This window comes from Acomys minous (assembly GCF_964271855.1).
Source record: "Acomys minous genome assembly, chromosome: 2".
Lineage (NCBI taxonomy): Eukaryota > Metazoa > Chordata > Mammalia > Rodentia > Muridae > Acomys > Acomys minous.
The window spans coordinates 69181168-69253256 of NC_140484.1; the positions used below are offsets into that span (position 1 = coordinate 69181168).

At 46.0% G+C, this 72089-nt stretch overlaps 3 long non-coding RNA genes across 4 annotated transcripts in view; 2 read left to right on the forward strand and 1 right to left on the reverse strand.

Annotated features, from left to right (window-relative positions):
- The first annotated feature begins 28130 nt into the window (after window positions 1-28130).
- Window positions 28131-43593, forward strand: LOC311590141. The gene is made up of 5 exons (XR_014776783.1): window positions 28131-28315; window positions 28906-29020; window positions 37050-37190; window positions 39733-41959; window positions 42046-43593. It is a non-coding gene; the product is annotated as an uncharacterized lncRNA (long non-coding RNA).
- A 2379-nt stretch (window positions 43594-45972) lies between these two features.
- LOC311590145 lies at window positions 45973-58887 on the forward strand. Of its 2 annotated transcripts, none has more exons than XR_014776784.1 (4): window positions 45973-46107; window positions 54764-55102; window positions 56316-56521; window positions 58592-58887. It is a non-coding gene; the product is annotated as an uncharacterized lncRNA (long non-coding RNA). The 2 variants fall into 2 exon arrangements; XR_014776785.1 differs by lacking the exon at window positions 45973-46107 and adding an exon at window positions 48840-49094.
- Window positions 58888-70355: 11468 nt separating this feature from the next.
- LOC311592392 overlaps window positions 70356-72089 on the reverse strand; it is a 3950-nt gene continuing 2216 nt past the window's right edge. The window contains exon 3 of the long non-coding RNA XR_014777401.1: window positions 70356-72056. This is a non-coding gene — a long non-coding RNA (uncharacterized lncRNA). The remainder of the gene's footprint in view (window positions 72057-72089) is intronic.

The window sequence follows — 72089 nt, forward strand, 5'->3', positions numbered from 1 at the left end:
TTTACATCATTTATTTTTATTGTATATGCATGTGTGTTTTGCTTTCACGTATGTATTTGCACCGTGTGTGTGTCATGGAGGCCAGGAAACGGTGTCAGACCCCTTGGAACTAGTGTTATGAATGCTCCTTAGGCACCATGTGGCTCCTCTGAAAGTGCAGTGGGCGCTCTTAACAGTAGAGCCATCTCTCAAAGCTCTCCTTTATCTCCCCTCAAAGACAGTGAGGGCACCCTCCCCTAAAAAAATAAAGGCAGAAAGGTGCAACTAAAGTGTCATGATCTTTCCCCTCATCCTAACTGAGGCCTTGTCCACAGCATTCCTCCTCCGGTGCCTTCCTTCACTTCCCACTGAGGCAGGGGGCTGCAGGCACAACAGGACAAGCCACTCAGTTATTATTAGTTGGGAAAGAATGCCTGGAACATGACGGGGGATGTTGAAAAGTTGGGAGTTTCAGGATTGGTTTGGAGTGTTCCACTGAGGTCCCAAGACATCACTCGTACTTACACTTCATGAGGGTGTAAATAAGGAGTCAGGGTCCTTCCTGGGTCTTCTGGGGGAACAAAGAGGTATGAAAATGTTCCCAACATTCAATGGCCAGACAGGGCCCAAGAGTCTCCTCGGGGCGGCTGTGTGAGTATTTGGATACTGGATGCAGTTTTTTCAGACTATTATCCCAAAGCCTGAACAGCCTCTCTGGCATGTTCTTAAAAACCATTTGTTCAACACACACACACACACACACACACACACACACACACACGCTGCCACAGCTGGCGCCATGGGACTCCACTGACAGGAAGTGATTTGTTCTTTTCCTTTCTTCTCCAAATTTGAAGAATGGAAAAACCCAGCCCCCTTCCTCTTGAAGATTTACAAACAGATGTGGCTCTCACGGTGCCTCTACAGCTGCTGACCGAGAGCCAGGCTCTGGGTGGCTCACTGGGAGCAGATTGTCTGATGGAACCCACCCCATCTCCTCCCAGGCAGAAACCCACCCAGCGTCCTGCCTAAGGCCACCACTTCACAATGGGGTTTAGCACTATTTACTGTTGAGCAGCTACTTCTGAGCACTTTGCCTTGGATCAATTTGCACTTCTCCATGGGGTGAGGCCACAGAAGCAGGCCCAACTCTGACTGCCCCTGGTCTTCAGGCCAGCTGAGTCAAAAGTGAGGCCACTTAAAAGGTGCTTTGAGTTGGGCACAGTGGTGCATGCTTACAGGTAGAGGCAGGTGCTTGGTGTGAGTTTGAGGCTAGCCTGGTTTACAAAACAAGTCCAGAACAGCCAAGGTTACACAGAGAAACCCTGTATTGAAAAACAAACAACAACAACAACAACAAAAAGATGCTTTGATGGGAGGGACTAGGGGCTTGGACTTTTCTCTCTCTTAATGGTTTTGCCAAAAAAATCTAACGGAGAATTCACTGGAAAGATCTAGAAGGCTTCTGTGGGCTAGTTATGTTTAATGTCATAGTGTTGCTGAGATTGCTTAATAAATCAAAGACGAAAATGGAATCAGGATAAATGTTGGCAAGATCAACTTGACAGCTACCAATAATGGTAGGAGGAAAACACAGTAGGTAGCACTGGCAATTTTAGATTCAAATTTCTATTTTTATTACATAGAACTGCATGGATCTGGACAAATTACCTAACAAGGCAGAGAGCCTCCACTTTCATGGTGACGATAGTAATGATACACAACTTCGAGTTGATAGCTTCCTTGGAACTCTGAGGTGCTGAGGAAATGACAGCGGGGCCTCCTGCTGGGGTCGTACACTTTCTTCTTGTATTAACTAAAAAAGGGGTTAGAACTCCCTCTGCAGTCACAGTCCAGAGTAACTGGAATATTTCACTGTCTGATGGAAGCTGTTGGATCAACGCTCCCCGAGGCTCCACCTCCCACGGAAACCCTTTCTCATTCTTCTCTTCTTCGTGCACAGAGCCGGATGCACAGCAACAGTCTTATCTCTCGGCACCTGAGCGATGCCTGGGAGGCAGGTGAATCTGTTTAATATCCAACCTTTTTTATTGCCAGTCTCAGGGACACGGTGGGTTCAGTTGGCCATGATTTTAGAGGAGTCAGAGGTTGTCCCTGTTCCAAGACTCCAGTTTCACAACAGCTATAAAACGAGGACTCTGTTTAGCTCAGAGATGTTGAGTCGGGGTGAAGATATCCAGCTGTGAAACAGGACATTAAACTTTTCATCAAGTTGTCAAGCAGACTGTCATGCCAGTCTTCGGTCCTCATGGGGAGGTCATAAATGACATCGCAGAGCTGCACGTGAGTTACACAGCAATGACACCCCATCTCCTGATACCTGCTTTGGGCTCACCTTCCTGATATGCCCCCACAACAGAGACTCTGATGATTCGCAGTCTTAGAATGCTTAGAAAGGGCTTTTAATGAAATTCTTCCTTCTGTAACATGCTGCAAGTGCAAACTGAAGGGTATTAACAGAAACCTGCCGTCCACACATCCTGCCTGGCTGCATCTGTGCTCAACACATGGATACAATCCTCTTGGCTGTCCTGGTTCCTTTTGAATCCCAGTGATAGCGCCCTGGCAGCACAACTTACAGAAGGAAAGATTTATTTAGGCACCTGGTTTCAGAGACTTCCATCCGTCACAGCGGAGGAAGAAGCACATGGCAGAAACCATCATATGTGACCCATCGAAAGTAGAGAAACAAAAGCCAGAGCCAAGCTATGGCCTTCAGAAGCCCACAACTAGTGACCCCTAACCACTGCCAGCAGGCTCCATTTTCTAAAGGCTCCGAATATTCAACACATGGCCTGTGGAGACACTTCAGTTTTGAGTCATGGCAGAATAAGTGAAAAGACACTCCCACCTCAACAGGAGGATTAGGGATGCAAAGGGAGTGTGACTGAAACACCTTAAAGGATGGACTAGCCACCTCACTTTAGAGACAACAGGAACTTTTTCTTGACTGTCACTCAATATTTCCCATCAGAGAAGTACGTCTTTGCTTGGTGTTATTCTATAGGGTTGGAAAACTGACTCTAAAAATTGAGTGGTTAAGACTGGTCAGTATGTTGTGTTTTCCCTGACCATTCTAACTGGCTAATAAAAGGCCACATGGTTCAAACAAGCCATAAGATTGCCTTTGAATATTCTAGGAAACTCCTCTTGCCCTCAAAATATGAAAAGTGTGTGTGTGTGTGTGTGTGTGTGGTGTGTGTGTGTGTGTGTGTGTGTGAGAGAGAGAGAGAGAGAGAGAGAGAGAGAGAGAGAGAGAGAGAGAGAGAGACAGACAGACAGACAGACAGACAGACAGACAGACAGACAGACACAGAGACAGACAGAGAGACAGACAGAGAGACAGACAGAGAGAGAGATAACATGAGGGGAGAGAGAGTGTGTGTGTCAGTGTGTTGTTGTAGGTAAATTTCAGTTGCTATGTAAAAAGACATTTGGGGAGAAAAGGGTTTATTACACCTTTCGACTCCCAGGTCACACCACCTAGGGAAGTCAAGGCAGAAATTCAAGCAGAAGCAGGAACCACAGAGGAGAGCTGCATACCGGATTTTTCCTCTGTGGCAGTGGTTCTCAGCCCTCCTAGTCCTGTGACCCTTTAACACACTTCTTCACTTCGGAGGCCGGGTGACCCTCGACCATAAAATTATTTTCCTTGACACTTCACAACTGTAATTTTGCTACTGTTAGGAATCATAATTAAATATCTATGTTTTCTGATGGTCTTAGGGTTGTTCGACACAGCCCCCAAAGGGGTCGCAACCCATAGGCTGAGAGCCACTGCTCCATGCTTTGATCAGGTTGTTTTCTTTCACAGCCCAGGGCCACCTATCCAGGGATGGCACCACACGCAGTGGCCTGGGTTCTCCCACATCAATCATTATTTTAAGAAAATGAACCCACAGATATATTCCCAGGCCAAGCTGCTGGAGACAGGTTGTCAATTGAGGTTCCTTCTTCGCAGGTAACTAGTCTGAGTCAAGCTGACAAAGGCTAGCCAGCACACACACCCTCTCCCATGACCTCAGAGGGAAAGGTACATCCAAATCCACCCCGATCATCTGGAGGTCCTCTTGAAGTGCATATCCCTAGCACAAACAATGGATTCTGACCTACAGCTGGGGGAGGGCCCAACATTGTATATTTTAGTGAGGTCTCAGGAGCTGGTCACCCTAACTGGTACAGAGACGACACCGGAAGAACCACTCCCTTGCAGGATGAACTTGAGATCAATGAATGGGACAACTGGAAGAAATAATATACATCCTTTTCAGTCCTTCAAGATGGACTATACATATACCATGCACCTGTTGTCTTATTGTAGTACAGAATGTATGCTATTTTCAAGTGCTTATGAAACTACTACAGATTTGATCTGCATGTGAGGCAGAGGGACATCATGCCACAGAAATGACCTCAGTATATCTGAAGATGTCAGAGGAGATAGGCACTTGCTGAAGACCCAATAAAACTAAAAATGAATCCATGGAAGCGAGCAGAGAGCAGCCTCCCAACTACTTGAGAAATACACATTCCTTTTCAAAATGCCTGTTTCATTAAAACACCAACAATGAGATGATTGCACACTAAAGTGTCTGTTGTCAAACTAAAGTCTTCCTTTACATAAAGTTCATAGCTTCACAGTCTTTGGTTACTCAACAAAACCTGCGAGATTACAGACACTAATCACAAGACTCAAGAATTAGGGAAAGGGGGAGCGAGTCTCAAACCTAAGCCAGGAAGAAAGAAGAGACAAAGTGTGAGGCTGGATTTAAACTCAGAAGCTGAAAATCAGTGGAAGCAGTCAGTCCACAAGCTGTGAAAACGTGAAGGAAACGCTGTTACTAACCTTAATCAAAGACGGGAATGGAATGGGAAAATGTAAATGCCAAGAATTGGTAATAAATAAATTGGTAGTAATAAAATAACATAATCCCAGATGCTTAGTGATGTCTTCAAACTATGAAAGAAAAACTTTATAAAATGTGGTTATGCGTTTTAGATTTTGGGTGATAAAGATGATTATTCTAGAAAAAGGTAATTTCTTATATGGAGAAAAGAAAGGAAAATGAAGTGACAAAAAATGCAGTCACTCCTGGAAGGGGGCGGGTCCAAGTCTCACAAAAGTCAAATCCTTGAGCATCAGGCGACACTCGAGGTACTGCGGCTGTTCCCAGTTCAGCACGGAACGGAGGCTGTTACTGATTTTTATAAAGCCAGAAAATCATGACTATGAGGCCAGTTAGAATTACACAAAAACAAAACTAGAAACTGAAAACCTACAGAGATCGTCTCATTTTCAGGTCCTAATCAAAATATTAATAAACAGAGCCCTCCAATACTAGTGGGCTATTACTGTCACCACCGCATCACAGCCATCCAGAAGCCAAAGCAAGAGGTGCACAGGCTGGAAAGCAGCAAGCAAAATCGCCATTATTTGCAGATAAAATGATTATATAGCAGAAAAAACCCAAGACAATAAATTGAGAAAACTGTAGGAAAAAAAAAATCCCTGAGGCACAGATAATGGGATCTCAGTGTTAAAACAAATACAGAAAGAAGCAATAATGCTTTTCATGCTAATTATAATAAGTTAGAAATATAACAAATAAAATTCCACAAATGATAGTACTTTACACCTAATAATGTATAAGATATACAGTATATAAAGAAACTCACAGGCTTTTGCTGATAGATAATGAAAGAGGTTTGAGAACATTTGATGGCATTGCCTTTTTATATACTGCCTTTTTTCCCTCTTCTATTGAAAATAATTTTTTTTTCTGACAGAATATATGCTGGTTACAGTTTTCCTCTGTCTGCCCCTCCCAGTTCCTTCCCACTTCCCCTCCCATCCCCACCCAGCTCCACCCCTTTCTGTATCTTATGCTTCTAATGGAACACAATACAATATAATCTGATATGATAAAATAAAAATTGACACGTCAGAATCAGACACAAACAGAAGGAGAAGAGTCCAAGAAAAGCCACAAGGAACAGACAGTCGCAGAGACCCATACATTCACACACTTGGGAATCCCATAAAAACACTAGCCTGGAAGCCGTAATAAGGACCTATAGGGTAAAAAGAGAGAAGAAAAAATAAATATAAATAAAATAAAAAGAAAGATAAAATAATAAGATAAATTTTAAAAAAGAAAGTAAAAACTTGACATGCATTATGAGACAAAACCTCTGAAAATACGGCTGAGTTCATTTTCTGTTGGCATCCACTGCTTGGCATGCGGCCTGCACTTAAGGATAGTTTGTTTCTCTATTGAAACTCCCTTGGAGGGAAGTAAATTTTCATTTGCACATGGTTATCAATTGGTGATAGTTTCTGGATTAGGGACGGGGCTTGTGCCCACTTCTCCTTTCAGCTTTAGGACATCATCTGGCTCTGTGCATGCTGCCTCAGTTTCTGTAGACACTGTCTCTTAAGTCTCTGAAGTATGGAAAATATGAGTTTTGAGCTACATGACTTGTCTACATTTTTTTTTCTACAGAGCAAACAGAAACTAAATTTTGCTCTTCTTGTCACCAAAGGCTGGTTTGGGTTAGCAAGATAATTTGATGAGCTGGATGGATTTGGAAAGACGTAGCCCCCGTGCTTTGTTGTATTAGTTTCTAGTTAAAATACTGATACTAGGCTAGAGTCGATAAAGCAGGGAGAAAAAGGAAAGAGATCAAAGTTGCATGAAAGAGAGAAAGAGATTGTCCTGTGAATGAACAAGTAGGGTGATTTTAAGAGTGAGCACAGGGCCATCAAGATGGCTCAGTGGGTAGAGACGCACGCTTACTATCAAAACCAATAATCTGAGTTCTATCCTTGGATCCATATGGTAGAATAAAAGAATTAAGTCGCACCAGCTGTCCTCTGACTTCTACCCTCCAACACACACATATGTACAAATAAATGAATATGCAAAAAAATTAAGCACATCCAATATTAGTCTAAAGTCTTTCGTTATGTTGTGTCATTGCATAACCCATTGTTGTAAGCCTTCAAGGCTTTGGTGGTAGTGGTGGTGGTGGTGGTGGTGGTGATGGTGGTGGTGGTGGTGGTGGTGGTGGTGGTGGTGGTGATGTGCAGATAGTAGCCATGGCAATGGTGATGATGGTAGTGGTGGTCATAACAGCACTGACTTCCCAAACAATGCACTAAGCACTTCACAATTAGAAATCAAATTAGTTCCATTCTCCTCTCTCTGCTTCCTGCAAATGAGGCATGAAGGTAGGGATTAGTAACTTCCCCATGTGAACAATTCCAGAGAGTAGAATCTGGCCACTGACCCAGATGTTCTGACTCCCAGGGTGAGTCATAACTGGACTGAATGCTGTCCATCTACTGAACTCATGCCCTTCAGCTGGTGCCAGTGAAAAGGCCTGATGACTTCCAGTGGGATTTTGTAGGTAGATGTGCAGAGGTCAGGGCCAAACAGCAATCCCAGGGAAGTAGAGCGTGGACGTGACTAAGGGAGAAAGAACCACTCAATCTCCCCACTGCTGTGAAAGCTGGCAATGCCCAGTAAGCATGATGGGACTTCTATCAGGTGCGACTAGGGCAGAGACAATTTTATTGTGCTCTAAAATAAACAAATCCTTCTGGAGGTTGGATAGCTTAGGTTCACCCCAGAAGTTGAAATAGGACTTGTCCTTGTTAAAATGTCAAAATGCATCAGAGACAGTGCAAGTACATTTGTATTCTAATGCGGTATTTCTTCAGCTTGCCCAATTTATTTTAAAACACATTTTGTGGAATTAAAATGTACACAAATTTCCAGGAAAGAATAAAAATAGATATCAAAAACAACTCAGCCCAGAAGACACATGGAGTGAATTGACTTAAAGCAGTGTGTCTGGGTGTTTTCTTTTAAATAAACAGCCAAACGTTTTAGGGAAATTACCTAGATATCTGTACCACCAAAAAAAAAAATTCACATGAAACAAAGAGATTTGTGTGTGGAAAAAATAACCCAACATACAAGAAGATAATATAAGTAAATAATCTGGGTGGCAAAGGCCTTTAGAAGTGTGACATAGCCTCCACCTTACCCTTTTCAAACAAAATGGCAGAAAGGATAAATCAGATATTCTAAATTCAGGGTGGGGTAAGACGGCTAGGTGGTCACTTGCAGCTCCCCCACCCCCAGCTCACCCTCAAGTCTCATGACACATGTACTATGGAAACATAATGAACTGTAACTGCTTGAACAATAGCTATAAAGAATGACACCACTGGGTTCTTAAAATAACCCAAATGGATTAGCATGGTGTAGGGCAGGGGGGTGGGTGCTCACAGAGAACCTAGGGTTGGCTACCTGCTGTAGAGTCAGAGTAGGAGGATGGGAGGAACCCAGAAGCCAAGAAGCTACAGAAGCGAATTGGGTTCTGGGACTAGGAGATGTGCACATCTCACTGAGGGTCTGCTCTCATACATTTACCTTCAGTCGAACGGGAAAAGTGAACATGGATCCAAACACACAAAACACTAGATGGCCATTGTGCTCAGACAAAGGGGGAGTAAAGATGGGGTGTTAAATACCAATAGTTTCTTGCTCTTCTTTCCAAGAGCTCACTAAAATGGTTGTGATGATTGCTTTTTTCCCCTAGCCATCAGTTATCAAGTTCAAACATGAGGAGCAAGGAGAGACCATAGAACAGACTGGATGCCAGGGAGAACTGTGACTGATTTCACAAAGCCAACTCCCAAGGGTGCAGCTTTGTTTACATGAAATGAGAATGGGAGTTGTACAAAATGGTAGTTGTTTAGGAGACAGGCTGTCTCCTAACTCCATCGCTGCCATGGTTATTATACAGGCAAAATAAAATCTCACTCTTGGAGCCCCAGGCCAGAAGGGTGGAACAAAGACCAGGCTGTTGTGTAAGAGTTGCTTAGGAGATGAAACATTCCATCTTTAAGGGAAACTCTTTAAACAGGAAGGTAAACAACTGAAACAGCTTCAGGAAGTACCTGAAGCTGACCAGATTCATTCGGCCCCCTTCCTGCCAGAATAAACCATAAAAGCTGCAAAGAAGACTTTGAGGCCTGACCAGCTGTCTGGGAGAAGAAGAAACCAGCAGAGCTGCCAGGAAGAGGTTTAGCCCAGAGTCTCCTGGGAAGGACACTCTGACCTGTTGAGCTGTCTGCAGGCTGTGCAGTACGCTCCATTTTCTCAAGCCTTTATGAGCTGTCACCCATGATGGGGTAGGCTCTGGTGATGCATCTGTCTTTGAGTCTGTTCCTGTAAGTAACCCTTCACCTAGATTCCCATAATTAACCCTAATAAAACTCATGGTTCATCAAGTTGGACATCGGGGGGACCTTGGTTACTCATGGGATGCACATCTGGGTTGAGTAGATGTGTGTATAGTGTCTCCCCAGGTAAAGTTTTGTCTCATAAATACATACTTAGTCAGAGAGATTTACATTTACCTAGCTCAATGTCAAAGGATGCTTGATTGATTGATCACTCCCAGGACTATGGAACAAAGAACTATATTACAGCTCTGGGGAAAGTTTCCCCAATGGAAGTGTCGCAGCTCTGAAGGGAAAGGTTTCCCGGCAGTTGGGGGTCAACAGATACCACAAAGTCACACCACACAGCAAACCTCACACAGGGGATTTATTGGGAAAGACACAACATGGTGGCTGCCTCTGCTTGGTAGAGCTTCCCAGGGCAGAGACTTCCAGTGTGGGGATTGGTGGATTTCAAGTCCTGAGGCTTGGGGTGAGCTCAGGGATTAGGGGGGGTTTTGAGATCAGGGGTTGGTAGGGTTTTTTAAACTAAATTATTTATTTATTCTTCTTTCATATATTACATCTTGACCACAGTTTTCCCTTCCTCCTCTCCTCCCATTTCCTCCTGCCGCCACTGCCCCTCTTCCTCAGATGCGTTACTCTATTTCCCTTCAGAAAAAGAAGAGGCCTCCCAGGGATATTAACCAAAAACGGCATAACAAGTTACATACAATAAGACTTAGGCACAAACTCTTATATCAAGGCTGGATGAGGCAGCCCAGTAGGAGGAAAAGGGTCCCCAAAGCAGACAAAAGAGTCAGAGACAGCCCCCACGCCCACTGTGAGGAGCCCCATAGGAACACAGGCATATCTGGGAACTTATCTTCTAGGGGACTCTAGATTTTCAGATTTACAGAGTTAATCATCCCCATGTATATATAATGAGTTCCGGGCATGTTCCTGTCCTCAGACCACTGATCCAGCCGCTGAGTGCAAAGCACAGCTCTCATGCCCCCATACACTCCTGATTTGGAGACCTGGCCCTGGAGCTGAAGAGTGCCAGCCTGTTGGCATGGGCAGGCACCTTCCTATCTTTCCCTTCACAGAGTTCCATCTTGGCAGTGGCCGCAGCTGCAGAATTCACATGCTGAGCTTCTCGCTTGGCCTCTGCCCTAGAAACAAGGGGGAACTTGGCCATGCTTTTGGCCAGTGCTGTCCTGTGGGGATTCTTCAGCCCCTTCCCACACTCCTGCTGGGCACCTTACTGGACCCACACAGGTTAGGGAACCAGCCCCTGACAACAGGTGCAGCAGGAAGCACCCGGACTAACAACACAGTCACTAACAATGGTGACTGCCATGGACACCTTGGACCCAGGCCACCCCATCCCAAATCCCAGTATTGCCCTTCTGAAGTCACTAATCCTTAAGCAAGTTGCCTAAAGTCTTAGAAGCTCTGTGAAGTTTAGGAAAAAAATAAAGCTTGTTGCACAGAAGAATAAGTGTGACATTTTCATAATATTGACCCTAAGATATGCCAGTGTCAAGGCACAGTGAACGCTTTCTTAACATGATCAAAATAAAAGTCTTAAGGCATGGAAATAAACCAAAACCATCATTTGGGTGGTGGTGGTGGTAGTGGTGATTGTGTGTGTGTGAGTGTGTGTGTGTGTGTGTGTGTGTGTGTGTGTGTGTGTGTGTGTGTGTGTGTAGAGTCAGAAGGGTACTTGCATGAACACACAATCTCTTTTCGGGCAGGTGCAATTTCTGCTGCTGTTATTCATGAGCATCAGGACCTTCACCCTTTGAATACATATGTGCACGTGTGTGTGTTACAGAGAGAGAGAGACAGACAGACAGAGACAGAGACTGAAAGACAGACAAACACTCAGATAAAGATACAGAGAGGGAGAAATTTTTCAAATGGCCTTCTCTGACAACTAATGATTTTGAGAAAAGTCTACATTTATTAGTTATTTGTGTATCTTCTGTAAACTTTCTGTTTCAGCATCAAATTATTTGTCTTTTAATTTCTGAAGTGTATTAGTGTTTTTATATTTGGACTCAAGCTCTTTATCAGAGATTTATAGTATATTTATATTCTTTTAAGGTGACCTTGCGTTTTCATATTAACTGAAATTTTTTGAGGAGGAGTTTTTGATTTTGTTGGTCTGTTCACTATTACAATTTTAAAAGCACTTGAGACTGGCAGTTTTTTACAGGATAGAGGTTCATTCAGCTCTTGATTTGGGAGGCTGGGAAGTCTGAACATGGTGCTGGACTAAGCTCGGTCCCTGGGAGGCCTCCTTACAGCAGGACACCAAGGAGGCCCTTGCAGGGCCACCCAGAGCCAGCATAACAGCTCAGCTCTCCCTTCCTCTTGTTACAAAGCCACCAGTTCCACCATGGAAGCCCTGTCCTCACAATCTCATCTAAACCAAATTATCTCCCCCAGGACCCACCTCAGAACGCTAGCAACAAATTAAGCTGATGACTAAACCCCCAACACGCAAAGTCTTAGGAGATAATCTGGCTGCACTGGGTAATCTTTTTCTTTCTTTTTTTTTTTTTAAATAATTGCTTTCTGTGTATCAACTCATCCAATTCTCATGCGTCCTTTAGATAAATAAATTAATATCCTAGCATTTAAAGAAACCCAGCTTCTTGGAGATTAAAACACTTTTAAAATCTTTTAACTAAGAAGCAAGGAACCTAGGATTCCAGCCGTTGCATCCCGAGTTGAAATCTTCATCCACCCCGCAGACCCTCTCAGGACAGTGAAGACTTCTTTTAAATTCCAAAACCACGGGAAGCCTGCCCACCTCCTACAAACTTTGATTTTTGTTTTTGTTTGTTTGAGTTGTTTTGCTTTCCAGACAGGGTTTCTCTGTGTAGCCTTGGCTGTCCTGGACTCGAGCTGTAGACCAGGCTGGCCGTGAACTCACAGAGCTCCACCTGCTTCTGCCTCCCCGAGTGCGGGGACCATAGGCCCCTGAGCTATGTGACGTCACTGATGCGCACACTGAAAGCAGAGGAAGTAAAAACCACACCACTAAGAATGCCTCCCACTTCTTCCTTTTCCGCCAACTCCCCTTGTGCTTTCTTTGTTGTGGACTCGGGCACTGATTTGTTTTAATTAGCATACAAGGTGTTGGATTTTCTGGCGTTTTCCAATAAGTTTTGCTTTAGCTGGCTCTCCTCGCCCATTCCTCCCCTACAGCCGACACCCTGGCATCCTTCCACCCCCAGTCGCCTCCTTCCCACAGGCATGTCACCTGTGTTCTATTTCTCCTGTGCCCCTTCTTCAAAACCCATTTCCCAACTCATTGTCCCCTTTCTGGTTTCCTCCCCATCTGTCTGTCTGTCTATCATCTGCCTATATTGATATGGATATATAAACTAGGACGCAGACATGAGGGGGGAACACACAATATTTGTCTTTCAGAGTCTGCATCACCTCGCCAGTATCTCTTTTGCCTTTTTATGTTTTAGGCTTTTGCTGTCCTGTTTAAAAAGTCGTCGCTTCCCCTGGGGCTGATCTTCTTTGATTCTGAGACTTATATCACCTTGCTTTTGCATTTATACCTACTCTGCAACACTGCAGTTTTTGCACTATACTCATTTGATGATTGAGCCTTGTAAGTTTTACTGTTGTTGTTTTTTTTTTGTGGGTGTCGTTTTAGTTATCCCACAGCCATTTGTTAAGTAAAGTGTGCCTTAAGCTTTTGAAGTGCTCAAAGAAACAAGGAGGTATCAAGTCCATGGATGAAAAAAATAAAGAAACTAAAAAGGAACAGTTAGAGAATAGAAATAACTCTCATTAGTCACAGACATGCATGCACATGCAGACAGGTACTCACATACACACATGCATGCACATGCAGACAGGTACTCACATACACACATGCATGCACATGCAGACAGGTACTCACATACACACATGCATGCACATGCAGATACGCATACACATACATGCATATATGCACATGCAGATATGCACACACATGCACACACATGCAGATATATACACATGCACACTCATGCAGATATGCACACATATACACATGCATGCACATGCAGACATGCACACACATACACATATGTATGCACACACATACAGACATGTACACACATACAAACCACACGTAACTGGGGTTGGGGCTACTTGAGTAGTATAAAAGCTGGAATTCTTGCTTAAGCAAATATCTCAGAACACAAAGCAACTAGGCCAGAAGATAGAAAAGAGGAGAGAAGAGGTCAGAAGACCAGAGCCCGAAACATACAAAGCTCATCTTTGAACCCAAAAAAGAAAACAGGAGCAGAGTGATCACTGACAAAGCAATTTAAGAACATGTCTGGTTGGATGTTTCAAATGATGAATTCAGGTTTCTACACCTCCATGCCCTAGCGAGTACCCAAGCACAGAGGGTTAAAACAGACGCAGGCAGATTCCTTGTGAATCAGAACGGCCTCCGTGTCCCTCGGAGCAACAAAAGGGCAGCACAGAAGCATCTTCAAAATGCTGAAAAAAAGTTATGTCTGTTCTAAACTTTGCTATGCAGCCGAGATGTCAAGTGCTTCTGAGCATAGGAGACCCCAGGGGAGATGTCCTGGCAGCAAAGGCCGCGCTGCACCGGCACAAGGCCCCAGGTAAAGCTGGCCATGGTAGCACGTGTCTGCTGTGATGCCTGCACTCCATGGCAAGACAGGCGAGTCCTGGAAGCTCCCAGCTCACCGGGCCTGGCGTGTGCCATAGCAAACAAGGGACCCTGTTCCAAAGTGGAATGAGAAGGCCAATATGTGGTGTTGTCCTTTGACCTCCACAAGCAAAGAGCGCTCACAGACACACGTGTGCACACAGAAATATCAAAAAACAAAACAAAACAGACTTTGAAGATCTGTGATATCCTCAAATACTAGCCTACCCTGCGTACGTCCTCTGGTGGATAAAGAAAACACACATCACAAGAATGAGACTGGCAACCAAAACTTAGGAAGGCACAGCATATGAAGAGCAGTGTCACTGTAAGAAAGAGACAAAGCATCCTTCCTTCAGGTAGTTTGGAAGGAGGCCTCAAGATGGCCCCTGTGCTACAGGAGTAGAGGGTAGGCGGTCCTGGGGTGTGTCAGAAACTCCAGGAAAAAGGTATGCAAGGGGGAGTTGACAAAAACAGTCAATGGATCCATACACAGGAGAAGATCTTAATCTGTAGGAAGTTTAACTAGCACTGACTCCTGAGAAGGGGGAGGGAGGGAAAAGTTAGAGAAAAAATAGTGTAAAAAGTCCCTCAAAATGATAGTATTTGTAGGACATTATGTGGCTCAGTTGAGAATGACAACAACACTATGTATCTAGCTAACTAAATTTAATAATAATAATAATAATAATAATAATAATAATAATAATAATAATAATAATAAATAATTTTTCCAAGAAAGAGTAGTAGGCAGGTTGTAAGCATGCTTGTGTGTGCATTGTGTGATGGATTTGCAGGTAAGGTAGAACGAAAGATTAAGCCCTCATATTTTATAATGTAAATTCTTTTTTATCTGAAATTTTAATTTGTTCACTTTACATCTTGAATATAGGCTCCTTCACTCGTCACCTCCCAGCCCCACCCTCTCTCCTTCACACCCTCTCCTTCCCTTTCCTAGTCCTCAGAAGGGGGAGCCCTCCTCCCCTAACATCTGACTTCAGCCTATCAAGTCTCATTTGCACTGCCTGTATCCTCTTCCTCTGTGGCCTGGCAAAGCCAGGGGGAAGTGATGACCATGTGAGGGCCACAGGCTATGTCAGAAGTAGCCTCTACTCCCATATTATGGGACCCACATGGAGACTGTGCTGCCTATCTACTACATCTGAGCAAAGGGTCTAGGTCCTCACCACACACGGTCCTTGGTTGGTGCATTAGTCTCTGCAGCACCCCCCACTCCTCTGCCCAGATTTGTTGGCTCCATTGGTCCCTTGTGGAGATCCTGATCCCTCCAGGTCCTTGTATTCCCCAACTCTTCCATAAGACTGCCTGTGCTCCCCCCTGAAGTTTGGTTGTGTGTCAGCATCTGCTTGGATCCTCTGCTGTGTGGAGTCTTTCAGAGGGCCTTTCTCGTAGGCTCTCTTCCTGTTCCTTCTCTTCAACTGCTTCCAGTGTCTATTCTATTTGTCCTTCTGAGTGAGAATTAAGCATTCTCCCTAGGGTCACCTTTGTTAATTAGTTTCTTTAGGTCTGTGCATTGTAGTGTGGCTATCCTGTATTGTTTGGCTAATATCCACTTAGGAGTGAGTACATACCATATCTGTCTTTCTGGGTCTGGGTTACCTCACTCAGGGTGATTTCTAGTTCCATCCATTTACCTGAAAATTTCAAGAATTCCTTGTTTTGAAAAGCTGAGTATTCCAATGTGTAAATGTACCACAGTTTCTTTATCCATTCTTTGGTTGAGGGACATCTAGGTTGTTTCCAGATTCTAGCTATTATGAATAAATTGAGCAAATGTCCTTGTTGCCCGGTAGAGCATCTTTCAGGTATGTGCCCAGGAGTGGTATAGCTGGGTCTTGAGGTAGCACTATTCCCTATGAGCCGTAAATTCCCCTTGCTGTGTATACACCTTGCTTTTCAGATAGCCTCATCCCTGTCTCTAGAGGTATAGTGTAGTCCATAGGAAGAGCGTCAACAGTCCAGATGTAAAATATGACTTGTAACCAAGCAACAATAGCATGAGAAGAAAACCCACACCACGGAAGAGAAACCACAGAGTCCATAACAGATGTATAAGCCATAAACCAATAGCTAAAACCTAAGCAAATTGACTTAATGGGACAAACAGAAGATACATTAGAACTGTGACCTTTGAGGGATTAAGAGATAATACTACATCTATAAAACAAGAGCACACTGCTATAATAAAGCAGATGGGCCTCTTGGAAATTGAACCAAGATGACCACAATTTGAAGATTTGATTTAATCTTAAAACAGACCTAGGAAAGGATCACATGGAATACCTTCTTTACTTCTAGAATATAGTTCAAATGGACAAAAAAAAGTTATGAGAAGAAAAAAAAAGTCCTAGAGATAGATTCCAAGGTCTCAGCCACATTCTTCTTAGAGATAGACAAAAGAGAAGACAAAGAAACCAGAGGAAGAGGTGATCACACTTTAAGTTCCCCAGAGCTCAAGAAAGGCATTGCCCTTCTAATTAAGAGAGCCATTTGAGTCCTACTCATGATGTGGCTTCTCTGAAGACTAAAAAGACTACTGAACTGTCCCTACACTTACCCCATGTCTCCATCTGTATCAATCATAAATACTGGCATTGTTTACAAGTCTCTTTGCCCAGCTCCTATCACCTGGCCATCCCATAATTCCCTCCTCTCTTGCTTCCTGACTTCCTGTATGTAATAATGAGTGACTGCCATTTGACACTTGTGGCTTTGCCTCTCTAGTTACCACTGCAGAAGGAACAGCATCTACTGCCATCTCTAGTCTGAGGGATGAGCATACTCTACTCTTAGGGGAGCCGTGTGACTGACAAGTGCTCTCATTCGGACATACCTCACAGGAAGTTATCAGCACACATCTTGAGATTTGATGGGACCAAATCTCATGTGCATGAGGACACACATGTATCTGTGAAAAGCAAAGTGGCATGGACTGTGTCTGTAAATAAGTCCAATCCATATAGACAATAGCTAATACAGAGGCCAAATCATACTTATTACAGGAGGTTACATATTTGTTCTGGAAGGACAGAGGTCACAAAAATAGTCAGTCCTGCCATTCACGGTGCTTTAATTCTGTGTGTGTATAACATATGTGTGGTGTGTGCATATGTATACTTTTGTGAGTGTGACCTTATGTTCACCATAGCACACGTGCGAAAATCAGAGGACAAGCTCAGATGTCAATGCTCTCCTTCTGCTTTTTTTTTTTTCTGACAGGGTCTCTCCTGTGTACCACTGAGCTACCCAGCCAAAAGTGTTCCAGAGATTCTCCTGTCTCCTCCTCCTGTCTCTCTGTACAAGTGCTGGGGTCCCTGGTGTCTCAAGCACTTTACCCCCTGAGCCATCTTCCCAGCCTCATATCCTGACATCTTAAAAATATCTTGGTTGCTAAGATCATGTCCAAATACCAATGACTTTCTTTGGCTAGAACATGTGCTTTCTCTAAGCACCAAGAGAGGTGTAAAGCCCCCCAAACTGTACTGTATTTACTGAAAATAGTAGCAGACCTCCCGCTTCTTCCAATGCACATGTTTATTAAGCACCTGCCAGGTGCCAACAAGATGATTGTCATAAGGGAAGCAAGGGTAGATGTCGAGTGGGATATCTGAACACAAAGAATCTCAGCAATCGCCTCTTTTGATTGCTAGACCCTTTCAGAAGATTCTACTCTTGTTGGTGGCAAAGGACAAACAAAAGTCCAGAGTCCATGAGCTGCCTTAGTGAGTTCGGCGCTGGGTGACAAACCTCACCCAGCAGAAGATACAACACACACACACACACACACACACACACACACACACACACACACACACACGTAGTTTTAAAGCTAAAAAAAAAAAAAAAACCAGCAACCAAAAAGCCAGTGAAGTTAACATACTCAAACAATGCTCTACATGGGTTATTATTTCATTGTTTAGTCTACTCTGGTGCTTAGGGAGCACTTTGGGTAAAAGCTGATATCAAAAATAAAACGGTAGGAGAAGCTTATAATTGGTGCCTTGTATGGTCTCTGCTTCTTGTGAATCATTTCATGAGATCGCTGTTCCACTGCTGTGTACAGAGGCTTGCGCACTGTTTCCTCACACCGCGGCTCTTCTAAAACCCTTATGTAGCCCTCCAAACACCAAAGAACTTGGCGTTGTGGAAGAATTTGAACTCTATGGCCCCTTCCTCCCACTTAGAACTGGAACAGACAGTCTTTATGGTCCAAGGACCTGGGCTCAGAGGCAATGTTGAGCAAAATCCCAAGGGAGACTCGTGATTCTGGCCCTCTTCCAATGCAGGTTTTTTTTTCCTTTCTGAAGGTGGATGGCCAGGCGGCACTGAGGGTGGCCCACTACTCAGATAAAGGAATGCCACTTTGACTTGCTGATGTTTCTATTAGACTGAGTTAGATCCACAACCACCCTGGAAAGAGGGATCTAAAGAAGCAAGCCTCTGATAAAGCAGGCACAATTTTGCTCCCAACTGCATTAAGAGGCTAGAAATACAAGACTCTTGAATCAGGCTCTAATAGAGGACTGACTGATTCTGTGGATGCATCTGTATATTCATATATATATCCTCTACCTCTTCTCTCTCTCTCTCTCTCTCTCTCTCTCTCTCTCTCTCTCTCTCTCTCTCTCTCTCTCTCTCTCTCTCTCTCCCCCTCTCCCGGCCTCATCTCTCTAGATGCACCTCCCTAAACCTATACAGTAATACATCCTTGACATCTTCTCCTGCTCCTTTTTAGGAAACTCTTGCATTTTGTTTCTTAAAAATATGGAGCCTCTGCTTGTAGTCAAATCCTTGATATTTTCATTGTTTTGTGAGACATGAGAAGGGAAGGATTGTGGAATATCTGGGCAGCTTAGGAGATGAGGCTTCTGATTGACAGGGGAGAGTCTTGTCAGGGGATGTGATGTCTGCATCAGACAGGATAATGTGCCCTCTTGGCTTGATTTTCTTCATTTGCCTGTACCATTTTCTTCCATCCAAAGCACTACTGTCCCCCAGGGGGACCTTGTAAATCCTCATCTCCACACACAATCTTATTGCTCTGCTTTCCGTATTCCAGCCTCACCGGTGTGTTCCTAGTCCTAAACTACCACAGACCCTTACGTCTTTCTGCTCCTTGCCTGCTGATCCCTTAAACTGTGGCACTCTTTTTGATCCTGTTTCCGGATGAAGCATTCTCTGACCCTTCTTCTGGGCTTGGTGCTTCTGCAACAACAGCTTCTTCACAGATGATACACAACACTGAATTAAACATCTTAAAGCCAATGGCTGCTTTTCTCTTTCCTGTGTTCAGTGATGCCATAAATGTAGCTCAATGAATGATGTGCTTTTTCTTATTTCAGGTGGTCTTTAATCTAAAAACTCAGAGATGTCTCTTTCCTAGTATTGCCAGTCTCTCAGCATTTCTCTAATGTCTTACCATCAGAGCAAAGAGAGAAATAGCATCTCACTATCCTCTGCCTCATTTTAGATTTTTTTCTTATTATTATATTTTACTTTTAATCCAATGTGTAGGACCATGGAAATTATTAAAGACTATGAAACCAGGCTGAAAGAATGTTCAATTATGTATTTAACTCGATTCTGTTTCTCTTATGAATATATTTCAACTTTGATAGCTGTTACTGATCTCTGATTTAGAATTTCTGTTGGAATCCTAATGCATTGGCTTTTTGAAGAAGTAATGCATAGAATCACTCAGCTCAAGGCTCATGGAATGTTTGAGGTTATCTGTTTCATCTTCCTTTGCAAAGAAACTAGGAAAGAGTTGGATGAAGACTTGTCAACCAATAGACAGGTCATCCAGACAGAAACTAAGCAGAGAAATACTAGAGTTAATAGACCTAACAGATAACAATAGAACATTTCACCCAAACAAAAAGAATACAACATCTCAGCACCTCACAGAACAGTCTCCAAAACTGCCACATAGTCGGTAGCAAAGCAAGTTTCAACAGATAAAATAAAATTGTAATAACCCCCATTATCCTATCAGACCACCACAGATTAAAGCTGGATTTCAACACCACTACCAACAGAAGCAATGGAAAGGCTACAGACTCATGGAAACTGAACAACTCTCTACTTGATGAACGCTGTGTTGTGGAGGAAATAAAGAAAGAAATGAAAGACTTCCTAGAATTCAGTGAAAATGAATACACAACATGTCCAAACTTATGCGACACAGTGAAAGTAGTGCTAAGAGGAAAGTTTGTAGTATTAAATGCTGACTCAAAGAATTTGGAGAGATCCCATACTAGCAACTTAACATCACACCTGAAAGCTTTAGAACAAAAGGAAGCAAGCTCACCAACAAGGAGTAGACAGCAGGAAATAATCAAACTGAGGGATGAAATCAATAAAATAGAAACAAAGAGAATAACACAAAGAAAAATGAAACAAAGAGTTGATTTTTTGAAAAGATCAACAAGATAGACAGACTCTTACTCAAATTCATTAAAAAAATAGAGTATGCAAATTAAACAAAATCAGAAAAGGGAGGCATAACAATAGACATTGAAGAAATACAAAGAATCACTAGGTTATACTTAAAAAAAACTGTACTCCACAAAATTAAAAATTTTTAAAGAAATAATTTTTTGATAGACACCACTTACCAATATTAAATCAACATCAGATAAACAATTTAAATAGATTTATAACTCCTAAGGAAATAGAAGCAGTCATTAAAAGTCTCTCAAACTACCCGCCCCCCAAAAGCCCAGGGCCAGATGGCTTTAGGACAGAATTTTAGCAAACTTTCAAGGAAGAGCTAATGCCAATACTCCACAAATTATTCCACAAAATTGAAACAGAAGGAACATTGCCAAATTCATTTTATAAGGCTGCAGTCACCCTGATAACCAAACCACACAAAGATTCAACAAAGAAAAAGACCAATTTCCCTCATAAACCAAATCCAAGAATACACCAAAAAAGACCATCCACCATTATCCAAAAGGCTTCATCCCAGAGATGCAGGGATATTCCAGAGTATGAAAATCTTTCAGTGTAATCCACCATATAAACAAATTGAAAGAAAAAAACACATAGTCATCTCATTAGATGCTGAAAGAGCTTTTAACAAAATCGAGTGCCTCTTCATGATAAAAGTCTTGGAGAGACTAGGGATAAAATGAGCATACCTAAAGCCAGGCGCGGTGGCACAAGCCTTTAATCCCAGGACTTGGGTGGCAGAGAAGGTGGATCGATGTGAGTTCGAGGCCAGCCTGGTCTACAAAGCAAGTCCAGGATAGTCAAGGCTACACAGAGAAACCCTGTCTTGAAAAACCAGGAAAAATTGAGCATACCTAAACATAGTAAAGACAATTCACACCAAGCCTATAGCCAACAGCAAATTAAATGGAGAGAAATTCAAAGAAATTTCACTAAAACCAGTAATAAGACAAGGCTGTCCACATTCTCCATGTCCATTCAATACAGCACATGAAGTTCTAGCTAGAGCAGTTAGACAAGTGAGGGAAACGAAGGAGATACAAACTAAGATAAAGTCAAAGTATCATTATTTACAGATGATATTATAGTATATGCAAGTGACCCCAATCACTATACAGAGAATTTCTACAGATGATAAAAACCTTCAGTGAAGTGACTAGATACAAGATTAACTAAAAAAAAAACATTAGCCCTCCTATTTACAAATGACAAATAATAGGCTTATAAAGAAATCAGGGATCCCCTTCAGTCACAGACCTAGGGGAGGGAAATAGGGTGAAAGAGGGAGGGAGGAACGGGAAGGATACAAGTGAGGGGAAAACAATTGAGTTGTAATCTGAATAAATTAATTAAATAAAAAAAGGAATCAGGGAAACAACACTGTTCACAATATCCACAAATAATATAAATTTTGAGGTATCTCTAACCAAGCAAGTGAAAGACTGATATGACAAAAACCACAAGTCTTTGAAGACAGAAACTGAAGAAGATATCAGAAGATGGAAAGATCTCCCATGTTCATGGACTGATAGGATTAACGTAGTAAAAATGGCCATCTTACCAAAAGCAATCTGCATATTCAACACAATCCCCATAAAAATTCCAACACAGTTCATTACAGACTTTGACAGGACAATACTCAACTTCATATGGAAAAATTAAAAAGCCCAGGATAGCTAAAACAATCCTGTACATTAAAGAACTTCCAGAGGTATGGTTTTGCCTTTTTTGTAAGAAATCAAGTGTCTGTAGGTGTGTGGGTTTATTTCAAGCTGTACTACAGAGCTCTAGTAACAGAACTCACATGGTATTGTCACAAAAACAGACATGTTGATTAATGACCAAATGGAAGACCCAGGTTGAAATCCACACACCTATGGACACCTGATGTTTGATAAAGCAGCCAAAAATCACAGTGGGAAAAAAAAGAAAGCATCTTCAACCAATGGTGCTGGTCTGATGTCTACATGTAGAGAAATGCAAATAGTTCCATATCTATCACCCTGCACAAAACTCAAGTCCAAGTGAATCAAAGACCTCAACATAAAACCAGATACACTGAACCTGATAGAACAGAAAGTGGGGGAGAGCCTTGAGCTCGTTGGTACAGGAAAAAACTTTCTGAACAGAACACTGATGACATAGGCACTAAGATCAACAATTAATAAGTGTGACCCCATGAAACGGAAAGGCTTCTGTAAGGAAAAGGACTTGTCAGTAGGACAGATGGCAGCCTACAGAATGGGAAAAGATTTGCACCAACTCTATATCACACATAAGGCTAATATCCAAAAGATATTATATAAAGATCCAATATATATAAAGAACTCAAGAAACTAGACATCAACAAACCAAATAATCCAATTAAAAATGGGGCATAGAGCTAAACAGAGAATTCTCAACATAGGACTTTCTAATGGCCAAGAAACTCTTAAAGAAATGCTCAATGTCCTTAGCCATCAGAGAAATGCAAATCAAACTACTTTAGATTCTTACACCTGTCAGAGTGGCAAAAAAAAAAAAAAAAAAAACCCAAAAAACAAAAAACAAAAAAACAAAAAAAAACAAAAAAACAAACAAACAAACAAACAAAAAAAACCCACAGCAAAACAACAACAGCAAAAACCCACAGGTTAACAGCTCATGCTGGTGAGGAAAACACTTCTCCAGTTCTTGTGGGAGTGCAAGCTTGCACAGCCACTATGCAAATCTATATGGCAGTTTCTCAGAAAGTTGGGAATTGATCTACCTCATGACTCAGCTATACCACTCTTGAGCATATACCTAAAGGATTCTCCATCCTACCAAAAGGACACTTGTTCTAAGCAGCTTTATCCATGATAGCCAGAAACTGGAAACAACCTAGATGTCCCTCAACAGAGAAATGGATAAACAAATTTTGGTACATTTACTCAATGAATTATTACTTAACTTTTTTTAATGGCATCATGAAATCTGCAGGCAAATGGATGGAACAAGAAAAAAAATTATCCTGAGTGAGGTAACTCAGAGCCAGAAAGACACACATGGTATGTACGCACTTACAAGTGGGCATCAGCTGTTAAGTAAAGGATATTCATGCTATAATCCACAGACCAAGAGAGACTAAGTGACCAAGAGGGCTGAAATGGGGACACATGGATTTCCCTGGGAAGAGGAAATAGAATGAGTTTTATGGGTAGACAGGGCATGGGTAAAAATGGTAACGGGGGAATCAGGTGAGGGTTGGGGGTGAGAGTACTGGGAGAGGTGATTGGAATTAGGGAGTATTTGGGGAGCGATGTGTAACCTAGTATAGTGGAAATTCCCTGAAATCTGCAAGAGTAACCTTAACAAAGATTCCTAGTGATGGGGGATACGGAGCCTGAACCAGCCATCTTCTATAACCAGGCAAGGCTTCCAGCAGTGGGACAGCAATGCAGCCCAAAACGTTCGACCTACAAGACCTCTTTGACCTACATCTTGTCCTGCCTGCAAGGTGTGCTGGAGTAATGGCGGTGCAGGACTTGTGGGAGTGGCCAACCATTGGCTGGTTCAATTTGAGGCTCATGCCCAGAGAAGGAGCCTATGCTTGGCACTGCATGGATAGCCAGGAACCAGAGACTGGACAACCCAGAGACTCAGGATAGAACTAAACACGACTGGGGTTATTTTTTTTTCAATGAAATGATCACTAATAATATTCTGCTAGACTCATAGATCAGTGCCTAGCCCAATTGTCATCAGAGAGGCTTCATCCAGCAGCTGTTGGGAACAGATGCAGAGACCCACAGCCAAACAGTAGGTGCAGCCAGGGGAAGCTAACAGAAGAGGAGGGGGGAGGATTGTAGGAGCCAGAGGAGTGGAGGACACCACAAGAGCACATCTCACAGAATCAACTAAGCAGGGCTCATACGGGTTCAGAGAGACTGAAGCAACCACCGTAAAGCTAGGTCCTCTGCATATATCTTACGACTGTATAGCTTGGTGTTCCTGTGGGACTCCTAACAGTGGGAACACGAGGTGTCTGTGACCCTTTTGCCTGCCTTTTTTTTTCTTAGACAGGGTTTCTCTGTGTAGCTTTGGCTGTCTTGGACTTGCTTTGTAGACCAGGCTGGCCTTGAACTCACAGAGATCCACTTGTGTATGCCTCCCTAAGTGCTGGGATTACAAGCGTGCACCGTCGCACCCAGCTTCTCTTCTCTGCTTCTTTATTCCTTCTACTGGGTCACCTTGTCCAGCCTTGATGAGCGCTTGTCTTATTGTAACTTGTTACACTGTGTTTAGTTGATAACCCTAGGAGTCTGCTCTTTCTTTGAACGGAAACAGAGGAGGAATGGATCTAGGGAAGAAGGGAGATGGCCCTGGGGGCTGAGAGGAGTTGAGGAGGAGGAAGCTGCAGTTGGGATGCAGTGTATAAGAAAAGAATACAATAATAATTATTATTAGTAATAATAATAATAATAATAATAATAATAATAATAATAATACAGGATTATGCAGTGACAGAACCAGACCTAGACTTCATAGTGTCATGCTTAAATAGCTATCTTTGAATTCACTTCTCTGTCTTTTTTCTGATTGCCTAGAATGAAATCTCAGATTATTTATCTTAGGTTTTTCTTCTCTTCCCAAACTACATTCAACGCAACACATTTTCCCATAAGAACTATTTTTGATGCCTCCCACAAGCCTTGATAAATCATGTTTTCATTTTCACTTACTTCAAAATACCTTAGAATTTCTCTCGAGAGTTCTGATTTGGTTTATATGCTTTGCGGAAAGGTATTACTTAATTTCCAAGCATGATGGGATTTTTCTAGCTATCTGTTGTTGATTCTTGTTTAATTCTACTGTGGTCTGGGTGCTGACACTGTCTGAATTCTATTCTTTTGACGGCCCAGAATGTGGCCTGTCTCACTGTATGTCCCTTATGGGATTGAGAAATGTAATCTGGTGTTGTTGCATAAAATAGTCCATAGCTGTCCATCATATTCAGCTGATTGGTGGTCTTGTGAGCTCAGCCGTGCCCTTACTACCCGAGGGATCTGTCTGTAACAAGGGGCTGTTATAGCCTGCAACTCTAATAGTGGATGTATGTGGCTCTGTCACAGTGCTGTCAGACTTTACCTCATGATGTTTGATGCTTTTTCACTGCTAGGGATTCACAGTCTGGATTGCTGCGTACTCCTGCTTGTATTGTTATCACTGTTGTTTACCTCTTCAGCCATAATAGTGTTCCTTGTAACTTATTCAGATTACATCTCATTTGTTATCCCCTCACTTGTATCTTCCCATTCCCCCTCCCTCCTTCTTTTATCCTATTCCACTCCCCTGAGTCTGTAACAGAAGGCGACCTTGTCCTCCACTATAAGATCACAGCCTATCAGGTCTCTTCCTGGTAGCCTGCTTACTCTTCTTCTGAGTGTCACCAGGTCTCCCCACCAAGGGGAAGTGGTCAAATAGGGGGCACCAGAGCTCATGTCAGAGTCAGTCCCTGCTCTCCACACAATAATAAATGTTCATATGTTCTCTTTTTTTCTTCCCTTTTGTCCTTTAATCCATGCCTTTGGAGTTTCTTGTAGACAATATTTCACTGGGTTTTGAACCTTTATCCATACTGAAGATCTGTGGTGTGTATGTGCGTGTACGTGTGTGTTCGTGAGTGAGTGCATGGACACACGTGCTTATAGGTGAGTGTACATGTAGATGCACACGTGTACAGATACACATGCATGTAAAGGCCAAAGAGTGCTGCTCCTCAGGAGTCATCCTCCTTGTTTTGGGGGGCAGAGTGTCTCATGGAGCTTGCCAATTAGACAAGGCTGGCCGGTCAGTGCACCACAGGGATCAGTCTGTGCCCTTCTCCTCCATGCTTGGATTATAAGTCTGTGGCATCACACTTGGCTACTGCTGTATGTGCTCTAGGCATCTCACACAGGTCCTCATCCTCGCAACACATGAAAGTAATGGTCAAAGGAAACCTTCCATTTCTCAGAGCTCTCTTTGCAGGCTTAACCTTTATCTTTTACTTGCTATATTTAGACCACTTACATTTAAAATGGCCATTGTTATAATTTAATGCATGTTTATTGTTTTGATACTGTTTTTATTTATTCCTCCTTTCTCTTTTTCCTATTTTTCCTCCATACTTTTTCTACCCTTGCTAATATTGAGCATTTTATATGATACTATTTTCTCTCTTTTTAAAATATAAATCAATTTACCTCTTTTATTCTTTTCTCTCTTTTGTCTCACTTTTGCATGATTGTCCAAGAATTTGCACTATGAATTATAAGCAGTCCAGATCTGCTGGCGAGACACTCACTCCCATTTTATAGGTACTTCAGGTAACTTATAACAAAATCTTACTAAGTATTATTACTTTCCATCTTTATACTATTGTGGTCACTCATTTCATTTATAAACATCTATAAGAAAGAATATTCACCAAATACATTATTGAGATTGTCATTTTGAATGCTGTGATTTCCATCGAAAGAAGAAAAGGAGAAATGTTCTTTGACCTTTGCTTAATCATTTTCTGATGCTCTTTATGTCTTGGTGCATTCTGGGTTTCTGGAATTTTCTTCTTTCTAAAGAATCTCTTTAATATTTTTCTCACAAGGAGAGACACCTGACAACATTTGCCCTTTACTTCTCCTACACACTTTAAGAAATATTCTTAAAATATATAGTGAGCTTATGTTTGTGTGTGCCATGTGTGTGCAGTACCCATAGGGACCAGAAGGAGGCATCAGACGCCCCGGAACTGGAGTACCAAGAGGTTGTGAGCCACCATGTGGGTGCTGGGAACAAAACCTGAATCCTCTAAAAGGCCTTCTCCTGCACACGGATATTTATTTTAAAAAATTTAAGACTAGGTCTCTAACTCAGGGTTACCTTGAACATAGCTGAAAATGACCTTGAACCGAGAGCTAGGATTACAGGCATGCAGCAGCACACCTGGTATTAACAACTGAAGCCAGAGCTCCACTCATGCTAGGCAGGAGCTACATCCCTAGCCCCTCCCCTATATAATGTCAGATCATTTTACAGGATGTGAATATTCAGGTTGCCGGGATTCTCTCAACTCTCGCCACTGCAGCAAGGCTTTCATACTTTTACATTGTTCCCACAGAGGCAACTGCTTGGGGATTTCTGTTCCAGTACATTGTTAGTCTCCAGATCCACCTACTGTCTACTTCTCAAGTTAGGGGACAGCACTGTCCTCATCTTCTGGTGGACCTACGGAATGCTGTGACTGTCTACTCATTAGGACAGAGGTTTCCTGTAAGATCTTTACAGATTACACTGAAACCAGAAGTCTCTTGTTCCATTCCCACTAACAACTTCCTCTATTTTATTTAACCTTAGTTATAATGGCTTGACCCTGTGCAAATAGAAGAGAGCACAGGTCTCCCAATAGCTTATGGAAAGACTGGGCATGGTAGTTCTCTTATTGTTATTGGGATTCGATTATTTATTTATTTATTTACTTACTTATTTTGTCATCATTATCATCATCATTGTTATTAATGCATTTATTTTGCTGTTTGGGTCCTTGGAAATCTGTAACAGGACTATGTGTCACTGCACTGAGCTAGCTGGATTCAGGCTGACCTCATATCTTAAGTTGGATCATTTACTGATAGTGTGCACAAGTTGACACCACAGGGACATAAATTTAGAACACAGCAGGTCATAAGCCAACATTCCTAAGAAGAGGAAGGAGCCAGACCTTCCTCTCCATGCCCATACTTTGCCCCACAGAAGAGAATCCTGTGTTTGCCACCCGAGTGCCAGGAGAAGGACTTAGGAGAGTGTGCAGAGATGCTAAGAGACCCAGCAGTATGCGCAAGAGGAAGATACAGCTGCTGCAGACTCTGCCATTTGAATGCTTGCCACGGTTTCGAGATGCCTAGGTAAGCTTTGAGGTTCTTTTTGAATTGTGCTTTTGGCTGCCTGACTCTGGATCCTTGAATACAACATTGCTCTGCAATTTAACCACGTGATCCAGAAATTTAGAAGAGCTTTGGACACAGCTCTGCCGTCATCCCCCCGGGGCTGCCTTGCAGGGCTTATCTGCCTAAGCATGCCTCCTGTTCGCTGGGCCTACATTTACTTAAATGCAGGTAATTACTTCAAGGATGAAACAGAAAGTAGAAAATGACACGGAATCTATAAAATAGTTTCAGAGAAGAAATATATTCTGGCTTGGCACAAATAAAAGGAATTTTTGTTGTTGTTGCCAGAAGAAAGTCAAGGCTCATTTTCAGGACTGTGAAAACCTCAAAGCTTTGCCTGCAGGAATTTCTTCCTGTGAGAGGACTCTGAAAATTTTTTCACTTTGATCTGCCTTGTTTGATCCGTGGAAAGCAATATCGGCAATATCTTAGGGTTCAGGAGAGCTCCCCAGTAAACTGCCATCCCTGTGAAATGATTGCATCTGCACCACGGAGGCGGGTTCTAAATAGGACACAGTCTCTAAGCCAAGGCATCTTGTGTGTCCTAGACACTATGGAGAGTCACCTTCGACGAATAAATGATCCACCAGTCTTCAGGATCCACACTGGGTGGAATATAAGCTGGGGCTCTCACAGCAGGCTTGGCAGGACCCTAAGTATGAGGTAAGCCTTAAACCACCCTGAGCTTTAAATGCAAGCCTTAAACCAAGCCCAACTGAAGCCATTCATAGCAAGGGCTGTTTTATATCTTAGGTTAGTAAGGTGTTATTTAAGCAAACATCTCTATACCACCCCAGTGAGTACTGGAAAACCATGGGTTTCCTGATGTTATGAATAGAGAAATTAGCTGCTTAGAACTGAGACTATTTCCTGTCTCCAGTGATTCCCAAAGTGGTCCATGGACACCTGGATTCTTCCCTACTATGCTGTGGAAAATCAAGATGGGTGGTGATGCTTATATGGCAAATGGAGGTCTTAGAAGGTGGATGCTCATTGTACTTCTAGTTAAGGTCAGAAAATAATAACATAACAAGCCATAGTGTTTAGTGGACATACTGTGTGGGTATGTCCACAGGCTCTCCTCTGGGTGCTCTAGCAAAGTCACTGCATGCAGGATTAAATGGTGCTGATGGCACAGGCTCTGCAGGGCAGGCATATCTATATATTAGGCTTCTTGTAGGGTTGTTTGTTGTGTGTGTATCAGTCTATATGAGTATATGCGCACTTTTATGAAGGAATGCATGCGTGCTTATGTGTGCACATGGAGGCCAGAAGAGGGCATGAAGTACCCTCCTTTATTAAAACACTCCTATTCCTCTGAGGCAGAATCTCTCTCTGAGTTTGAAGCTTGCATTTCCTTAGTTTGGCTAAAGCCAACAAACTCAGTGTCTCTCCTGCCTCTGCCTGCCTCAGGACTAGGGCTATAGGTGTGTGTGGGACACCCAACTTGTTGATTGGATACTGGGATGCAAACTCTGGTCTTCATGATTATGCAGCGAGTGCTCTTAGCTGCTGAACCATCCTAAAAGGCCCTCATTCGGACTTCCTAACTTTTCATTGTGTTTTCTGATACCTAAAGGGGCGATTTCTGTGCCTAATACCTAGAGAAATTCCATACTGAAGAGGTATGACACCTAAAATGGTTTGCCCATCTGCTCAGCAAGGCAGCAGGGCTGGGAGAGTGAACAGGTTTGAACCCCGTGTCTTCACTTATTGCTGAAGGACTCCAGCAAAATGCAGAGTTCTCTGAGCCCTATGATCATCACCTGCATACCACTATGAGTCCAGGAGTCAACTCTTTGGTTTCTGGGAGGAGTAGGTGTCATTTCACCGAATGCCTGGGAGTCCCAGATGCCCAGCAGCTATTAGAACTCAGACCTGCCCCTGCTCCCAAAGTCACTGAACTGAAAGCCAGTGAGTCTGCTGGGGACTCTTTACTCACAGAAGACTTAGCCATGCTTCTGGTGATTTCTAGAGAGACTTGCTTGAGTATTTTATCCTCCAACTTGGGGAAGCCCATGGCACCTTAAGTGGAAGCATAGCTTCCTCATGCCTCCCTTGGGGGTTGAATGGCCTTTCTCACAGATTGAATGCCCAAGACCGTCAGAAAACACAGATATTTACATTCCAATTCATAACAGTAGCAAAGTCACAGTTATGAAGTAGCAGCAAAAATAACTATGGTTGGAGGTCACCACAACGTGAGGAAGTATATTCAAGGGTCGCAGCGGTAGGAAGGTTGAGAACCACTGCTCTATGATATCCTGCGGCCTGACCACATTGAGTTCTCTTTGTCTTTTCTAGAACCCCCTAAAATCCTGTAGAAGAAATACTATAGGCCTTAAAGCAAACACTGCAGGAGAGGGATGAGCCCTTTGTGCTTTCCCAGCAGGGAGTCTGCAGAGGGCTGGTGGGCTCGGAAGCCTGTGTCTGGGTCACAGTGCCAGAACTGTAGAACTCTAGGCTAATGTCCCTCAGAGCCATATTACTCTAGGAGGTATTAGCACCCCACCCTGCTCTCTGGTTCTATCCTCTGGCGGAGGATAGAGATGCCTTACTTTCAAAAATAAAACCTTGTACCCTGAAGAGACAACTATAGCACAGGGGTCAAAGGCAGAACTCTCCTCAAAAACAAAATCCACAAATGTGATCCTAAGTTTATTATGACTGAGACAATATAAAGGACCACAACACACAACCACCAAAAATTAAACAGTCATCCTATGGTATAGTACTTCATACCCCTTCCAAAACCCACCATCAAAGAGCCTGCATTGTGCCACAAAAGCAGGCCACGACTGAACGCTTGACTGTTTTCCTGCTGGGAGGAGGGAGTCACATTATGAGCAACTATGCTTAATCTCAACAAATAGGAAGATTGGTTGGTTGGCTTTTCACCAGACAAGGGTGTCTATCCGGAACCTACTCATTTGTCTACAGGAAGTTTTCTGCTAAGCGTTTCTAACCCTGAAAGACAATTCCCTCAGCTGTCTGATCCGTTCGCCATACAACTATGATACACTATGATACGTGATACCCTTAAGCTGAGCTGTTTTGCTAGATTCTCTCCATCACTTTACTGAAGCAGTAAGCTAAACAAAGCATGCACTTACCCTGGTTCCTTGATGCAAATGTATCTATGAGACCAATTTTTAAAGTTACGTTACTATTTGAAGGTGCCTTACAAAGTTCTGCATTGGTAGCAATGTAGTCACCAGCATTAGGGCGCTAAAGATGCAGGACCTTTAGGAGATGCAGCCTAGGGAAAGTTTATAGAGGTCACTATGCTTGGAAGGGAGTCATGTAGCTCTGTGTTATGATCTGGATGTTGACAAATTTCATTTCTGTTTCTGTGATAAACGGTCAAAAGGCAACTTAAGGGGTTAAAGGTTTATTTCAGCTTATGACTACAGCCTACTATTGTTGGGTAATCAAGGCAGGAACTTTGAACGGCTTCTCACATCAGAGCCACAGCAACAGTCAAGAGCAGAGAGAGAAATGGGTGCACCTGTCCTGCTTGCTTACCTGTGCTCAGATCAGCTTTCCAATTTCAATACAATTCAGAGCCCTCTGCCTAGGGAATGGTTCCACCCACAGCGGACTGGATCTCCCCAGATCAATTAACTTAATTAAATGATTCTACCTTGTATTACTTGGTAAAATTAGTTATCACAGATACGTAAATGCCCCCCCCCAAGCTCATGTGTTAAATACTTGGTCATAAGGTCCTGGCACTGTTTTGGGAGGTTGTTGAAACTTTCGGACCTAGGGACTATCTTGGTGAACATGGCCATTAGGGAAAGAACTTTGAAGATTATATCTACATCCAGTTCTGGCCCAATATCTCTTTGCTTCCTAGTTGGTACCATGCGAGAGGTTATCACTACAAGCTTTTCCTGCCATGGATAAACCACCTGCCATGCTTTTTCTGTCATGTAGACTGTGCCTCCCAGACTGTAAGCCAAAATAAACCTATTCTCCCTTGTCTTGTTTTTGTCGTCTAGATCGTATAAAAATGAAGGCACCAGCCAAGGACAATACAGGCTCTAAACTTGAAACCCCTACCCAGATCTAGCCAATGGTCAGACCATTCTCCACAGTAGAGTGGAGAGTTGGATATGACTTTCTCACGTACTCTGGTGCCTCATATTTGACCATTTTCCCTGGAGAGGGAGACCTGGTGGCACTCAGAGGAAGGACAGCAGGTTACCAAGAAGAGACTTGATACCCTATGAGCATATACAGGGGGAGGAAATCCCCCTCAGGAACAGTCATAGGGGAGGGGAATAAGGGGGAAATGGGAGGGAGGGAAGAATGGGAGGATACAAGGGATGGGATAACCATTGAGATGTAACAAGAACAAATTAATAAAAATAATATATATCTTGGGAAAAAATGACACTGATCTAGATCCCGTGAGTGCAGGTTGTTATACAGAGTAAACCTGATCCCTGAATCTCTCTTTGCCCCCTAGCTGGCCACGTGATCTCTCCATTTCACGTGTATTCATATACAATGCTGCCCTCCATGTTGTGACAGAGGTGGAATAGCCTCACCAGAGCCGAGCAGATGCTAGCAACAAGTTTTTCTATTTCCAAAAGTAATTGTGAGCTAAGTAGAGCTCCTCTTTTAAAAATAAAATACTGAGCCTCAGAGATTTTGTTGTAACACAAAATGGACTCAGGTGATACGCATGAGCATAGAATTGAAGAGATGCAAAATGTCATAGTGTGTAATATTCCCATTACAGGGCATAACATATGTAAATATCCCTGATAAAATAAATAACATGAAATGTAAAAGAGTTAGAATGTTGCAGGGTTTGAGTATCACTTATCTTTATCTTTATTAGGACACTGCATGATTTGTCCCATTGTACTTGTAGCTTCATTTTTTTTTTTATCACGGCTTTGTTTGCTCAGCTTACAAAATTCTTGCAAATACCAGGCTACAAGAAGGCTTCTAAGAACCAAGCTCACAGGAACCTAGCTGAGGGAATGAGGGACGGGAGTAGAGAAGAGAGGGAGGTCTGACTGAAAATTGCAGGGCCTGGGCTCCAGGAGATCAAGCTATGGTAAAGCCGGAAGAAACAAACAGGAAGTTGATCCTAACCTTGTGAAGAAGAGCCACTGACCCTGGCTGGGGTCAGGATGTGAGGAGGGGGAGGAGGTGCAGGTCTGGGGTGTGGGAGCCAAACTTTAAGAATCTCTCACTCTTCAGCAATTGTAGTGTGAAGGGTCAGGCCCTTCCCCTGGCGTCACTAACTGATGGTTCCTTTCTTTTCATCTCTCAGTCCTAACTCTTAGAGCCTGTCAGGGAACAGTGACCACCTGCCTCTCCTTTTTTGCCTGAGCCACATCCTGTTTGTAATTATTTCTTTCCTATAAGCTGTAGGAGGGCAGGCGCTGTGTGGCTTCCTGCCTCACCGGTAAGGAGCCTGGCACAGAGCTCTGCCCTTAGGAGAGGCTCAGTGGACACTTGTGGCATCAAGCCAATGGCCAGCTCCCACCCCCTGGTTCCTGGCTTTGCCCTCCTCGGCCTTATCTAAGGCCAGCTTCCTATTTGGATCTCAGGTTTGGGTAGCAGGTGCAGGAGAGCTGCCTGGCTTTATCAACCAGGCAAGTGTAATGGGGGTCACCTTTCAGATAAGACAAGGGTAGGAGGAGAGGTTGGAGCGTGAGGTCATAGAGAGAATCTCTTGGCCTGGTTTCCAGGGCTCTCAAAGTGGCTCTGTTCTCTCATTTATCCTTCCTCTCTCCGACAAAGTGCTCTGAACACCGACTCCATGCCCAGCCTCTGCTCGGATGTGGGTCCAGCAAAGTATAGATGGGTCTAATTTCAGACTCTGGGTCTTCCTAGGAAACCATGATTCTTTCTCCCTTGAGCCCCTGTTTCCTTCCCTTGTGAATGGGATTTATGAGGCAAGGCTGTTGCGGGGCTGCAGGTGCTGAGGTAGATATAATTGCCAACTTCCATCCGAAGTTCCTTCCATCGCCAGCTCCTCTTCGCGCTGTATCTCAGCCAATTCCTGCATAGTCTAGTGGCTTTTCTGCCTCTTCTCTTCAAAGCAAGGCTTAGGCTATTTGCAGAGCTTTAATCTGTTCTGCCTCGGTGCCAGTCACAGCTTCCCAAGGTGCAGTGCCCAGACCACCAGCACCTGTGTCACCCAAGGGCCTGCTAGGATTTCGATCCCTGAAACTGAGAAAGTCAATAGATATAAAACATATTTTTTAAACTTTTCAGATTATACTTTAATTACATTTCTCCCATGCCTTTATTCTCTCTAAAAACTCCCATAATCCCCTCCCCACTTCTCCTTCAGATTCATGACCTATTTTTTTTCCACAAAAGGCTAAAAAGCAGAGACAGTTTATGGAATCAGGACAGATCTCCACCGATGGCATAGCAAACACACTCCCGAGGCAGACGCCTGTGCTCGGCATTCCTGGACTCTGAGATGCCCCCTTGGTGGCAGTGCCAGGTACCAACGATCTAGAGCAAGAAGAAGGAATGGCACAAGAGGGTTCCAGAAACACGTGCGCCCAGCAGTGAGACTAGGAGAGGGAGCACGCGCATCAACAATGCTGGCATGAACGAACAGGAAGAAGCTGAGCACAGAGAACCACCAAGTGCCAGTGCCACCTGCAGCTGAGGGTGGAACCGACCCCGTGTCGAGGAAACAAGTTCTCCCTGGGGCACAAGGAGGCTCAAAGCTCGCACTAACCCCTGCAGGTGGCATCCAACGAGGAAATTCTCTAGGCCAAGTATGAGATATTTTGAAAGCTTGGTTTTAAATATTTTGTCCCTGTATTAGATTATGTGTCCTGGTGACTTCAGTACCTGTGTCATTGATGGAGACCTCCCCATGGGTTGTGTGGGGGCACCGTGCCCAAATACCTGTCAGAGAAAAGGGTGTTAGGGTCAAACTGGGAATTCAGCCCTGACTGTGCCAGATGGGAGAGCAGAGTTGGGGAAATCACGTGACTTCTCGGAGCCTCTGTTTGCTAATCTGGAAACCGACGAAGACAAATCCCGCATCTCGGGCTCTTGGTTAGGAAGTCAGTGAACTGGAAGATATGTTCAAGGCCCCACACAAACACAGGCAGGGAGCAAGGGCTCTGTCCTCCCCGATCCCTTGTCCAGAATAGGAACAGGATCCCAGGCACAGGCTGCTCCTCTCTCCCAAGCGGAAGAAAGTCAGTCAACAGTCCCATTGACTGCCTCAGCTCTGGCAGCCAGGCTCTGAAACCACCCACAAAGATGATGTTTCAGGCTGAGAGCTGCACTTTGATGGACATGCCTGTGCCGAGCACAGAAGGTTTGCATTTTCCTTGGGACAGTTGGAGAGACAGGAAGTGGGAGGCAGAAGGAGGATCCCAAGCCAGGGCCTGCAGGAGAGCCCAGAACATGCCAGAAAGCCTGCAGTGGATGCTCAAGTGACCAGAGAAGGACAAGGGGAGCTTGTTTAAGACCCAGGTCCCTGGCATTTTGTTCGGTGTGAGGCAAGACTTCAGTCAACTCAGTTAAAAAAAAAAGAAACGGTGGCAAGGCTGGGAGGTGGCTTGGGAGCCTAAGCAGTGATGTGTGACTCCATGGCTGTACCTCACACAGAGGAGTCACGTTACAAATTCCAGAAAGGGGCCAGCCTCAGGCTGCGTGTTCTTCCCCGAGTAGATGCCTGGGCTCTGTCGGCAGTGCTGCTAACTGTCCCTGGTCTGTGTTCCCACTTCCCTTTGCCCCCTGTCTCTGGTTTGGCATCATTCTTGGACAGTTCTGGGCGTGGCTAGGGTCTACATGGATGCCAGTGGCAGTGAGGGAAGTTTACACGGACAAGAGTGCCTCCTACCTGAGCAGTGTCCAAGATCTCCTATGACTCCCAGGAGCCCCAGCTTTGCTCCGCCAGCTCCGGGGGCTCCTATGTCCCCTTTTATCCCTCTGGATCGAGTCAAGAAGACCCGGCTCCATTCATTACAAAAGTTACTAAAAGGAAATCAGAGCAGCCCCTGAAAGCAGGAGGACCTCACAAGCAGAGGCTGCTGCCCACAGCAGTTACCCAATGACAGCCATACTTTGTTATCGCTTGTAGGGTCTCCTGGTCCCCTGGAGTCCAGAGGGTGTGGCCAACACTCTCCTTTGGTACTCGTCTTATCCTAAAATAAAGTGCACGTGCCTTTGTCTCCCTACCACATGATAAAACCAGAACTGCCTCCCTAAGTCCCCCAGACCCTGGGCTGAGCCACAGTTGGGGACACAGCTGGTGCTTAGAAGATGGAGATGAATCAACACTGATCCAAGACCCAATAGAGAGCTGGCTTCTGAGAGTCATTCTGAAGTGATCCCTGACCAACTTGACTGCTGACCTTATCCTGATATGAAGATGCCCTCTGACCTCTTCCAGCACCCTTTTGCTCTTCACTACTTTTGGGCTGAGAATCGGCGATCGCTATCCAAAGGAAGCTTACAGACAGGTGCTTCCCTGCTCCTCTCTCTCTCTCTCCCTCTGTCTCTCTGTCTCTCTGTCTCTCTCTGTCTCTGTCTCTGTCTCTGTCTCTGTCTCTGTCTCTCTCTCTCTATGTGTGTGTGTGTGTGTGTGTGTGTGTGTGTGTGTGTGTGTTGCTCCAGGACTGGACCAAGGTGTTTATTATCTCCCTCTTTCGAACCCTCTTTTAAAAACCCCATTTGCACTGCTCAGTTGTCCTGAAGGTCCAGCCAACTTCCTCTGGTTTGTTTCATATCTCCTGCCTTCCTGTGGGCCCCAAACCAAGTGGTCAGGACAGCCCTTGTCTTGATTCGGAGAACGGCTCATCGTGGAACTCTTCACTGCTGTCACTTGGTAAGTGGCTTCACACAGTCTCTTTGAAGTACATTCACTGTGGCTTGACACAAAGCAGACACTGGGCCGAGGGCGAACACATCATTCTCTCCCCAGCCCTGGGGAGCGAACGCTATTATTTCCCCAGCTTTACAGTTGGGAAATTAGAGGCTCTGGAAGGGTACGGGACTTGCCTGGGGGTCCTTCTGACTGAGAAGAACAGTGCTCGGACCAGGCTGGAGATATGCCTGGGAACCAGATCTGCCATGCACAGCCATCTCACGGCACTCCAGGTCTCAGTGGTACCTGCTGCAGTGACTCCTGGGGACTCTCTCTGGCTCCGAGCCTATTCGGTTTAAGGAAGACCCTCAGCAGCCTAGGAGGCAGCTGAGAACTCCCCTTGGAGCAGTGCTAGCGAGCAGCATAGCCAGGCTTATTCCTGGCTTCAGGGCTGAGGCTGAAGCCGCGTTTGATGGTAAATCCTGTACCTCCTACCACCACACTGGGAGATGTGTGGAAGGAAGCTGAGAGCATCCCGAGCACACAGACAAGCCCTCTATACAGACTCTGATGGGTAATAAAGGGGAAGGAAGCACAGTCCCTCAGCCTACCACACCCTCAGCCTCCTCTGCTTTGGCTGAATTCCCAGTCTGTTCAGGTATCACTTCCTTCAGGAAGCCCCTCCTGACTGCTTTTCTGTCTTCTAGATGAGGTTGGGAGGTATCCTCTCATTTTGCCTATGCAGTTTTGGTCCTTAACTCAATGCATCTGATTGGTCAGCAAGTTCCGATCTGCTCTGTCTGTGAGTCTATGCTGCCCAGCCTAAGTCTAGGACAGCTAGAATCAGGAGGTTTATTGAACTGCATGGGGTAAGGAGGGGCAGGGAGGGGGGTGAACAGACACATGGAGGAAAAATAAGGCCAGAGTAAGAGATACTGCCGGAGAAGGCTACGTCCTTGTCAGCAGGGCATCCATTGTCTCAACAACTAGCCAAAGGTAGAAGACACGGGACCAGCGTGGAGGTGAGATAGGAAGGATTGTCCGGGCTTGGCCAACTGAATCTCATGTGCCACTAAAATCAGAGAGCCTTTCCCATTGGTGGTCTGCAGAACACGTGACAAGTGAAGCTGCTGGCTTTGAGAATGGAGGAAGGGGCCCCCACATGCTTTGGGGTTTGGCCAGCCACCCCTCCGAAGCAGGTTTCTGGCCTCCCACTGCCGAAGAAGCAGGAGTCTTTTCCTGGCAGCCCGGCCTCAGCATCCTCTTAGATTTCCCTTGCTGCTTCCTCTCCTGCTGCAGGGGACCAGGCAGAGCTGCCCGCACACCACGACTCCACCCACACTCCTCTTTGCCCTACTCTTTATTCATCCAGCCTGCATGGCGTGTAATTCTCTCTCTCTCTCTCTCTCTCTCTCTCTCTCTCTCTCTCTCTCTCTCTCTCTCTCCTCCCTCCCTCTCTCTCTCTCTCTCTCTCTCTCTCTCTCTCTTTCTCTCCCTCCCTCCCTCTCTCTCTCTCTCTCTCTCTCTCTCTCTCTCTCTCTCTGTGTGTGTGTGTGTGTGTGTGTGTGTGTGTGTGTGTGTGTGCACCCAGCACTGCCACATGGTCCTAAGGCTAAAAGGCTTTTCTCCAAGGTATCTTGCTGCCTGACTTTGTTTGGGAAGGGAAGACACACACCCCCAACTTGATCTTGCCCTTCGCTTATTCCTCTATCTGTCTTGCTTCCTCTGGTCCATGTGAACCTGCTTTAGGACAGAGATGGGCCTTGTTTATCTTTACTAGAGATGCTATGTAATTCCTGGAGACAGGGAACATTCAGGACACTGTAACAAATTACCCGGGACTGTGTGGTTTAATAACAAGTACTTAGTTCCCCTGGCAGCAAGAATGATTGTAACCAGAGGACTGACATGGCCTGGTGCTGATGAGGACTCACCTCTTGCCTTACGATGGTGGTTTTCTGCTGTGTCCTCACACAGAAAGCAAGCTTTCCTGTCTCTGATGAGGAGATCCATCCCACTGATGCCCATCTTCTGAAAGTCCTTCTTCTTAAAACGGACACACCGAGGGGTAGAATTCCAGCATATGAACTTGAAGGGTGCACATCAGAGGCCCCCATAACAGAGGGCAAGAGGCAGGGTGATGGGGCATCTGGGACATGCACCAATGATGTCCTGATGTCTGCTCTCTACAATGCTTAAAAGTTCTCTGATCACGTACAGATCTCTCTGCACACTCGAGATGGTAGTAGCCAATTTTAGCCAGGATCTTTAAATCCAACTGCTGACATTTACTAAGAAAGCACTTGGACCTTAGCAGTAACCCCAGGAGGCAAGGAGAATGCCAGAAGCTTCCGTAGCTCAACTCCTGCAGAAAAAAAAAATGAATCCAAATGTGAACACAGGAAGCGGCTGGCCTCACACGTGTCAGCTGGGTGAAATGGCTGCATGTGAGCACCCCTCCCTGTCGCCTGGCTCTGAAGCAAGTGTCATTAATTCTCTCTCTCTCTCTCTCTCTCTCTCTCTCTCTCTCTCTCTCTCTCTCTCTCTCTCTCTCCTGTTACAGATCGCAGAAGAATGGCTTCCAGAAGAGGTGACCTCAAGTCAAATGCTGGGGCGGAGACCAGAGCTGGTGTCAGCTGATGCCAGTGCCCCTCCTCACCCCCAGCAGAAGAAGCTTCCTGCATCACCCAAGATGATGGAGACCACCTTCCCCAAGCCATAGGAACTAGGACACGGTCTCCAACTCCCCCACATAAAGGCTGCCCTGGTGCTCCTGTTCTGCATGCTCGGTCCGGGATGTATTCACTTCGCTAGTTGTGGCCTGAATTGTGCCCCGTCCTCTTAAAATTTGTGTGCTGAAGCCCCCGGATGTCGGAAGGTATTTGCATTTGCTGACAAACTTGGAAAAGAGCTCATGAACTTCCTGTTCTTTAAGGTGATTCTTAGCGCACATAACTGATATCCTTATAAAAAGAGGAAACTTGGACACATGGGTGTATGGCAGAATCACAGACACACCCGTGGGAACGCCAGCCATTTTCAAGGCAAGAGAAGAGGCCTCAGGAAAAAACAAGCCTGCCAACTCCTTGGATTCTGACTTCCAGCCTTGAGAACTCTGAGACATCAAACCTGTGACATGTAACCCAATTGGCCAATGGAACACTATTCTACAATCTTATAAAACTGATATTTTACTCTATTTTTCCTGTCTTTGATATAAGGTGTCACTAAGTAGCCTAGGTTGACCTAAAACTCGTAATCCTCCTGCCTCCACCTCTTGAGTGCCAGTGTTACAGATATGTTCCACCGTCCTTAGCTTATATTGCTCTAGTCTTTTTTTTTCCCCCTCTGTTCATGTTTTGTTTCTGTTTGTTAGCTGTTTAGGAGACATGGACTCACTCCATATCCCTAATTATCCTGGAGTTTGATTGCTACAAAGGCGATTGCTACATAGACTAGGCAGGACTCAAACTTGTGGCCCTCATCCTGCATCAGGCTTCCAAGTTTTGGCATTACAGACATGTGCCACCATTCCCTATAACCTAATCCTAATAAATAAATCCACAGGCTTCTACTGGACCATTAGCAAGAAAAATTAAAGAAGGACAAATGACAGTCCTACGTACGGGGAGGAGGTAGGACTTCTGGAATGCTCTTTCCTTTGGAAGACACAACAGTACAGCTACTTCAGAAAAACAGTTCAGAACTTTGTCATACAGCAGTGTGTGGCTCATAGATGGCCCATTGATTGCACTGAGGTGTTTAAATGGAACATAGTCACTCCAAGTTCTGCACAAAGACAGCCACAGCTTTATTTAGAAAGACGTAAAACTGAAAACAATCCAGGTCTCCTTCAACCGGCGAGAATCTGTGTGCTAAAGTAGTCCAGGGGGGACAGTAAACAATAAACAGACATCACTGAGCAATAACACTGAACCACTCCTGACCTACATAACAGTTTGGCTGGCTCTCAGATGCACGGCATTAAGTGGACAAGGTCAGTCTTACCAGGCTGTCACCTGCACCCGTGCACTTGCTGGGCAACCCACAAAGGCGAAATCACAGGGATAGACCAGTGTTTGCAGGGGCAAGGCTGGCATCAGGAAAGGCTGCATGGGATAGGTGGAGTTATACAGCTGCTCTGGGTTTTCATGGCACTGGCGGTCATACAAACAAATACCTAGAAACATGCCACAAAGAGTGAGTTTAACTGTGTGGAAAATAAGACCACAATTTCAAAAAGAAACTGCAAGGCGTTTGCGACCTAGTGAGCTGCTGGAAGTTCCTCCCAGGCCCTCCCTCTGAAAGTCGGCCAGGATGTTTTTTGCATTATCTCCCATCATTCCATGGGGAGGGCACTGACGAGAGCCCCATCGGAGCACTCACATGCATATGCCCATGTGTGTAGCCTAGTGTGTACAGGTGATTTTAGGCCCTTTCAGACTTAGGCAGAAACTAGGCCCTTTCAGACTTAGGCAGAAACTAATCCAGCTCCACTCAAATGGCTGGTGTGGTATGGGGGGGGGACACTGTCACCAGCCACCAGCCACTAGCCACCAGCTGCCACCTTCAGCTCTGATACTCAGCCTGTCTGTGCCACAGAAGTTGGTGGCTATGGCTACCACAGTAGCAGAGCAAAGCTGGCTTTATGCTGGCCCTTTGATTTCGCTAGCTAAAATGGGCAATGATCAGCAAAGAGATGGCATGGTAAGAGACAGTACAAGAGCCTTTACTGTGGCCTCTGAGGGAACCAGCAAGCCTGCCGGACTAAGATGGGGCAAGATGGGCAAGTGGGAATCGTTTTAGTGGCTCTGGGTATGTGCTGTACCCAACTGCCCAGGACCATGGCTCTGGAGTGAAAAGAGCAGAAGAGCAGTGGCCCAAAAGCAGAAGAAGGGCTCCCTACAGGGGCTTTGAACTGGTGGCTCAGGTATGAAAGGCTGAAGGCACACAGAGTACTTCCTGTGTCTGGGACTTGGTCCCTTTAGCATCAATGAGTCCCCAAAGCGTCAAAGCCTCAGGAGTACAGAATAAAAGGACGCGTGGAATATGACAAGCCCTGAGCTGTGTCCTACTCCTTGACGTACTGGACACTGAACTCAGACCTGCACACAAGGCTAGTTTATGGCATACTGGGGATTGAACCCAGGGATTTGAGCTTGCTAGGTGAGCCCTCTCCTTACTCACTGAGCTACATGCCCAGCTGGAGTAAGGTTTTTAATCTCCTGCCTTTTCACTAAATAGCTGCATCACCTTCTGCAAGTGACGCGTCATCGTGTTTTCCTAAACTCCAGTACCCTCATTTCCGAAGCAAGGCTTATTGTCGAGATTAAATGAAGCCTAGGGTTGTACACAATGGTAGAGTTCTTACCTGGTACTCATGAGACTTTAGGTTCCATTTCCAGCCCTGTAAAAACAGAAAAAGCAAACAGATTAAATGAAATAACTGCATGTCATCTTGAACACTGTACCCAGCACGTAGCAAGTTCTTAGAATGTCAAATGCTCACTGCTCATCAAAATAATACTTGTCTCTGTGAGTTCCAGATAACTCCTCACTCAAATTGGGGAAAGATGTCGGCTGTCAGCATCTCGGGAAGAATCCCCAGAAAGTTTATTAGACTTGTGGGAAGGCGCAGACCTGACCCTCACAGCCTTGGCAGCCAACAGACTTTTAAGTTTTAGCCATATGGTTTTAAGGCAGATTTTGAACACTGTCCAAGCTGGGCAGAACCTGCGCTATGGGTTCTCTTGTTTAGGAAGCATAGTAAGGTCAACGAATTAGCATGAGTAGTGATGAGGTTTTTGATCTAGAGGAGAAAGACCTTAGGGGGCTTGTGTCCGAACCAGCAAGAACTCCCAAGACTGAGTCACCCCACTTACTCATTTTCAGGGTCCCAGTTCTACTTGAGCACTCAGATGAAAGAGAACGCTTGGTCTCAGTGCCATGAAAGGCAGGTGTTCCAAGGTTAGTAATAATAATATTGTTAGTGTTAGGTTTATTAGGAAAGTTAAGTCATGGACACAGTTCCTAATGAATGCATCACTAATAAGAGTCAGGCGGAATATGACACAGCAATTTAAGTGGGATGGCCAATTGCTCCAATTCGAGACAAGGGGTGTTTTAGAAAAAGTAGAATTTCCTATTTAAAAACCAAAATAGTTTAAGATATAGAACTTTCAAGAAAGCCTAAGCAAATTAGGTCCAATTGACCATTGACCAGTCTGAATTCAAGACCAGAGACCCTTTGCATAGCATATGTAATATGTAAGGCCTTTGTTTTTACAGACAACACAGAGAGAGAGAGAGAGAGAGAGAGAGAGAGAGAGAGAGAGAGAGAGAGAGAGAAAGAGAGAGAAAGAGAGAGAAACAGACAGACAGACAGACAGACAGACAGAGATATAGTGACACGAGACAGAGACAGAGACAGGGGTGGTGGCAGGAAGCCCAAATGTTTCCTATAGGTTGTTTGAAATTTTAAAAGAACTTGCTTTGGGCTGGAGAGATGGTTCCAAGGTTAAACACACTGGCTGCTGTTCCAGAGATCTGAGTTCAATTCCCAGCAACCACATGGTGGCTCGCAAGCATCTGTAATACAATCTGATTCCCCCTTCTGGTGTGCATGAAAATAGAACACTCATATATATAAAATAAATAATAACCAAAACACTATGAATGTAACAGTTATATAATTCCTGATTGTTCTGTGGTTCTTCTTGCTGTATGTAGTGTATTGTATTTATGTATTTAAAAAACTGTAAAAAAAATCATATAAACATGAAATTGATGACTTATTTAAAAAATAAATAAATAAGTAAAACTTTAAAAAGAAGAATTTGTTTTAAGTAACATGAATGTCAAATTATGCTTGTAAGTTAGAAAAGCTACAGAACAGTATGGGTGGCCTTTGGGGGCTGGAGGTCAGGCATCTTGTGAAACAGTGTCATCCTTTCACTGAAATGTGACTTGGGCCTTTGTCAAGGGTGCTGGGAAGGGCCTACGGGGAACATCTTCAAGACTGCGTCAGAAATAAAGCCCCAGAGCCTCATACTTGGGGAGAAGCCTGACACTCGAAAGCAGCCAGACTCGTTCGTTGTTGTGTTTGTTGGTTTTTCTCTTCTGTGTGAAGAAAAGCTGAGCTAGAACCAAGTGAGCAATTGAGCTCAAAGGTAGATGTTCCCTGACCCGCCTCTTGTAGCCAGCAGCTCTCCCCCACTGCCCTGGGAGGGCAGGTCCACTGTCAGGGCCACTTTGCAGAGATGAAGAGTTAAGAGGGCAATAGATCCTAACAGAAAAGTGAGAACCGTGAGGAGACAGGCAGTGTGAGAACACAGGCCTCTTTCCCGCCTCCCCACACAGGCTACTCAGAGTCTCCTAGAGTCGTTCCGCAACTGGACACTGAAGCCACGCTGAAGGTGGACAAGAACCATCCCTAGCTGCTTGGGTTTGTCCTGGGGGAGATGGGAGAGGTAGATAGTCCTTGAGCCCAGGGCAAGAGCTCAAGTTTCTCCTAGACACCCTTTGGCCCCTGGCATTCCAGATGGGTGCTAGTCCAGGAGGCTCTCCTCTCAGCAGAAACTCCACAGGCTTCCTCGGCTTCCTCTACCCTGTTCCCAGGCCCCCTGCAAGGCCCTGACAACCTGATCTTATCTTTCCGACTGTGGAATTTTCCCACAGGGAGGCAGGAAAGGTCAGCTGTGTGGTCTGGGCGCCCAGGGGCAGGCCCCATCCCGTGTGCTACGGAATATCTTTGTGGAGATTATACCTGCTCCGCCCCAATGTTCTGAATGTACCAGTGACTCTAAGGAGCAGATGCCACTGTGGCCTGACCAGTAAAGTTACTGAAAATCACAGATACTTCCACTTGACCGGGCTGCTGCAAGCTAGAGATGGGTGCAAATTCAGGTACCCTGTCACCTTGAACTAGTTGGTCTGAGATGCCACATCTTTGTGACTTGCATGAATCGTCTTCATGACCTTTGCCCCCGCTGTGTTCTACCAGGATAGCTGTATAATTTTTTAAAGCCATTTGTTTTGTTTTCTCTAATAATTGGAGAGAGGTATAGATAAGGATACATGGGGAAAAAATCCGTATGTGGATATTCTACTGAGAAGTGACTGCAAACAAGAATACAATGTCCAATAATAAGAATGGGGAAAAAAAAAAAAAGAAAAAAAAATAAGAACAGGTAGTCTCCAACAGCACACAGTCACACGGGTGAACCGAGAACAGTCAGCTGAGGTGGGGAAACTGGCACCCCCTAGTTCTATTGATTTTGGCAGTGTGTTAATTAAATAAAACCAGCCCTGCAGATCAGAGTCAGGAGGGCATCCTACAGAGGGGAAACGGAGTAGGCAGTGACAAAGAAAGCTGTTTCCTAAATTGAAAATGGCCTTTGGATCAGGTGTGGGTTTCCCAGGTTGTTCAGTTTGCAATAAACTCAGTTTAATGTCCAGTTAACAGTAGCTATGGTGATAAGCTACAATAACACACTAACACACACACACAAACACACACACACACATACACACACACATGCAGAAACACAGCAAACATTATTGTGCTACTCAGTTCCACCCAGAAACCCTGCCTAGGACATAAGCCTGTAGACAGCTTAGGGCAACTGGGTGCATGAAGGGCTTGAAGCCTTCTTACCCAGTTTTCAGTGAGATGGCCTGGAGGACCAGAAAGGAAGTAGTTTCTCCACTAGGTACTGCTCGCTGACTTTGTCCTGACACTTGGGAAAACACAATAAGAGGCACCTTCTCCCAGGTGCCAGTAAGTGCTTAAAATGAAGCACAGGTGAAGAGCTGGGCCGGCCATTCTTGGGATAGGAGGCAGGTGAACCTTAGGCTCCAGTGCAGAGCAACCATGGAGTGGAGCTTGTCGCTGCTGGGGATACGTCGGTGGCAGGCCCCGCTAGTGGCTGTGGCACAGGTGAGGAACTGGCTTTGGGGTCTTTGTCTGCTTCCCATCACACCCCCAGGTCTGGACTGGGCTTTGGTCTGTTTACCCTGTTGGCCTTCCTGGCTGGCTAAGAAAATGACCGGGTGCTGTCACCATCACAGGATACAGGGAGCTGATGGGAAGGGCTAGGCATGTGACTTGGTGTCACTTGGGTGAAACCTACCATCACCCACTCCCCTAGCTCCCACCCCAGCTTCCACAGAAAACCTCTTGTGCCAGGACCTGACTTAATCCCACCAGACTCCTTGGTCATCCCCAGCACCAAAAGGCTGAGCAAGGAGCCAACTGCCCCCTTTAAACTCTTTAGTATTAAGTGTTAATGATTAAATGGGGTTCCTCCATTAACCCCGAGCAGGCCTTTGTCTCCTGACCAAGGGAGAATCTCCTGCTTTGAAATGCCACATAAAAATGATAAATGTCCCCTTTTTCCCTCCCAGGGTCGCTAGGTCCCAGTATTCTTTTAACATTTGAGAAGGCAACACAGGATACACCCTGTTTAAACACAAAAGCACTAGGCCAGTCTGGGCTGGGCTGTGCAGTGAGGCCAGGGTGGACCCCCACCCCCACCCCAGGAGAGAAGTACATGCCAGCCACAGGGACTCTGGGACAGTGAAGGGAGCCCAGAAAATCACTGCAGTGTCGGGGCTAAGAGCATGGATCTTTCAGTAAACCGGGTGAAGCCTCAAGCTGCAAAGCTCAACTGTGAGACCAGGAGAAGAGATGAGGGCACTAATTGTCGGTCCAGCAAGCTCTTCACAGTGTGGGATGGTCCCAGCACCAGCCTACCAAGTCTTTCCTTGGCTCCTTAGGAGTACAGAGCCTTACCACCTGGTGGCATAGGACTGTAATCCCAGTTGCTAGGGAAACCAAAGCAGGAGAGTTACAAGTTCAAGGCCCCTGGCATCTGAGGGAGACCTATCTCAAATTAAAAATGACTGAGGGCAAGGAGGGGGATGAATCTTGGTGGTGCACCAGGTGCCTAGCATTGCTTGAGGCAAAGGCTCAGTCTCCAGTGAAGGAAGGGAAGGAAGAAGGGGAAAGGAAAGAGAGAATGCAATGAAGGAAAAATAGAACTAAAGAAAAAGAGGGAAGAAATGGAGGGCGCAGTGGGGTGGGATGACACACACACACACACACACACACACACACACACACGAGGGTGGAGAGTGAGAAGGAGAGAGAGCAGAGGAGTAAGGGAGCAAGAGAGAACAAGAGAAAGAGAGAGAGAGAGAGAGAGAGAGAGAGAGAGAGAGAGAGAGAGAGAGAGAGAGAATAGTGTGTAACTGCTAATTTAATTCTCAAGAGATTTTGGAAGCCTAGGCTACAAGAGGCACCAACCCAGCCACCCACTCAGAACCTTTTCTAGCAGAGCTTGTAATAACCAGAGCCAGTATCCTGAAGGCCTGAACCACGTCTAGCTGAGCTAGAGCACTGGGAAGCACCCTTATCCAGAGAATAGCATCAGCTACCACTGCCTCCCATGTCAGTCTCCTCGCCACTCCGGCTCCAGGAAGAAGGGCAGAGCTGAAGGGCCCCAGCTCTCTCTGCACCCACAGCCCTCAAGTCCTCTGCGACACCAGGAAAGGGTTAATGTAGGGCTTTGTCACCGCATAAATCTGTATTTATCTGCTGCAAAGTAAGCTATTTAGGGTTCTGATTTACTATCCTTGGTTTTCATAAAAGTCAGTCATTCCCAGTAAAAGAATGTGGGTTAGATTTATAGGATCTGAGTTAGCGTTTAAAGCCCAAAGCTGCCCCATGACTCACCCTCCATAATGTTTTTGCTCTAGTTCAGAGATATTCGTGTGCAAAGAGAAAGATTCAGATCTCTGCCCTGAAAAATAAGACTTTTCGGGGGAACTAATTATAATGGCGTCAATTGTACTACGCTTGTAAACTTGCAGTCAGCAGGCCCCCCTGGAGCCTGTTTTCCAAGGGTTTTATTCCATAATAAAATGTGCTCTGGTTTGCAGCTTGGCATATAAGGCCTCTGCTGGTATGAGCGAATGTTTTTTCCCTACCAAATTATTAGAAATAAACAGCCCACCAGTGGAAAGGCAAAAAAAAAAAAAAAAAGAAAGAAAAAAAAAAGAAAAAGAAAAAAAGAAAAAAAATATAAGAAGGAAAATAAATCTTGGAATGTTTGCAGTTAGTGATGTTAATAGAGTCTGTGAATTAGCTGCACAGTCCAACTGGCTACATGGAGCCAACCTGGTATTTTTATTTTCATTTCAGTTTGTGTTTTGCCAGTGTGAAATGGGGTCAAGGCAAGACAGCATGGAAAAAGACTTTGATGTCCCTTTGAAAAATATTTGGTACTGTGACTTCATGGTATTTAGTGTCCTTCTCCCTCCCCCCCCCCCCCCCCCCCCCGCCTCCCCGGCCCTCCCTCCCCGCCCCCATCCCCAGCCACCAGCTTGATGAACTGCCTGTCAGGCCCATGACCATCACACATAATAAAATATAGCCATCATCAACAAACCTCTCTCCAGCATCCTCCCCTCCCCCCAACAACTACGTCAGAACTGGAGGCAGAATGGCCCACAATGTAAAGTGAAAATGCCGATCAAGATAACCAAACAAGATAAGGAAAACAGGCCTGTAAACTTTCTCCAAAGCAAAGCTAAAGAGAAGGGGCCCAAGTGCAGGAGGAGGGGCGGGGCCGAGGTCATATGGATTGGGCTACTGGCCAGTCCAAATAGCCTGGGCTAGGAGGGCAAGGCTTGCCAGGGGGTTGCGAAACAGAACAATGCAACAGCCAGGTCAAGAAGAATGGCAGAGAGTGTTGGACCCAGGATGGATTCAAGCCTTCCTTCCTGGTGTTCCAGTTTTCATTCAGACGTTCTGTGGATAAGGGGGAAGACTTAAAGAGGAACAGAGCCGGAAAGTGTTTGGCTGCAGGCCTACAGTGGGTGGGTCAGATGAATGTGACGTGACTGAGACAGGTCAGGGAGCAGGTAAGGTGACTGCATAGACTGTATAGACTTGTGGCTACGTCTAGCCTGCTTGTATTTCAGTGTGTCTGGGCCTCTTCCTCAGCTCGCCTAACTCTTGCCTTCATGTGAGGCCTTGTGGTAGGTTTTTCCTCAGTGATGGACAAATCCAATGTCCACTGATGTCAGGGGGACAGAGAATGTGCACGCAGACTACTCTAGCACCCCAACTAGAAAAAACAACAACAGAATCTACACAAGACACCCTGAGACCAGGGTCTCAGCACAAAGGAGATTTATTTGCCCCAGGGGAACAAAGCTCAGGGGATAAGAAACAAAACCAGGAGACAGAGGATGAAGGAGAAGGGAGAAGGAAAAAGGCAGAGGGGGAAGAGATTATTTGTCTCAGAAAGACAGAGGATTGCCACTGGCTAGAGAAGAGACAGATGTGGTCCATAGGCAGGCTATAAAAGAAAAAAGGGAAACCCTGTGTTAGGTCGAGTTTGTTTGTGTTGATTGGGCACGAGAGCCAAAGGAGACCAGAGGGAGCTTTTGATTGTTGGACTTCAGTACTTTGATGGCTGGACCTTGGTGGTCAACCTCAGGAGGAGAAAGTGGCCAAATAAGGAAACGGCCCTTGGTGGCTAGCTAGAGGAATGTAATCTAACGGTTTTTACGAAGAAGAGGGAGAGGGGGAAGAACCCGGCCTGCCAGAGCCATGTTTGCCATGCTTGGGCCTGCTGCAGCCCTACAAGAGCAGCAGATGAGGGTTCTGTGTGACTCCGGGAAAGCAGGAGAGGCTTTGGGGAGGAGGTGAGATTCCCACAGCTCCTGAAGACTCAGCAGGGGTTTGACAGCTAGAGGAGAGGAGCCAGAATTAACTGAGGAAGAAAGAAGAACGAATGGACATGTTTAGAAGCAGGCTGTTGGCCTATTCTGGAAGAAGCCAACGACACCCTGGACTCCTCGTAGGAAGGTATGAGGGATGAACAGGGCAGGCTGGGACTGTGGTTAGGGAGAGATAAGCCTGCAAAGTAGCTGATGACTCTAGACTCAATCCTGCCACTACTGGGGGGTCTTCCTTGGCACTCAGATCAGAATGAATGCCCTTACTGATGGTTCCAGGCTTTGGCCCCCTTTTTTCCCTATTAGGGCACTTCTTACCCTACAGCACAGTGCCATGCAGTCTTCCCTATGTGACCACGAGCCCCTGAGAGTTTTGTTCACTAATCTAACATGCTAAATCCAGAGCACAGTAGGCCTGCAAGGTGTAGGATGAGTAAAGTTATTAATGTGTTTGTGGCAACAAACTGAAGAGCTGTAAGATCTATAGCAGATGAGAGAAAGCTTGGAGCCAAAGCTTAGCCCTTAGGTCTGAGGGTAGAGTAGGGAGGACCAGGAAGCCGTGGTCCAGGGTCAGACAGTGAAGGCTTAGGTTTTGTTGGATGTGAATACAAAAGGATGAGGGGGAGGGTTCAGGAGTGGGGCTTGGGGAGAGCTATGACAGCGCCCAAATAGTTCAGGCATGATGGTGACAGATGCTCACAGGGAAGGGGTGAGAGGCTTGGACTTGAAATTGCTGCATTCAAATGTTCCGTGCCTCTCCTAGTGGACCCATGGTAGAAACCTAGCCCAGGGCTGCACTCATTGTGCAGAGAGTGCACACAGAAAGCCTAGAGCAGAGCTGAAAGGTGGCCTGTTTTGGGGGAGAAGGAACACGAGACACTAAATCCAAACCCTTTTCCTGTGATCTCCATCTTCCTTGCCCATCGCAACAGAAATGTCTTTGGACTCACAGCGAGGCAGCCAGTGCTCCTCTGACCTTGTTCCTAAAGCAGCATAAATCAGGAGCTCATTAGGGATGTCAAAGTTGCCCTTTCCAAGTACATTGGGAAACAGCCCCGTCACCAGAAACCTTGAGCTTTGTGTCCCTTTGTGATGAATGCCCTGGACAGTGAACAGCCTGTCCTTCTACGGCCCTGTAAGTTAGCCCTTTTGCACTGATGCCCACTGTCCAGTGTGTGAGCATCATACGTAGCACTGTCTGCTTGTGAGTTGGAGCTGCTAGGGAGGGACTATCGGGGCTTAAGCAGAGGAGTCGATCCTCTGCTTTAGAGATGGCTGGGGAACAGAAGATGACAGGCAGATGAAACAAGGACAGGGCTGGGACGGAGGGAAGGGCAGAAGGCAGAGGTTATAAACTGGGAAAAGTTGGTCTCAACCCGAGCCTGGGAAGAGAGTGGGACTGAATGTGGGCATCATGAACTGGGGGACAAACCCTGCGTGGGACACACCTGGTTATTGCTAGGACTTCCACCTGGAGACCTAGCCAAGAAGAGCCTGGTGTTCTTGAGAGGTGGGTGGAGAGGGAGTGGAGGTCTTGGCTAAGATTTCCCCATGTGACTCAGAAGGCACACAGGAAAGACACCCAGATGGTCAACGATGCAGGAGACATTTGGTGTCAACATTCATTAAAGACAGTAAGTCCATCAAAACTACGTAGATTATAGCTCTTCACATCCACTGTGTGGTTAAAAAAAATTCAAAGCATGTACTGCTAAGGATGCAGGGGAACTCTCACCGCTGGGTGTATAGGAAATGGTACCCTCCCTCCAGAAAACATCCTTGTCGCTTTCTCAAAATAACATCGGTAGACTAGTCACAGGACCTGGCCACTCCATGTGTGGGCACGTTCCCAAGAGAAATGAAAGCAAGTATCCACACAAAATATCATGCACAGATGCTCACGGGAGCCTTATTCATAATAGGCCCCATCATAGAAATAACCCAAACGTCCAATCAGCTAATGGGTTAATTAAAAAGTGGTCCTGTCCCTTTGGCATACTGTGATTCAACCAGTAGAGTAAATGATGTGCTGATAAATGTTAACACATTAGCATTGGAAATGCTGCGCTATGTGGAAGAAGCCAGGCAAATGGCCATGTGCTGCATGATTCAATCGATATGGAAATGCCCAGAACAGGCAAATCCATAGAGACAGAAGGACTAGTGGTTGCTTAAACCTGGGAGGCAGCATTATGAGTAAAGGGTGAATACAGCAGTTATTAGTGATTGTTCCTGATAGGGTCTAAGCTCTGGGCATGCCCGGGAGATGGTTTCTAGTGGGTTAAATGAGGAAGACCTCAATATGGGCAGCATGTTTCACAAGCTAGCATCCCAGACTGCATAAAAGGGAGAGAGAGCTGAGCACCCGCCCTCTCCGTTCCCTGAGTGTGGGTACAATGAAAGCAGCTGCCTTGTGCTCCTGGGTCACCACAGTGTGTGGTACGCTCAGACTGAGCCAAAATAGGCCCTTCTTCCCTTAAGCTGCTCCTTGTTAGATATATTGTCACAACAACAAGAAGGAAAGCTAATACAGTGTTTCTTTGGGGTTGTAAATATGTTCACACTGACTGGCTGCAGAGATCCTCACACAGCTCTGTGAGTGGTCTGGAAACCCTGCACATGAGCATAGACTAAAATGAATTCCACACTGTGTGTTGTTATCCAAGGAAGCAGTGTTTAAAAGCATCATGCCACAGAGACCAGAAACCCATGATTTAGCAGGATTTTTCCAACTCCAAATGCATGCCACCTTCTCGGTTATATCAGACCCACAATGATGAAGGGCAGGAGACCCTCCTGGGAGTGTGTAAAATATATAGGTTCAGTGGAGATAGGTGGGATTCAAGATTTATGCCCTTAGCAGGCTTTCCAAATGAGTAGAGAAAGGGTAGTCTGGAGTGCAGGTGGGAAAACATGGCTGCTCTGCACAGCCCTTGAGCATCTCAGAGTCCCAACTGGGCACTCATGTGTTTAGAGGAAGTAGCTGCTTTGGAGCCCAAATGTTCTCTATGGGGCATTTTATAGTCTTTTGAGGTATGTATAGAGCAATGCTTCTCAACCTTCTAATGCTACGGCCCTTTAATGTCAGTCCCTCATGTTGTGGCGACCCCAACCGTAACAGTATTTTTGTGGTTACTTCGTAACTGTAATTTTGTTAGTGTTATTAGTAGTAATATAATTATCTGTGTTTTCTGATGGTCTTAGGCAAGCCCTGTCAATGGGTCATTTGACCCCATAAAGGGGTCTTGCCCCCTCAGGGTTGAAAATGGCTGGTATAGAATAAAAGGGGGGGAGAACCACAGAGGGAGGATGCTAGGGTGGAAAAGTGGGCTAGAGACCATCCGAGGGAGGAGTGTGGAGAAGAACGCAAAAGCCTTGTGGAAATGCCTCAAAAGAAGAGAGAGTAAACACTCCCACAGTAGCTGAGCCGTCCACCTGCCCTGGGTTTGCAGGGTACCCTGCTTCGTTGTGGAGTGTAATCCTTGAGAGAAAGAGTACACCGGTGAACCTGGGGTAACTTCGGCTCTCTGGGGCTTCTTTAATCTCAACAAGCTTGGAATTCACCCAGCGCTAGAGGTTAAGTTTCAGTCTTTTTGTGCTGTTACATCTTTGTTCCCTTTCCATTCTCCTTGAAGTGGAAATGATTGATGCTTAAGTAACTTCGCCTGTTGAGTAATATTTATTCAGACTCCAGGAGAACAAGATAGGGCTTAAAAACAGAGGTGAAAATTTTCCCCTTTGAACGGCTCAAGTTGAGCCTTTGAAAGTCAAGTGTATTCCCAGTTGCGCAGTGTAATAAAGATGGAGGAGCCAGCAGGCGAAAGGTCTCCCGCAGATGATCAATGTACATTGGTTAAGTGGGGGCTCAAACAGTCTCCTGAAGCCACCTGAGCTGAAGCCCCTGGCTATAAATATTGACTGAGTCCTGGATGGTTCTCAGAATATCTCACGTCTTTGGCTGAGCCTTTCAAGCCGAGAACTGGAGGGCTTGGTAAACACGTTTTTAAAGCCCCGAGAAACGGCTCTTGGATTCTAAACTCTCTTTAGATAACACCAGACCTCCTTCCTCGGAGTGAAGTGAAAACTGGCCAGGAAATTAAAGTGCCCTCAACACCAGTGGTGATGCAATTGTCCCCTGTGCGTGCATGGACCCTTCACAATTGTCAGCTCAGGCCTCCTGTGTACTAGTGGCCAGGACTCAAACCATAGAATTAGCACAGGACAGCATCGTTGGATCTCCGAGTCTGTATGTATACACAAGCATTCACATGAGTCTGAGTATGTAGAAGGCAGAGAACACGTTGTATGCCATCTGTCACCATCTACTTTTTATTCCCTTCTGGTTTTTTTCTTTTTGAGGCAAGGTGTCCCATCAGCCTGGAGCTCACCAATTAACCTGGATGGACAGCCTAGTGAGCCCTGTACCTACCTGTATCTACCACCCCCGTAATAGGATTATAAGTGTGTGCTCCTGTGCTCAGCTGTTTAAGGTGGCCTCTGGGCACACTCAGATCCTCTTGCTTGCACAAGTGCATCACTAGATGATCCCTCATCTCTGCCTGGCCTTAAGATCTATAGTTTCGCGCACAATGCCAGGGCGAAGTCATCTTTGCTAAGACACCCCACCAGCTGCTTGGGTAATCAGTGAAACTGAAGGCTGAAGATGAAGTACAGAAAGGAAACAGGGGAAGTTAGAATTTCCTTCTGTCTTGGATGGTGTGCTATCGCCAAGCATTTGCCTTGTGGGGAGGCAGCCCTCTCCTCTGATGGGGCATGTGGCGTGGAAGGAAGAGACAGAATCTACATGTGTGCCACACCCATTTCCTCACCCATGCCTCTTTCCCTAGCCCACAAAGGAAGAAAAGACCACCTATACTGAAAGGACCACCCACTCTCTGCCATCTGTGCCAGTGCATCAGGCCCAGTGAAAGAGGGAAGGAAGCTGAGAAACTTGTCCAGAGCCTCCACACGATGCAGGCAGAGTCGACGGCCACACTCTGCCAAGCCAGGGTAAACAAGTCCTTAATAGTTCCTGCCTCACAAATACGTCTGTCAGATATTGGGCCAGAAGGCTGAAGATGATGCTCCAACATTATAGAGAGTTTTGGGTGACTATTCAAGTAGCAAACTGTCTCTGTCATCTTCTCATTCGGAAAGCTAATAACCTGCACTCCTGGCATACTCAGGTAATCAATTTTATTCCTCCTCAAGTCTCTGATGGGATTTAAGACCAGACAGTTTAGTTTTACAATTAAGCTTAGTTGTTTAGGGGCTAAGATGTTTTTAGGTCTAGATAGATGTTTTAAGTTGATAATGATGAGATATGATAGATATTGATTTACATTCATAATTTTAGACTCACTAAGATAGGAAAGATATTTTCTTCAAGGCTGCCAAACATAAATAGCCAAAACACTAAGAATGTAACATTTATATAATTCCTGATTGTGCCATGGTTCTTCTTGCTATAAGTAGTTTATTGTACATATGTGTAGTAATGTAAGTGTATATGTAAAAATAAAATGTATTAAAAATAGAGCCTCCACTTGAAGACTTCAGTGTTGAGTAGTCTGGACAGTGCAAAGCAGAAGGACGTGGGGCCTATGAGCATGAGATGCACACTTCCTAAAACACGTTCTGCCTTTTATACATGTATAGTTCCCCCTCTGCCCCCAACTGCACCCTTTTCCTTTCTATGTTTTTAATAAGGTGCTCTTTGAAAACTATCACAACCATTTATTTGGAGCTAAACAATAAAGAACTTTTCTCTTTCTTTGGGCATGTGACATCAGCAGAACAGGAGAGACATTTCTTAGAAGCTAAAAGCAAGATAAGAGGTGGCCAGGTCCGTCCACAAGCCATCAGTTTCTGGCTCCTCATCCTCCACCCCGCCTCAGATAGGTTTTCTTTAATATTGAAGCATAGTTCAAGTAGTATACAGCCTACACTAAGTTGTGCACATCTCATCGAGTAGTCAGCGGCAGCCACCAATGGCTTTTAGGACATTGAGACAGTTGTGCTTGCGTTACTCCTATCTAACTTCAAACACGTCCATTGCCCTCGGAGGAAGTCCCTGCCCTTGTCCCACAGTCTCTCCACTCTCTGTGGCTCCCAGAATCTCAGCTACCCATTAACATCCCCGTCTCTCTGGACTGACGTCCAAGGCATTCACTACAGCTAGACCTATGCAGTATGAGCAATGTTTGGCTGATTCCTTGCACTCACACCTTCAAGGGTCTTTCATGCTATAACGGTATCAATATGCCACATTACTTAATGGCTAAATAACATGTCATTAATCGGGTGGTAAACATGTGTGCCTTTCCTACTTTCGGGATGATGGTCAATATTACTACTACTAGTGTCGGTGTGTGGCTCCCTGTGATATTTTTATTACAGAATTTTCACAGCATTCCTTAAAGCATACAAGTTCTGAGCAGACAAGATGCAAAAAATGTAGAGCTGGGCAAGTCTGATCAAGGGCTCCGGAGATACAGCTCAGTTAGTGAAGTGGTTGCTGCGCAAGCCCGAGGGCCTGAGTTCGGTTCCCAGAGCCCACATGAGAATCAAGGGGAGGCGGCAGGTATTGGCAATCCTAGGGCTGGGTAAGTAGAGGCTGACAGATCCCTGGGGCTCCCTGGCCAACCTGCCTAGCTTAATTAGCAAGCCTCAAGTCCCAGTGAAAGGCTCTATCTTAGGAGTCTAGGTGAGGGCAGTAGGGTGGCTCAGTGGGTAAAGACACTTGCTGCGAAGGCTGAGGACCTGAATTCAATGCCCAGGAATCACAAGGTAGAAGGAGAAAAGGGACGCCTGCAAGTTGCCCTCTGACCCCCACATATGTACATGGCAAGCATGCACCCATACACACACCTATAACTGCAAACAAATGAATACAGTAAAAATGAAGAATCCTTTCTCTCAAAAGGAATTTATCATTCTCTTCAAAATCAATCAATCAATCAATCAATCAATCAATCAGCACGTTGGAGAGAAGGCTCAGCGGTTAGGAGTGTGTACTACTCTTGTAGAGGGCTCAAGTTCAGTTCCTAGCACCCACATGAGGGAGCTCACAGTTGCTTATAGTTCCAGCCCCAGTGAGACCCAGGGCCTCCTGCATCCATGGGTACCTGCATTCAAGTGTATATAATGAAACACAGATGCACACATACATAAATAAATATATTTAAAATAAAATAATAAATCTTTAAAAAAAAAAAAAAAAAGGACCACACATCTTGCAGGTAGCAGGGCCAGGGTTCTGTCTGAACCCTGTCTCCATTTTGGGAGGAAGGAAAGTCAATGTGCACTGAGATGTCTGTCAATGATTTCTGTATTGGTCAGAACTTGCAAGGTTATGCTGCAGTAACAAAAATCCCCTGCCTTATTTTGTTGCAACAGCAGTTTCGATTTTGTTCACCTTCCAAGCTGCAAGGTGGCTACGTTCCTTTTGTCCTTTCACTCTGAGACACGTGTTGAGGGATCACCTCCTGTTTTCTCCAAAGGTGAAAAAAAAAAAAGTAAAAACACAAGAAGTGGAGCCCACTCATATAACTACGCTCGGAACTGCTCAGATACGGCTTCTGTGAGATCCATTCTCCTTCCATTGGCCTAAGCAAGTTACATGGCCAAATGCAAACAGGACAAAGAAGTGTGCTTGCCATCCCATCTCAGGGAGTGTGGGTAAGTGCACAGAAGGACATAGATGAAAACACTAACGCAATCAGACACAGCCTCAAGAATCCATGAGCGTTGGCTTTCTGCAAAGCTTTTTCTATTTCATAATCTCTACCCCCCCCCCACAGACACTAAAAATGCCCTGCAATTCCCTTGGGTAGGAGAAATGAGTACAATTTATGGCCTCGAGGAGTTGAGTAGGAAAGACCAGGGTCAATGACAGAAAAATGCTAATGACGGTAGCATTAAGAAAAAATGCATAGAGGAGAAAAATCTGCTGGTTACTTGGGGATGTGAGGGAACTGATCTAGTCAAGGACACTGGAGGAGCCCGAGCATCATGGCTGCCAAGCTAGGGAGAGCTGACGGTGCCCTGCCTTCCTTCCTGGGCCCACTACAATGCCTGGCTGTGAATCAGCATCAGCAACTGGGTCCTCATGCAGCTGTCCAGCATAAGTATGTGAAAGTATCCACTGTTAGGAGGGCAGGAGTCCATCATCTGGAGCTTCAAGGAGGCAGGGGAGGAGGCAGGGCTTGTAAGAGACTCAGCATGGCAGGGAGGTACACGATTACACCTCTGCTGTCCAGGACCTGCCAGTCTCCAGTTATGTACCCATGTTCCCATCTGTCAGATGGGTGCAGTGTGGCATAACGGTTCACATGGGTCTTGTTAGGGTGTGGCTAGATAGCAGGTGGGGGGGGGGTGTGCCTTTCAAAGATGCCCACGTAGAATTCTCATGATCTGTGAGTGTGGCCTTCCATAGCAAGCAGGACTTAGCAGATAGGATTAAGGCTCTTATTCTGGAAAGATTTTGCCGATGGGCCCCATGTCATCACAGTAGCCCCCAAAGAAAAAAACTTGAGTCAGATGCAGAGGTCAGAGTGACTAGAGGAAGAGACTATGAGCCAAGGGAGGCAGCCAGCTTCTAGATAGCAGAGAAGAAAAGACACACCCTCCCAGAGCGTAACCCTGCTGACTCCCCTGCCTTCCCTCCCATTCAGAAGCCATGCAGACCTGGCCGCAGTTTGACGTCAACATTCCTGACCTCCAGAACCATCGGACAGTAAACTATTGCTATCTTGGATACGTGACATTTGTGGTGATTTGTATTACATCAGCAACAGAAACCTAACGCACAGCTTGACATGAGGTCAGGTCAGCACGAGATGCCAGAGAAACGCAGCGTGCTGCTGACAGAAACGAAGCACTGGCCAGGCTCAGAGGCCAGTGGGGAAGGCGGGTGTGTCAGAGCACACCCCAACTGCTAAGTTCCGTGGATGCACCTCCATCCCAGGCCTCAAAGGTTAGTAAAATCCACAAGCAATTGATTGCTAGTAGTCACTGTTCTAGCCTTTACTGGTCCCCCAACACAGCATAGAAACACTACATTCCGTCCGTCCCCTCTCCTTCATCACTAAGGCTTTGGCTCTGCCTGGCTGCTCTTGGTCCTGGCATCATATGAAGCCCACTTAGCAAGCCTTTAACAATATCTTACCATGACTGGCCCCATCCTCAGAGAGTCAGCTTGGTCTGCAGTGTAGCCCAGATCCTAGCATCTTTCAGTACCCCTTCTAGAAGCATCCAAGTATCCCAGAGCCTTTCCAGGGCTGGGTACACTAGTACGAGAGCCCTGGGGCTGCACTGGGCTATGAGAGAGGTCTCTCCTCATGGACAGCTCTCTCAGTGTCTTCCTGACTCTGTAGCCTGACTGGCGTCAGCCTTGCCCACTAAGCCAGGTCCTCCCAGACAGGCCGACTCAGCCATAAGGTTCAATTCAAAGGCTTTCCCCCCGCCTCTCTTTATTATTTTCAAATGTTCAAGGCCATTAATGTGAGAAAACGTTCTCAGCCCATGGCCTACACATCGGTAAGAGAGGAGAGCTTTTCTCTATGTCCTCACTCTAGGACACAGTTTTATGGCCGCAGCGGCAGCTTGGGACTGTCCCTCCCCTGCACATGCATATGCTGGCACAGCCACTATGGCGGCACACAGTATTCTTTGCCTCCACGGACACTGCTCAATCCAAATTCAAGGCCAGTGACTTTGCTCTGCTGAACTCTTTGTGTGACTGCTCCTTTCCGAGACCAAATGGTAAGAAAATCCAGATGATCTCAGGTAACGCAGGCTTGGGCAGGTACAGGCGCGTGACTCGCCAGCATGGGCCACTTCCTCAGAGGAACCAGCAGAGCTTGCCAGGACCTCAGTGGCTCACCTGCACTTTAGACAGTCCTGTTTCTCATCTGCACATTTGATGCTGCCGTGTGCTGGGAAGCCTCTGAGCTGGCCTGCCTGGCCTCCTGCCGGGAATATTAGGAAGGCCCAAGCTGAAGGCTTGCTTAGAACCTAGAGAGGACTGGTTCGGCTCTTCTAGGGTCCTCCCAGGCCTGAGCTTGAGTAGAAGGGTGCCCCCCCTCTGACAGTGCTGCCCTGGGCAGTGGTCACTCAGGCCAGGAAACCCCACGATGTGACATATCCTGCATGGCTCCTGCTTCAGTGGCCCTCGCACAGGCCCGGTGGTGACCACATTTGCAGTAAGTGCTTTTGTGCTACAGGCGGTCACCGGGCCTTGAACTGCATCTTGAGTAACAAGGCCTGTCAGTTTCCAGCTGGCCCCAGACCTTATGACAAGATAGAATATTCTAGATGGAATTGCCCCAGAGGCTTCTGGGCCAAAGACAGTGTGTGTTATTGCCCCCATGGCTGTGACTGGGAAATGGGGATGACATTGCAAAAAAGCCATCATCACTCTTCTTCTAGTCATTTCCTACTCTAGCCAGAAACCGCAAATGCCCCTTGGAGGGTTGACCTGTGGCTCCCAGAGTTAACAAGGATGGCCACCAGGGTCACAGTCCAGCTCTGAGGCCCAGCTCCCCATCCCAGTCCCTATGTCCATTCCAGCCCAGGACCCAGGGAACTCTGTCATTACAGAGACCCAGCTGGGCCGTGAGCCCCTGTGTAGTCCCCCCATCTTTAGCTAGAATCAGTGGTAGGCATTTATTGTGGGGGGGAACAGGGCCATGTGAGCCCTTTGTGGGTCTTGGAATCTCCTTTTGGCAAGCCCAGCCCTTGTTCCATCAGATGGATTCAAACACATTTCAAGATCAGCAGGGTGGCTCGGCGGGTAAAGGTACCTGCTGCCAAGTCTCACACCTGAAGTTCAAGCCCCAAGACCCACAGGGTGGAAGGAGAAAACTGGAGCCCACACACTGTCCTCTGACCTTTAATATGCATGCTGTGGCATATGCACGCGTGCACATACACATGTACACACACACTATAAATACGTAATACAAAATTAAAATTCATTTCAGGCAATACTGGAACACCCTTTTCCTCAGCTGACCACAAACTTGCCATGCATCTAAGGATAACCTTGAATTCCGGATTATCTTCTGCATGCCCCCAAATGCTGGGATCACAGGCCTGCAACCCCACACCAGCTCTGCACTTTTATAATACAGATGAAGTATGTGGGTTAACCCTAAGGCAGAAAACACTGAATTCAACACGATTTCCATTCAGTTAGGAGTTTTCATTACTTGCCTCTGAGAAAGAAGGGCATGTCCTTACCCTCTGGAGGGCCCAGAGTCCTGCCCCAGCCTGTGCTCACCAAGCTGGCTGTGGACAGGTGGGGTTCCCACAGGGAGAAAGCCCTTCCTTTTGTTCCTATTAGCGTCTTAAGGCATTGACCAGCTAATGGCCTCTCATTTGTGCTTTCAGGATCCTTCCTCCCAGTTTCCTCCTGTACAGGTGGAAAAGAGCTGGCTTCACCTTCAGGGTAGGGTAATATACTTTAGGCAGTCCCTGACAGACCTTGCTTTAAGCCACCAGGAAGTCACAAGGTCCCACAAGTCAGTTCAGGGATTTGCTCTTTTCCTAGAGAGGGGCCCTCTAGGTGTGATTGTGCAATTTTGTCTCTGATATTGCACAAGTCCAAAGCCCTTTTCAGGGGCCCCATAGGAGCCCTCGCCTCCCTGGATAAGGCTCCTGTCTGCTGCTGGCAACCGCAATGAGATAACTCTAGTCCCAGGTGCCCCTCATCCTGCTGGGTACCCCTGAAGTACACCTGTAGCCTTTAGTCTGCTGACCTGGGCTGGACCCAGCAGGTGCCACAGCCTCTGGCACCTACCACTGCTCTGCAGCATTCCTGTGTTGCTCGCCTACTCTCCCAGCTAGCCCAGACAGGTGGCTGCCCTACCTGGAGCTGCTGCATCCTATTAGCAGAAGCAAGGAAAGCAAGCAGCTCGGGCCTCTCCTTCTCCTAGGCTGGGCCTGTTTGCACGCCCTACGAGCATGAGGCATAGCCACCGAGACAGTGCGAGGAGGGGAGCTAATTAAGTTGTAAGCAGCCCAGAGCCCCAGCCGCGTTGGAATAGTGCTCTTTGATCCTAGCATCCCCTCAAGCACTCAGAGAAAGGAGGAAAGGGGAGGAGAGGATTGAGAAGTTGACCATGACTTCCCTGGTGAATTTCCACATAACTCACATACACCGTGTTGGAAGATCAGCCTCCTTGGAGAGAATTTAAAGGTGTGCCCAATTCTGCCCTGTCATCCTAGGAGCTCCAGTGTCCCCCAGGCCAAAGGAAGCTGACTTTCTCTTAGTGCCTCAATACCCTGCCAACAGTGATGGGGAGGCCACCCTGCCCCTGTCCATAGCGCTGCTTTTCTCCCTAGCCAAATTCATTGATGCTGCAATCCAGCGGTACTCCGGGCACTTAGCTCTGTGTTAAAACATTCCAAGCACGAGGCTTTGCCATCAAAGACAGTGAAAAGTGTAATACTCTGATGTCCAATCTGGGCCCTAAATGCTGTACCCTGATCCATGTGCGGGCACACGTGTTTGCGGGTGCATGGCTATGTATAGGTGTGTGCATGTGTCTGTGGAGGTCAGAAGACAACCTCAGCTGTGGTTCGTCATAACCCATCCTGCTTTGTGAGACAGAATCTTTCATTTTTCCCTGCAGCCCACCAATTTGGCTAGGCTGGCTAGCCAGCAAGCTCCAGGGATGCATCTTTTTTTTTTTTTTTTTTTTTTTTTTTTTTTTTTTTTTTTGCCTCTTTAGAGCTGAGTTTATAGGTCCACATTCAACTACTTTTTTTTTTTTTAACACAGGAACTGGACATTGAACGCTTAGGTCCTTGTGCTGGCAAGGCAAGTGCTTGGCTTCCTGAGCTGTCGCCTAGCCCTGCAAACTGAACTCTTTTAAGCCAATTAATCTTAACGTTTAGATCCGACCTTCCAATGGGGCACAGGTTAGGAAGCCCCAATAGCATAGCTGGTCAGTGAGGCAGGTGTGGCTCAGTGGAGCCAGCGCTCCAGCCTGTGCCTTCCACAGCTCAGCTTTTAAACAGCAGCCTAGAAGGAAAACCACCCAGCCTCATACTGCAGAGGCTGAGACCAGGGAATGACGTCATTGGGAAAGGAGTAGAGCTGGAACTCAGCTTCCATAAACATCTTTGGCCATGTTTGTTTGTCTGTTTGTTTGTTTGTTTACTATTAGAAAGCACAGGTTGCATGTATACACTGCACTGCTACAAAGCAAATTATAGGCAGCAAAGCATGTCTCCTGCCTACAAGCCAACGTCTGCTGAGTTCATCCCACACAGTCCTGGGCCTTGCTGACAACGGACCAGGCTCTGGGCAAAGTACGTGCTCTCCCAGAGAGCACACTCTCCAGACAGCCTCATTGCCAAAGAGCGGCCATGCTTTTTTTTTTTTTTTTTTTTTTTTTTTGCTCAGGCATTGAAGAAAACCAGATAATATTAGGCTCAATCCAGCTTAGACAGAGGCTTATTTCTTTTAAAAACAGAGGAGACAGACAAAAATTCCTGCCTGAATCTGTTAGCCCATGGCCTTGTGGCCAAATCCCAGGAATCCTGGCCTGGCTGAGAAGACGAAGGCCTCAGCACTTCTGGACAAGGGGGATCTGAGCCAGAGGCTCCACCTCACATTCCTGGTCCCAGAATGGCAGCATGATGTGTCAGAGGGAACAAGCCCTCCAGAGCATTCTGAGAAGCAAGGGGATCTGGAGACTTCTCTTTTTTCTCTTTTTGTTATTATTACATAGGGTTTTAATAATTCAGTAGTTGGGCTGGGAATACAGACTATAGAGATATGAAGTTGCAAAGTTTGATGCCAGTGCATCTCAAAAAGAGGTGGATGGCGCCTTAGGAATGGCACAAAAGACTGTCTTACGACCCCCACACCTACACACACACACAAACACACAGAGGCATGCACACATGTTAGACTAGACCTGGCATACACTAAGTATCCTGAAAACATTTATTATAAAAATAACTTTTTCAAGCTGGGCGGTGGTGGCGCACATCTTTAATCTCAGCACTTGGGAGGCAGAGGCAAACGGATCCCTGTGAGTTCGAGGCCAGCCTGGTCTACTAAGTGAGTCCAGGACAGCCAAGGCTACACAGAGAAACCCTGTCTCAAAAAACCAAAAAACAAACAAACAAAAACCCCCAACCCTTTTTCTAGTTATAAAAAGGAATCTCACTGGAAACAAATTTTGCAAATACAAGTGAGTAAAGGGACACAGTTGAATTCACCTGCCATTGCAATTTGTGGACATGGTACCTTATTAAAATATGCCTTCCAGAATCTACCCATAAGCTGAGTGTGTCTGTATTGCATATCCTAAATAGATCTTTTTTATTCACAAGGAAGTGGAACTGTGTGTGAAATAGTTTGTACAGTCACGCCTCAGTATTCACTGGCATCTAATTTGCATATGATCTGCATACACCTTCCCATGCCCTATAAATTATCTCTATATTGCTTATAATGACTAATGCAATATAAATGCTAAAGAGATATTACATTGTATTATTTAGAAAATAACAAGAAAATGGTATGTGCATATGTTCAATACAGATGCAAAGGTTCGTGTTTTTTTTTCCAAAATGTATGCATGATGTGTGCATATGTATGTGTGAGGGCTGGCATGTGTGCCACAGTGCTGGTCCTTTTCTTCCACTTTTTTTTACAATGTGTGTGTGTGTGTATGTGTGTGTGTGTGTGTGTGTGTGTGTGTGTGTGACAGTATACATGTGGAGGTCAAAGGACAACTTCTGGAAGTTGGTTCTCTCCGGCCACCATGTGGGTTCCAGGGATCGAACTCAGGTCATCACACTTGGCAGCTAGCAGCTTTACCCACTGAGCCATCTCACCAGCCCAAGGATTCCTCTTTACTGTCCACTGTTATGTATGCCGGGCTTGCTGGCTCAGGGGTTTGCAGGGATTCTCACGTCTCCACATCCTATCCTGCTGTGGTATTGCAGACGGGTGCTCCTGTCCGTGCCTTTATGTGGGCTCTAGGAATTTGAACACACTCAGGCCCTCATGCTTGTGTGGAAAATGTGTGATCAGTGCACAAAGGCCGGAGTGACACGCGGGCAATATTTTCATCTCACAGTAGTTTGTATTAGTAAATATTCATCAATGCGTTCTTCTTGTGGCTGCAGCAGTGTTTCACCATGCTATAGGCAGCTCCTTTCTCAGCAGTGTCCCCCTATATAATTAACTCGTGTAGGTGCAATTTACCCCCCACCCTCAAGAAGGAAGGACAGCTTCCACCCTGAGGTTTCTTCTCTTTCCCTCAAATACCCATGCAGTTGATCCTCACTGTTTGTAGAGTCCATGTTTGCAAATCCATTTACTCCCTATAATTTATTTGCAGCCTTAAAACCATGACACCTTCATAGTCAATAGCACTTAAGTGCAAAGCGATGGGAACTCTGGGCCACCAGCACACACGTAGCTGGCGGATCCTCGCTGAAGTGACACGCAGTCCTCTCGCTGCAGCCGTCACACTGCCTACAGGTTTCCTTTCACGCTCTAACTGGAGATATACTTCTTGCATTTTTCACCAGCGAATCCACAGTTGAGAACGCCTGCCCCCTACCCTGCCCCCGGCCCTGCACTCCTAGAGGGCTTTCTAATGTTCCTGGGTAGAGAAAAGGCTCTGATGTGTCTTACAGTAAAAAGCACGTATATTAGATCAGCTTTGATCAGGCACAAGTTGTAACGCCGCCAGCTTGAGTTCAGCATGCATGAAACGGTGTGTATTAAATATGATGCCTTTCAGCAAAGGTGCAAACCCGTGTATTCATCAGTGGACAGAAGTGTGAGGGCAGAGCTCACAGGAACCTCCGGCCCCATGCTTCTGCCAGGAGCGATGGCCTGCCTTTGCTAATAGCTCTCGGGGTGACTCTACTCAACGTAACTGTTCTGTCACAGGAGGTGTGCCCACAGCTAAGACTGTCCCTGCAAGCTTTCTTTGAGCCCAAATTCTGGTCAGTGAGATGGACAGAGAATGAACCATTTGCTTTCTTTCTCCCTAACTCACCCAAAGCTATACACCATAACCAAGATTCTCCCTGAGCCAGTTAGGGTTCACAGTGCCTCCTGCAGCGACCCGTCTTTACTGGCCAATATCTCAGTATAGGATTGGTCTGTTTCGGGGAGCTTTCCTGGCTCCCTTCGTTTTATTGCTAAGAAAAGTGTTATGGGTTGATAGCGTTTTTCAGAGTAGAACCAACTGAGTAAATAACTACAAACGGCAGCAGACAAAAACCTTGTTGCTTGTATTTGTCCGAGCTCTGAACTTAACAGGTGGACATACTCCCACACCGACACCGCAGACTCGTGTCAGGATCAGTGTCAGATGTGGGCTTAGCTCATTAGATGCTCCCTGCATGACCATGGTCCTAAAATCACCAATAGGCCCCAGGGGAAACCATAGTTACAAAGATCAAGTAGCTAGTGCGTCCAAAGGAAGCATCGTTCACTGAGCTTCTATTTAGACCTAAGAGTCTATTTTCCCTAAAGCAGATAAAGGAAGAAACGCCTTCCTCCAGTGAGGTAGTATCTCACAGCTGGACCACCAAAGGATGTTCGGCAAAGACAGGACACCCTGCCTGCCAGTGTGAAGAACCTGCCAGCTCTAGCCCACAGCTGATGCAGAGTTCCTTAACAATCAGGGTTAACTGCAGTAACTAACACACCCTGAAGCCTCAGGGCCTAAGCGTAACAAAGGCTTATTCTATGCCCACTGTGAGTCGGTCAGGGATGCAGGACAGCACAAAGCTTAAGTTCCATAATCTATATAGTCACTTACCAATAGATGGGAGCTAGCGGCAGCTCCTGTGTCTTAGAGCTGAGTTCTCTGGAATGTATGGCTTCCGTGACTACCACGAGAGGGAAAGAGTGCCTGGATAGCCCACCCCAACCTGGAGTTATGTTTCAACCTGGAAGTTAGCTACATCACTTCCTCTCCCGGCTTGTTGTCAGACCCAGTCAAAATGGCCCCACCCATCTCCCAAGAGGCCGGGGAATACGGGGATATCAAACATGATATTGGTTAGCAAGAAACATCACCTCAAACACATGTCAACATCAATGTGTCTGCAGTGGTGAGTCCTACTGAAAAATATCCCCAGTCTTTGCTGGGGACAACTGAATTTTGATGATTCCATTAGTAAGAAGGCACGGAGGTATACAGACTTCTGTGTGCCTCTCTCTGTCCTAGTAACAAGATAGGTTAGGATCTTCATAAATAGCTGATGGATACAGGCAATCAGTCAAGAGACACCTGGGAATTAAGAGGATGCTCAGTGGTCCAAGCTGAAGTGAGCCTGTTGGTCCACCCATGCAGGGCATGAGAAGGTAGGTGCACAGACTTAAGAACTTTGAACAAGATAAGTGCAAAGCACACATTAGCAGGAAGCACACTTTCATGCGCACTTTGAGTCCTCCACTCGAAACACAATGGAATTCTGTTAAGTGGTTTTGAAGAGATGGGTCAACTGTTTCCCCCCTGGTGAGCTAAGGGGGAGTCATATTCCTCTGCGGTGTACCCCACTGTACAGTGATCTTGCTCAAGTAAATGACCTCACATCTGTCCTCATGCAGGTAACCCTAGTTCAGTTCAGAGGGTCACCCCAAAACAGAAGGATAGAAGACGATAAAGGGGGAGGGAGCTCTGATCAAAGAGCAGCATATATGTGTATAATGAACGTCCTGAAAGAAGGAAGATGCCGCCAGCAATGGACAAGAGTGGATATTTTACAGAGATCTGATGGATGGACTGAATGTTCATTTATACTTTTATTATGCATTCATATGAGTGTGTGTGTGTGTGTGTGTGTGTGTGTGTGTGTGTGTGTGTGTCTTGAAACAGGGTCTTGCTATGTAGGCCAGGCTGCCCTTGAACGTTCCATTCTCCTGCCTCATCCTCCCAGATGGGAGTACAAGCAATGCGTTACTATACCTGGCTTTGATTTATAATTTTAATTAACAGGCTTAATGGCTTAGACACATTACTTCCAGGTTTGTCTTTTTGTTATCACCCATGCTTTGCCCCTATCACTACTGTGCCAGCTCTTTCCTTGTCTCATAACAACCTTTCACTTAGAAACAAGATGTCTCATAATATTTTTAAATTGACAAATATTAGGGTGTGGCTCTGGAGGAAGGGTACATCCCATGATGTGTGGGGGTGGCCAGAGGACAATGATGTGGAGTTCCCTCTGTCGCTTCCATGTCTACTGCAGGCTGGCAGGGATCAAACTCAGACTGTCCGGCTTGCATGGCAGGTGCCTTCACCCACTGAGCCACCTTGCTGCCCCCCCCCCTTGTGACATTTATTACGGATATCTTCCCACCATGACTGCTACCTCAAAGTGTCAGTATTTTCTATAGCCTACGCCCCCCCAAATTCTTTTACTTTTAGACCTATTTCTAAGCCTTTCTGTCTAAGCGTCCTTGCCCAAGGAGTCGAGGCGTACCTGATGGTAAATGTGTGTGGAATTTATTCTGATACATGGAGAAAGCTGGGGATTATCACTAATTTTTCCCACATGGCTGGTCCCTAATCTCCCGCTCTCTGTGGATCTTTACCACGTACTAATTTCTTATCTCCATCATCTCTGTGTCTGAGACGTTTGCTTCTATTGGATCATCTGTTAGTGGTTTCTTTTGGCATCAACGCTTTTCAGTACCTCTTCTTTCTACCCTCCCCCTCCAGCCCCTCCCCCCTGTCCCCACCCACGCCCAGTGATAGAATACTTTAAACATGCTCTCTCAAAATATTCTGGGATGGATCAAGCTACCAGAAATTTCTTAAAAGGAGGATTCTGTGCTCCCACAGGCCTGCTCTGTATATACTTCTTGTTGACCCAAGGCAGGCGGCTTGTCTTACAGTGCCTCCCAGGAACCCTTCCTTTGATTTCTGGCTCCTGCTACTCCTGGCCTGGTGCTTTGCCATGGAGAAGGCAGCAAGAGCAGAGGGAAGGAGGAGACCCAGCCTTGTAAGGCCACCTTGGTCCATAAGTATTTTTGCTGTCACTCTCCTTTTAGAAAGCGGATGCTTTGCTACTGGCCTGAAAGTGTTGGTCTTCATGTAGTCATCTTCACTGTGCCCAGGCAGGGGAATGCCCATAAGTGAGACAAGTAGTTGCTCATTGAAGACCTGTCAGGCTGACTAGGATTGGGCTCCACTCACTGCTGGCACACCATCTGTGGAATGAAGCTTCTGTCATGGGAACCCTCCTAAGCTCCAAGCCAGGCTCCAGGCAGCTCCATCCAGATCCTTCTGGCCTGCCTTTGTTTCCCCTCCAAGCGTGTTTGTCAGAGCTCATCAATAGCATCACATCCAGACACCTGTGTGTTTGCTGGGCCGTCTTGCCTTGTGAGCGGCCCTTTCAAGACAGGCATAAGAGCATCCTCAATGCATGAAGCAGACAAAAAGCAATGTCGGTACGAGACAAGAAGAAAGTTGGGGATCCCTTCCCTCCCTCTGTCCCTCCCTCTCATTAGTTTAATTCTTACTGATCTAAAAAAACACTTGCTCCGTGGGAACCTGAAAAGTTTGCTTTGGAATGCTGTTGTCAAGTGAACAACTCTGCTGAGCTTCTGAGGCAAGGGGGCGTGGCCGCCGATGAGCAGGACTGACCTTACACAAGTAAGAGAAACCGCAAGCTCTTGGGGGGAGAGTGAGCAATCCTAGCATTTCCCACCCCCAGGTCCAGCTCCCTTCCACTCAAGGGTGACTCCGAAGATTTCCTCACCAAAACACATCGCATATTCCTCAGGCACAGAGAACAGTGTGCCCGTCCCAAATAGCCTCCTCTTTTGTTCAAGTAACAACAGTGATGGCTGGACTCTCCGCATTGCATGCGCTTGTCTGTGTGTCTCTGGCACATTTTGGAATAGCTCAGGTAAGACTACAGAGTCTCCTAGGTCCTCATTAGAAATTCTAATTTTACGGCATTAATTGGCATTTTTCAAACGCTAAGAGCTCAGCTTGAAGTCTACAAAAAAAAAAAAAATAGGGGCCCAGATGCTGCAATTTCACCAGCACGCATTTAACACTTTGTAAGCACTTCATTACACTGATAACACTTTAAACAGTAACACTGGCTCTTTCAGAATCCCTCAGCCTTCCATTGTCCCCAGACACCCAGGGAATCCTGCCCGGGCTGAGAACCACAGGAATCCACTTTCATGATGAATCTCTTAATTGTGGGCACCCTGGCCCGTGACCAGCCCACAGAGACCTGCCTGAAGCCTTCACGCCCTGGTGGCCAGAGACCCTGGCACAGGTAAGGCTAGGAAGCAGGCACACCAGGGACATGACAGGGATCCAGACTGAAGGTGCTGGGGGAGTGGGGAAGTGGGGGAGTGGGGAAGTGGGGGAGTGGGGGAGTGGGGGGGGTGGGGGGGTGGGGAAGTGGGGCTGGCCCTGTGCTCTCTGCAAGCCAACTAAACAGTTTCAGCTGGAATCCAGGCTTTGCCTTTCCGAGGAATTAAGGGTGAGTGTTCACCACCAACCTAAGGAGGGCGCTCAGGTTTCATCTGGAACACTGAAGATGCTGGCCCAGCACGGGACCCTCCCATCCCCACCCTCCCCCTGCCATAGTCCTCTGAGACCTGGGACAAAGACACAGAGCAGCAAGAGGCCATGGTGCTCAACTGCCCATCCGGGTCCCTCTGCAGGATAAGCAGTACAGGGGCTGACCTTCGTTTGGTCATTTACATAATACCAGGCTGGGATCAGCAACGCAGGTGTCCCCGGTCCATAAATCCTATGAACAAAGGGCTGGGGAGGGGGGGCGGACATTGCCCTTTCTAGGTGACAGGCAGTGAGGCTGGCATTGTGGAAATCAATGCCACAGACAGTGACTCGCCTGGAGCATTTGGCGAGCGTGCAGCGTGTGCCAGCTTAGGCGTTCTTGGTCTGCAGAAGCTTCTTGGCTCCTTCAAACCTGTGGGCTCCACAGGACATTTTTACCCACCTTCTCCCCGACCCCCACCTCCTCAAAAGACAGACTGATGTCAGCAAGACGGGACTGAATTAGAACTCAAGTTCGTCGGTGGTCATCACATGGCACGCGGCCCTAGGGCAAACCCCAATGTGAGGAAATAAGTGTTGGATACTGAATTCAAATCGCAAAGTGGGGAATCCTGTGGCTTCACCCTAGGGCATCTCTAACCTCCCCCTCTGGAGAGGATGAGTAACAGTGATGGATAACTGACCAGATGCAGATTAACCACCGTGGGGTGCAGTGAGGCCCGAGGCCATGACCCCTGTGGCCACAGAGGTGGAAACTGAACCCTTTTCCACCAAAGCCACAAGTCCAAAGCCTGGTTCCCAGAGATCCAGCTCGCTGGGCAGCGCGAGGGTCTTCGACCGGGAGCACGGCGCCATCTCGTGGTCAGAACGGGAAGTACATTAGGGCCGCGCCTCTTGATCTTCCCAGGGTACATGAGACCAGATAGAGATGAGCCTGGGATTACTGAGGCATCCTGTTGATGCCCCTGTTGAGGCCCCAGTCTGCAGTTCAGGAAGTTGGAGGCCTTGGGTGGCTGCATCAGTCAAGAAAATGGTCCAGTTAGATCGTGTTTAGTAGACAGCTTCTATCAGGCCTGGGTTCTGGAGCTGGATGCTGCTTCTCTACGATGCTGCACCTCAGTTGTCAAGGGTGCCTAGAAACAGCCACTCCTTCAAAGACACATGGTCCCCTGACCCAGAACAAAGGCGGGCTGAGGCACTAGAATGTATTCATTTGTTCAATCAACAAACTGTACAGAGTGCCTGCTGTGTATCAGTCAGGTCGGGAGGTGTGTGCTGAGGACAAAACAGGAGATAATATGCTGTTAGATTCCACCTTGCCAATCTGGAGATGCCCCGAGTTACGCGTATGTTTGCAAAAAAAAAAAAAGCATTTTAGAGGCAGGAGGAATGCAAAGCGCACCCATGTTACGGAGCCCAGTTTTCAAATGTTTTTAAATTGTGAAGTAGTCATATACGTGCTTTTTTAGACTATGAGCTAATGAGATCTGAAGAGTGGGTCTGTTAACTGCAGTCATCTCAAAATAGCGATGAGTCCAGATGATATTTTTGAGATAAGTGCTTCAACTGTAATATGCCATGAAAGTAGCTGTGATTTCTGTTGGAGGAAAAGAAAACATCTCAGGCGCTG